General features: G+C 41.0%; 1 protein-coding gene across 4 annotated transcripts; it reads right to left on the reverse strand.

Moving 5' to 3' along the window:
* Window positions 1-29,595: 29,595 nt before the first annotated feature.
* On the reverse strand, window positions 29,596-42,457 carry LOC147889311 (DEAD-box ATP-dependent RNA helicase 20-like). Of its 4 annotated transcripts, none has more exons than XM_087391174.1 (11): window positions 41,952-42,457; window positions 41,672-41,746; window positions 41,249-41,580; window positions 40,936-41,115; window positions 37,128-37,289; window positions 36,895-37,049; window positions 36,684-36,776; window positions 32,040-32,125; window positions 31,546-31,772; window positions 30,274-30,510; window positions 29,596-30,158 (listed from the first exon to the last, which is right to left on the reverse strand). In XM_087391174.1, exons 2-11 carry the CDS (start codon window positions 41,725-41,727, stop codon window positions 30,052-30,054), a joined length of 1,635 nt encoding a protein of 544 aa, XP_087247300.1. In that variant the 5' UTR covers window positions 41,728-41,746; window positions 41,952-42,457; the 3' UTR covers window positions 29,596-30,051. The 4 variants fall into 4 exon arrangements, 3 of the variants coding, with proteins under 3 accessions (XP_087247300.1, XP_087247302.1, XP_087247301.1); XM_087391176.1 differs by having other exon boundaries at window positions 41,672-41,777; XM_087391175.1 differs by having other exon boundaries at window positions 41,672-41,861.
* Window positions 42,458-72,089: the final 29,632 nt, after the last annotated feature.

Here is a 72,089-nt window from a genome sequence, read left to right on the forward strand (position 1 = left end):
AGTACAAGAGCATGTAAATCAAGCCTTTGAAGCTCATATATTCATGTCTAAGTTTGAGATGAGAAAATTTAACGAAGAGCATTTACATCAACGGCTTCATCCTTAACACACCAAACAAGTCTATCTCTAACTCTATACCGAGTTGATCTCCTATATCATCATCATATCATCATCATACTCTAGCATCATACATTCACCTAAGAGTACTTAATTATCTTTTTCAATAAAGTGTGGTGATTCTTGATGATCGTCATCTTCTTGAGGAAGCACTTTCTTACTTGGAAAAGTCCCGCTCGGTGTTTCATGGACTGGCCCTACAAAAGAGAGGAAACATACCATTTTTCAAATAACTCTAGTTAGAGGAAGAAGGAGTTTAGAGAAGTAACTTTTCAAAGGGATTGGATTGAGGAGACAAGCATAAACCTACAAATAAGGAGAAAGCATAAGCCTACAAAAAAGGAGAAAGAGAAGGAAGAGAAATACCAAAAAGAGAAGAGGTGAGTCTTCTTTTCTTCACCAAATCTCGTTTTTTGTCCTTAACCTCTGAAAATCAAGCATGAAAATTAGCACATAGCCTTAGCAATACAAGGAGAAACATGCTTCAACACTCACAAAATGAAATCTCACAAAAAATGAACCTACATTGCTTAAAGAGACTCACCTTCTTGAAAAACTTCCTTTCATACAAGTAGAGAGGGAGAAGGGTGGAAAGGGAGCATAAGTATTGGAAGAGAGGCCTGGGCAGGGGTGAGGACTAGGGAATAGAGAGGAGGAAAGCGAGGTCATTGAATATAATGTGGGAGGAGAGATTTTTGCTTTTCCTGCAATAGAAATATGAAAGACGGCATCGCACGAGGTTTCGGGTCTAAGCCCCCAGCGACATTGGTCAGTCGCTATATAACGATGTTTATATCTAAAAAGCGTCGCTTTATAGTGACGGAACAGGGCAAGGCATTGCTATATAGCGACGAAAGTTCAAGGCAAAGCATCGCTATATAGCGACCGTTCAGGGAACTTATTATCAGAAGAGAGAAAAGGAGCTCATGGGTGGCTATTTTTTGGATCTTAATAGATTTCCTTGTAGCTCATGTTGTGATTTTGGAAGTGTATAGATGGAAGGGACAAGTGGAAGCTCATCAGATGATGTGCCAATGTCGGGGAGCACAGAGTGGCTTACGGAGAGGTTGTATTGTCATTGCACTCATTGCAAGCGAGAAGTATGGCATCAACGTCGTATTGTCATGCGCCACTTGCGGATGTATGGGAAGGAGCCCGAACCAATATCCACCATTGGTGTTGCACGTGGTGATGGATCATCGGTAAGTCAATGCTATTTGAGTTCGTGATTAATATTGGACACCATTATGACACGAAACCTTGAGACCAGATCTTATATTTACATGAAATCTTGAGATAGGACGAGGAGGGTGGCGAGGGTGCGCATATACCTTCACAGTTTGAGCAAGGCTATGGTCTCTTGGATGTGCTAGATGATGACAAGGGTATGCTGGACATGATGGATTCTATTTTCAGGGGCACTACATCACATGTACACGTGATATCAGAGTTTGAGCTCAATATGCGAGAGTTGCAATCAACACAGTTGTACAAGGGTACTAGGATGTCTAAACTACGGGCTTGTCTCTCAATCTTGAATCTACAAGCAAAGTATGGGTGGTCGGATACAGGTGTCTTGGCCTTAATGAGGTTAGCTCCCGCATTAATTTGACTCATTATTTGGATATTGTTTGTTTTGAGAATCATCATGTATGTTTAAAAATCATCATTATTCAAAGCCTATGTATGTTTAAATTGCGACTCTCTTTTATCATTCTCTCTTTTATCCTCCCTTTTCGTCTCTTTTCTCCTCTCTTTTTCTCTCTTACCTCCTCTCTTTTTCTCTCTTTTTTCTCCTCTCTTTTTCTCTATTTTCCTCTCTTTTCTCCTCTCTTTCCTTCTCTTTTTTTCTCTTTTATCCCCACTTTTTCTCTTTTTACTTTCTTTCTTTTTCTCTCTTATCTCCTCTCTTTTTCTGTCTTTTTTCTCCTCTCTTTTCTCCTTTTTCTCTTCTCTTTTTCTCTCTTTTTTCTCCTCTCTTTTCTTCTCTCTTTCCTTCTCTCTTTTTTCCCACGTGAACCTTCAATAGCCTACCATTGAGCAAATAGATATAGACCTCTGTCACTCTAATTCAAAGAATGCAAGAGTCTGTAAATGTTTGCTCAATGTCAGGCTATAGGATTCTAAGCTTGCTTAATGTCTTACAGGTATTCTAAGTTGTAGGATTAGTGACATGACTTCTTTGTTGCTTTAAAAGAGGGGAAAAGAGAGGTGAGAATCATCATGTATGTTTGAGAATCATCATTATTCAAAGCCTATGTATGCTTGAATTGTGATAGGTTGCTCTAGAAGATATTTCTTGCACCAAATACCATGCCCGCATCAAGAGATGAAGCGAAGAAGATGCTAACAATGGTGGGTATGGATTATGATACCATCCATGCTTGCTGTAATGACTGTATTCTTTTTTGTCATCGTGAGCATGGAGATTTGCCTAGTTGTTCGAAGTGTGGGAAACAACAATACAGAGATGACTTGCAGAGTGAGCAGATATCGGTAAAGGTCTTGAGACACTTTTCCATCATTGCAGGAATACAACACATGTTCCAATGCAAATCCATAACAAAGTTGATGACTTGGCATGCATCTCATCGGTCCACTGATGACACATTGAGTAATCCCATAGATTGTGTAGCTTGGAAGCACATAGACAATCAATGGCCAAACTTTGTGAGGGAGCCACGCAACTTACATCTTGGGCTCGCCATGGACGAAGTCAATCCTTTCGGGTTACATGACATCTTGGTCGACATGGCCCATAGTCTTGGTGAATTACAATATCCCACCATGGCTAACAATAAAGAAGGGACACCTCATGCTTGCACTACTTGTGCCAAGGAAGTACAAGGCCAAAAATATGGACGTGTACATGGCACATTTGATAGAGGAGTTACAGATCTTATGGATAGGAGTGTGGGTCTTTGATATTTCTAGAGCTCCTAGACATACCAATGATATTTTGGTTAGGGGTATCTTGATGTGAACCATGCATGACTACCCAAGATATGGAGAGTGCACAGGTACGTGGTTGTGTCTTTACATGTATAATATAGGATTATGCTTTTACAGACTCTCATTTGCATGCATGTCTTTACTGATGCACTGATAGTGCTATGATCGCTTGGATGAGATATTATTAATGCATATGCCAGTGGACGGTGCTCGGACGGTGTTTATGCTTGAGTCATTTGGCACTTATTGGCATTTTGGATTGCCATTGCAGTTGGCATTTTCTTTTGGGCCAGATTTGCTCATATGGATGCATAGTATATGCACATGAGTTAGATGCATCTTTTGATGCTTTGAGCTTTGAGTCTTGGTGATATTTCACTCTATTGTGGCATACACATTTGGGTGCACCTGGTATTTGGTGTGATTCTCTCTTGCAGGCACTAGCATTTGGGATTTTGTTTCATTTGCATCATGGCATCCTCTTCCATGTCTGAAAAGGAGTTTTTCAGCATTAAAAAGTTTGATGGGACAAACTTTTCTTTGTGGAAAGAACAAATAAGGGATGTGCTTATTCAAAAGAAGCAGATTAAACCCTTGGCAGGGATTGAAGCTAAGCCTGCAAATATGTCTGAGGATGATTGGAATGAGTTGGATGCATTAGCAAAGTCTACTATTAGACTTCATCTTGCAGAGTCAGTTTATTTCACAGTAGTAAATGAGCAGACTACGGAAGATTTGTGGAAGAAATTGTGTGCCACTTATGAAAAGGAAACTGCCTCTAATAGACTTTACCTCATGAAGAGGTTGTTTGAGCTGCAGATGAAGGAAGGGGTCTCCATTGCTTCTCACTTGAATGAATTCAATATTATTTTCAGCTAGCTTCAGGCTCAGAAGATGAATTTTAATGTGGAGACTAAGGCAATATTTCTCTTATGTTCATTGCCATCCTCGTGGGATACCTTCCATACAGCTGTCAGTAACTCTGCACCTGGTGGAGTACTGAAATTTGATGATGTTGTGGGTAGCTTTTTGGCCGAGGAGATTAGACGAAAGTCTATGGACGGCAACAAGCAGGATGCAGCCTTAAATGTACAAAGGGGCAGATCACAGTTTAGGGGGAAGCCCCAAGAAAGAGGGAAGTCTCGTAGCAAATCCAGGGCACGGAACATTGAGTGTTACTATTGTGGCAAGAAGGGCCATATGAAAAAGGATTGCTACAAGCTGAAAAGAGAGCAAAAGGATAAGAAAAAGAATGCAAATTGGGGTGCAAATCAAAAGGAAGAGAGTCCAAGGGAGGACAAAGGAAAAGTGAAGATCGAGGAGATCAATGCAGTCACACATGATAGTGACAATGACGTTCTCTTCATGTCTAGTTTATCTGCAGAGTTGCTTACCACTTCAGATGATGCATATTCCCAGGATTGGATTTTGGAATTCTGGTACTTCATTCCATGTTACTCCCCATAGGGAATGGTTCTCCACTTATGACAGTGGAAAGACAGATTGTGTGCATCTTGGAAATGACTATGCATGTGACATAGTGGGAGTAGGTGACATAAAGTTTTCTTTTGCAAATGGGTCTGCATTTATTTTGAAACATGTGAGACATGTGCCTAAGTTGACCAAGAGTCTTATTTCAGTGGGTCAGCTAGATAATGTTGGTTTTCACACCACTTTTGGCTTTCAGAGTTGGAAAATTCAGAAGGGCTCTATGCTTTTGGCCAGGGGAGCCAAGTGTGGGACTTTGTATCCCTTACATGTATCAGGGGTATTTAATCATGTTGCAATAACCGAGAAGCCAAGCACTTCTTTGTGGCATTGCAAGTTGGGGCACATGAGCCAGAATAAAATGAAACTCTTATGCCGTTTGGGTTATGTACCGCATTTGAGTTTCTCTGATTTTGAATTTTGTGAGCATTGTCTCTATGGGAAGTAGACTAAATCAGGCCATAAAAGAAGGGGAAAGAAAGAGTTTGAAATGCTTGATTTGGTGCATTCAGACGTATGTGGTCCCATGCCTACACGGTCATTAGGCAGGGTTGAATACTATGTGACATTCATTGATGATGCAACTAGGAAAGTGTGGGCTTATGCCATAGATCAGAAGAGTGATGTGTTCCAGGTATTTCAGAATTGGCTGGCCTTGGTTGAGAATCAGTCAGGTAGAACGCTTAAATGCCTACGGACTGACAATGGTGGAGAGTATCTCTCTCATGACTTTTAGCATTTCTATGATACACATGGGATTAAGAGGGAGCTCACATCCCCTTGTACTCCAGAGCAAAATCTAGTTGCAGAAAAGATGAACCGTACCATTCAAGAAAGGTTGCAATGCATGCTTTCCAATGCAAGTCTTTCTGGTGGTTTTTGGGCTGAGGCAATGAAGACTACAGTGCATGTGATAAATAGATCACCTAGTAAGAGTTTGGATGGTGGTATTCCTAAAGAGGCATGGAGTGGCAAGAATCCCTCTGACTCTCATTTGCGTATATTTGGGTGTGAGGCATATGCACATGTGCCAAAAGAGCTTCGAAAGAAGCTAGATCCTAAGTCTAGGAAATGCATCTTTCTGGGTTATGGTGAAAGTGGAGAGATGGGCTATTGTCTCTGGGATCCAGAAGCAAAGAAGATCATACGCAGCCATGATGTGGTCTTCAATGAGAAGAAGATGCATAAGGCACCCATGAGGGATGTGGAAATGAGGAGAATCACTTTCCAGGATGTGAATCCACCTGCATATGTTGATAGACAGCAAGCTGTCCATGCACCAAATGTGCAAGAAATGGTACCACCAAGTACTCCCACAGGTATACAATCAAGGGTAGATGATGGATCATCTATTGGTGGAAATGATGAGCCAAATGTGGCTAATATGCAGGGGGGACAGCAAGCTGAAATGCCCTTGAGAAGATCTTCTAGAGTGTCTAGACCACCTGATAAGTTTATTTCAGGGGTAGACTATGTGATGCTTACTAATTGCGGGGAGCCTTCTTGCTACAAAGAGGCTATGATGCGCGAGGATCAACACAAGTGGGAGTATGCTATGTAATCAGAGATGAGTTCAGTTATGAAGAATAAGACTTGGGACTTGGTTTCTTTGCCACATGGAAAGAAAGCATTGCCATGTAAATGGGTCTACAAAATGAAGGTCACAGGGGATGATGTGCCTAGGTACAAGGCCCATTTGGTCGCTAAAGGGCTCAAGCAAGAGAAGGGTGTGGACTTTGATGAGATATTCTCTCCTGTTGTGAAGATGACCACACTTAGATGCATGCTTGGACTAGTGGCATCAGAGGATATGGAGCTTATGCAGATGGATGTCAAGACAGCTTTCTTGCATGGGGATTTGCATGAGGAAATTTACATGGTGCAGCCGGAAGGCTTTGAAGAAAAGGGCAAAGAGCATTTAGTTTGCAAGCTGAAGAAGAGTCTCTATGGTCTTAAGCAAGCACCTAGAGAATGGTATCAGAAGTTTGATTCATCATCAGTCTCCACAAATCCTAGTCTTTCCATTTTCCTTACATCCTGCATCCATTCTGCATGATTTGTCATGTGGTTTGATGCACCTGAGTCAACATACCACACATCATTACTTTCTTTTGCACTTGTCATGGAATTGGTCATGTGCTGCACCATAAACAAATGCTCATTTCTGTCATCACCCTGTATACTGGAGGATGCACAATTGCCTTGCTGCAATTTTCCATTCATGATGTCATTTTGATTTTTGCAGCCATATGCCCCATTTTACCACAATAGTAGAATTCAACATTAATGTCTGCATTTTGGCCTCTCTGCCATCCACCACGACCTCTTTGGCTCCCCTTGCCTCTAAAGTTACCACGTCCTCCTCCATAGGACTGGTTTTCTTGAATTTGCAGCATATTTTGATTTTTGCCACGGCCTCCAGATTGGCCTGCTCTACCTCTGCCTCTATCTCTTCCAGCATTTGAGTAGAAGATAGTTTCTTTTGAAGTTCCTCCTAAAGAAGATGCACCACCATTTCTCTGCTCTTCAGAAATTAGAAGAGCAATCAACTCCTCAAAATCAAGAAATTTTTAGGGATGGCAATGGATGTCCAAAATTGTGCATAATCCTTTCCTAGACCATTCAAGGTCACAGAAACTAAATCATCATCTTCCACTGGTGACCCAATGGAAGCAAGTGCATCTGCAATCTTCTTCACCTTCATGTGGTAGTCATTGATGCTCATATTTTCTCTGCACATTATGCAACTCCTGCTTGAGCTGGATTTTCCTGGCTTGCGTATTTGTGCTGTACATTTTTGTCAAAGTATCCCATGCCTCCTTTGGCGTGCTTGCATCCTGAATATGCACAATCATAGAATCTGAAATACTGATAGACAGCCAATACATAACTTTTCTGGCTCTCTCTTGCCATCCTTTAAATGCCTACAACTCCTTTTGATTGGGAACATTAGGAATAACTAGTTCTTGTTCAGCTCCAGTAATGAACTCCCAATAGCCTTTTCCCTTAAGGAAATTCGTCATTCTAAACTTCCATGCTTGGAAGTTGTTCTTATCAAGCTTTTTAGTAAGTATCTATGAAAGAGCATCAAACGCCATTACAAAACACTGTAAAAATATTATGTCACTGCAAAAAACACAACTTCTGCCTCACAAGGGCGAATTTGCAAAATTGACAAAAGTGGTATTTGGCCACATAGTCACTTCCTAGTGACGATTATGCATCAATAGGCAATAAGAATGATTCTGTCACTCCCAATATCTCTGTGCATATGCATACGATGCAATTTCTGCAGCAACTTTTCACCAACCTGCGAAACAATGGTCGCACATAAAAAACATGGCACTTTTTTGAGTGCCTGCGGAAAACTTCCGCCACCAAAATGGGCCCCGAAACGGCCTCGAATCAAACAAATAATGTCACTAAGGGCTTTGCCTTCGCCCATAGCATATACTACCCTCTTGCCACACTGCAAAGGGCGTCTCAATCTGAGACAGTGCACTCTTGCACTTTTCGGATGTGCTACCTGCAGAGATTTGCTCCCAAACTCAAAAAAGGAAAGCAAAATTGATCCTCTTACCAAGACACTGTGAACTTGGTTTGCTTCCTTGAGCTCCTTACCACGAACCGAGCTCTGATACCATGTGAAGAGAGAGTGGGAGAGAGGTAAGGAGTCTCACTTGCAGCTTTCTCACATACACAATGGGGGAATACACACAAGGTGGAGGCTTTGCTGAATACTATGTTGAAATTTAAAAAAATTGAGGAGAGACAAGTAGTGGTGGAGTTTTGTCATAAAGGGGAGCTGGGAACCTAAGAGAAAGTGGCTCAAGACTCGCCATATGGAAAGGTGTACAGGAGATAACCTATGAAAGAAGGGTCTGTTAAACATGATGCAGCCTAGGATATGGGGGATTACACAGATGTGAAAGAAGGGTATGCTTGACATGGGGTGACTTGAGACATGAGAGAGTATGAGCATCTGTAGAATAGATGGGGGGGTGATCGTGTTGGTGCAATGGTGGGCACAAGCATCTTCTATGTTGCAAATTTGAATTAATGATGACCAAAGAATCATTGATATGAACATACCCTCCATATCATGTGTATTAGAGGTGGGTGGAAATCCCAATGCCTCATATAGGCCTTGTAGCATTCTTGAAGATTGTTAATGTAATGGCTAGCCATCTGTCCAAGAAAAGTCCAGTCCAAGATATTTCCTAGGTGATGGTGGTGATGGTTTAGTCAGATCCACATCCACAAACATGTGTGTCATAGTTTGTGAAAGACATAATTAAATCCTAGCACTTTGGCAAGACCACTAGATCCTAAAACACACACACCATAAAGATGTGTCAAAGGAGATGGCAAACTCGGTGCTTGTATGTTTGGCCTTGCAGATGGTCCCTTGGCTTGCTTTGATGGGAGAGGAGGCATGCCATGGGTATATTGTCGATGGTAATTGAGCCTCCATTTTATAATGTGTGAATGTTGAATGCTAGGGTATTGCCAACATGCATTTATGATACATATGTACATCAATTATCTGGCATGTACTCTATGATTTCATACTACAAACAAGTAAAATGGATGTGAGTGACAAACTTAGAGGTAAGATTGCAAAATAACTACTAGCATATGGATAGTTTGGTGCAATTTGCATGACATTTTTATGTACACAAATGTGTACACATGTCAAGTGCTAGTATTTGTACACTAGTGGGGTACAAGACCCTTCAATCACCAGCCTATGCAAGTAAATAATCCAATAAGCAAATCTAGCAAAAACATTTCATAAGCTCAAGCAAAGTAACAGTAAAATTTACATGCAAATACAAGCATAACTTAGTGGTACCTTTTGATATAGAGAACAAACATGAATCAAGCCCAAGTCTATGCTCAACTAGAATCCATCATTGGGGGATCCACTAAGCACCTCAATCTCAAAATGAGAAGAAGCACATCCCCCTTTTGTTGACGCTTGGCAACTTGCAATATTTGGTGCTTGTTTGTTTAGATTCTAGTTAGCATTGATCTAAAATGACCCTAGTTAAGCTAAAATATGAATGAAACGTGCTAATTTTCAATTATCTTAATATTCATGCAAAAGCTCATATATTCTCTTTTTTCATAATCTAGATTAGACATAGGCTAGCATTCCAAATTGCTTCTATGGTTTTGAAGGGAATTTTCAAAGGTGTGCTGATCTAGAGGGAAACCTAAACTAAGAAACTCTTCTTACGTTCATCAATATGCTAAGGCATCTTTACAGATTGATCAAGGCCAATGCAATGATACGATAGCCTGGAAGGCGTATAGAAGGAAAAGAATTTAGAATTTCCAAGTAAGAAGCAATTATGTAAGCCTAGTGTAAAGGCTAAGAGGATAGCCTTGGCTTTGGAGAAATAATGGGCATGAAAGGTTGAGTGTTCAATTTAAGAACAAAATGCCGATGCAATTGAGTGACTAACTTATAATCAACTAATAGTGCAATAGATTCTCCAAATTAGTGTTAAGGAAGCAAAGATTAGCTCCATCACTTGAGATAGTTCACTTGCTATTCAAAAATAGAAGTATGTAAGTGGGCAATTTTCTGAAGTGGCCATTTGCAAATGCCCTCAATAATGTGGAAGCCAATGATCACCACTAAAATTGAGACAATGCTGGCCTCAATTATAGTCATGAAATTGAGTGATCTAGCTTTTGCCAAGACCCACCCTCCCTCACTAGCCTTGTAGTCTATTGAGCTACTTAGATTTTTCATGCTTCTACACGAATAACACCACCCTTGATTGCCTAAGAATACTTTTGGGTTCCTTCCAACTTGCAATGCCCAATCCTATCATATTAGCCTTTCCATCGATCTATAGCACCATGGAATCGTCTCTTTTTATCCTACAATGAGCTCAAAATTCTACCCCTGGCCTCCAAGCTTTGGATAGTAACACCTAGCCCCAGCCTAAGCGATGCTTTCCCATGCAATGATGGCAAGAAAAAGAGAGTAGGAAACGATAGGATTTGGGGTGGTTATTGAGATGGTTACCTAATCTTCAAATCTATGGGGGCGACTCAATCTAGGTCTTAAAATGCAATATCTATTCCTTCTTCACTCATACACGTCGCTACCTTCATTGTCGAAGTGGCCTAATTGCTTGCATGTATGACTTGCACAACTTTTACTCCACGGTGCAGATGCTTGGAAGAATAGTCACATGCACGGACCTCCCCTCATCGAATCAATCCATCCATAATTTACCATTTGGGCAAAAATTGCAAAAGACAAGGAGCTTGAATTGAAGAAGGCCAACTGACTGCAAAGAAAAGGAGCCTGAAGGGAGCAACCAGCCCCCTTTAAGAAAGGAGGAAGAAGGGACGAGCCTGCAACCAGGGAGCTCAAAGCAAGGAAAGAGGAAGCGACATGAAGGGAGGGGCTGGGCTCCTGAAGGGAGGAACTAGCCCTCTTCAGGAAAGGAGCAAGGAGGGTCGAGCCTACAATCGAGAAGCTAAAAAAGGTGACCTGCTTAAAGCAATGTGGAACCAGCCCCTGAAAGGAAAACCAACCTCGGAAGGGAGGAACCAACCCCCTTTAGGAAAGGAGCAAGGAGGGCCGAGCCTGCAATTAGGGAGCTAAAAAAGGTGACCTGATGTGGAACCATCCCCTTGAAGGAAAGGAGTCTTTGAGATGTAATCTATTGAATTATTAATGCTCTCCAAAGTTTACTTGGGCAATGTATCTATTTTAGGATAACCCTTTGCAGAGCAATAGCACTATCTCATTGGTCAAACATGCATTGACACATGGCCTTAGCCCTTATCCCCAATACCTAACTTTTGACCACTATCTAACCCACCGCCTTAATTAAAAGATCTCAGAATCAGCGATTCAATCGGTTTGATAGTCGTTGACCCGTGGCCTTGAGCTCATACCCATGATCATTGCCTTACTGTCAATCCCATGCCAGTTGCCATACTCGTATTCTGCCGATCGGTGCCTAAGGCTCATCCCTATAGCCATTGTCATATTGTATCCCTTTAATCCAAACAACCCATCGATCGACACCTAAGGCTCATCCCCACGATCGTTGTCTTACTGTCAACCCCGCACCCATTGCCATGCTTGTATCCCACCAACCTTATCATCCCAGCCTTAGCTCCAACCCCATGACTATGGGGATACCACCTGCATCCTATCCCACTGACATGTGTCACTTCCCATCCCTACGATCATCTCCTTAGCTTCATCCCTATGACCGTCGCCTTAGTCCTATCCCCACGCCCATCGGGATATCTTTGCGGTAGTCCTAAAATTTTAGAATTAAAGCTTCAGCCATAGTGTGCCCTTTTAGAGGTCTTATACATGCACTTGAGATCTGGAAGAATTTTGTCCAAGGAACCCATGCCTGAGGATAGTGCTTCACCCCAATTGAGGATTGGTCCAAACCAGAAGCTCGGTTCCTAGCTCTCACTCAGTAATAGGACCTCGACAGGAGGATCTATCTAGCTTTGACGAGACAGAGAGCTTGAATGAGGACCGTGGGTCCGAGGGCTTCCGAAGCCCCCTTCACTAGTTTGGCTCCCCCGTCCAGGTTAAGAGGTACAATCACCAACATGTTTGGACGTTTAGGCAGGACGGATTCAATGGACATGGAGAACCCCTTCGCCAGTATGTCTATGGGAAGGGAAGGTCAGCAAAACAACTGGCTCTTGAACCACAGACAGGGACTGAAACCACCTTTTCTAGTATAGCACTGGTTGGTTGCCTCTCGGAGGTTGGTTGCACACTAGGATATTAACTGCCACTAGTGTGGTGGTTTGCTTCTATTATTACTATAATATTAACTTAACTACCACCAACATGGTCACCAGTGCGGTGGTTGGTTGCACACTAGGATATTAACTGCCACCAGTGCAATGGTTTGCTTTTATTATTATTATTACAAGATGAATACATACAATTCATTAGTTTAGAAATTGTGGATTAGTTATGGGATTTCATATTTCTCAATGTAAGTATAGTTGTTTATATATATATATATATATATATATATATATAAATACACACACACATATAATAATATCTGTATATGTATATGTATGCAATATTAAAATATTTCCAAAGCGATTGAAGTGATGTTTTCTCAGCTATGTGACTAGATAGTGTCCTTTGACAGGCCAAGGACCATAATGTGAGTCGAAGGATTTCGATTAAACTGAGTTGAAGATTTAAAATAAAGTGGTTTGATAATGCTAATGAGAGAGGAAGAGATGTCGCTATGATGATGGTAGCACTTAGTAGGGTAGGAGAACGCTCTGAGTCTATATAGTGTCAAGATAGGCCAAGGACTGTAATGTCAGACCGTAATGTCGGACCGTAATTTCGCACATTATCTTTGCATATCTTTGCTAGAGTTCCAACACACTGACATAGAAGACTACCCACGTCAGTTGAATGATGAGAGGTGGACATGTCAGGTCATATGAAAGACTACCCACCTCAACTGAATGATGAGAGGTGGACATGTCAAGTTGCATGAAAGAAGAATGAGAAGGCCAAGCTCAATGGAATCTCTCCCTATTTAAGTGCAGCGCAGACTCAACTAAGAGCCCATTATGAGAGCTAGCCTGATAAGAAATATTCAGAAGAAATATGTATTCCATATCATGGATTCATACCATGGATATCTGGTGGTTGCTAAAGTAGAAAAATGATATCCCAATGGATTCAATGATACTGTAGTTTTGTGCAAAGTCTTAAACAAAGTTTAAGGCTTTTGCAAAGTATTACATACTGTAAAACAAAGATAAGCAAGTATGCTGAACCTCTTTCAGATTCTATGGTTTTAAATACCTACCTTACAAATACATTCTCTAATTCTTCATTCTTTGACTATTAAGTACTATACACATGGAAGAAAAGCATACATGCTAAAAGCACATGTGTAAAATTTATTATTTTCTTATTTTTTAAATTAATTCAATTCTTTGATTCACTACCTTTTTAAAATTTAAAGGTTATTAGTATATAATATACATAATTTTAAATGTTATTAATGTATAATATTAATAATTTATATATTTGTTTATATTTATACAATAATTACATTATATTTATATTAGTTTTTAAGTTAATAATGTATATTTTTATTAAAACTAAAATTTAATATCTAGTTAATAGCAGAAAGAATATTGTAGAGATTTTTCATATTAAGAACTACCTTACAAATACATTTACTAATTCTTCATTGTTTGAAGAATAAGTACTATATAAAGTACATATGCTAGAAGACCTCCCTTTCAAAAATATTTTCATTATTATATTTTTTTAATTAATGTAGTTATATATATATTTATATAATAATTATATTAATTTATAAATTAACAATATATATTTTTAGCAAAATTATATTTTAACATTAGTCAATAAAATTTTATTATATTATGGAGTAAAAATATTATAAATGGATTTCTTGTATTAATAAAGTATCATGAGAAGAGTTTTTGGAGAGATTTATGGTTAAATTTTGTTTTGAAGTTGTTGCATACGCAATAGGTAGGGAGGTTTGATGGTTTTGAGGTTGAGAGAGAAATTTGTAATAGATTGTTTTCTAATTTATTTTCTTTGAAAATTTGTTGCGTGCCCAATAGGCTGGGAGAGTTTGAGTTTGAGAGAAATTTGTGACAATAGATTGTGAGAGTTTGAGGTAAAGAGGAAAATTTGTGGGAAAAAAGATTTAATGCAAAAGATGGTTTTTTGAAGTTGTTGCATACCCAACAGGTTTTTGAGAAAAGAATCGGATTTGAAAAAAAAATCAAATTTACAAAAACTTGATTCTTAGAAGTTCTTGCATATGCAATAGGTTAGAAATGAACTCACCTCTTGCAACATTTTGAAAATTTTAAGAGTCCTGCAACAGGTTGATGAGAGGAGAGAAGCGTGGAGTGTGAAAGAATGAACTTTGAATGAAAGAGAGAATGAAGAACGTTCTACTTATAGTGAACCTAAAAGAACTAAAAAAACCTTAAAAACTAAAAAAAGTTGACTTAACCTAAAAGCTACCCATTTCCTATAAAACTCTACTTCTCCTCATTCTCTCTCACAACTTTCCTCGAGCTCCACCACCACCTCCCCACCCAGGTACTCCCTCCCTCCCTCCTTCCCCTCTCCTCCCTCCCCTCCTTTCCCCTCTCCTCCCACTTCCCATCCCCTCTCCTCCCGCTTCCTCTCTCTGAGAGTGCTCTCAACGAAAGTAAGAACGGAAGAGGGAGAGAGAGAGAGATAGAGACAGAGAGCCACACAAGTTTTGGTGGGTGCAAAACACCTTAATCTTCTTTTTTATTCATTTATATATGTGTTTGAGTATTGTACATAACCGGGGTAAAGGCACAGTGACCTTTAACCCCCACAACCTCCCACTTAAAGGACAATGTGCTTTTAAGAGAGAACAACCAGGGAGCATACTATCCAATGCCCATCAATACACGACAATACTCAAACTACTGACTAGGTAGACTCTTCGTCAGCATATCTGCAGGGTTATCATCTGTATGAACCTTGACAAGCTCTATGCGCTTGTCCTCAAGTACCTCCCTGATGAAATGGTACTTGACCTCAATGTGTTTGGTCTTTGCATGAAAGACCAGATTCCGTGCTAGCTGAATAGCACTCATAGAATCACTATGCAATGTCGGTACACTTGTATGAATCCCCAAATCTCCCACTAGCCGATCAAGCCATATAGCCTCCTTGCAACCCTCTGTGGCTGCAACATACTCAGCCTTTGTGGTAGACAAAGCAACGCACTTCTGTGTGCGAGACATCCACGACATTGCACCACCTGCAAAGGTGAACACATAACCAGAAGTGGATCTCCTACTATCCACATGCCCTGCATAGTCTGAATCTGTGTACCCAAGTACACGCATGTCTCCTCTACCAAAGTAGATGCACATGTCCTTGGTACCCTTCATGGACCTCATGATGCACTTAACTACCTCCCAATGCCTCTTTCCTGGATTAGCCATATACCGGCTAACAAATCCCACTACAAATGTAATGTCTGGTCTAGTAGCTATCATAGCATACATTAGACTCCCAACCGCTGATGCATAAGGAACCTTGGCCATCATGGCCCTCTCCTCATCTGATTTGGTACTATCTGTATGACTCAATTTCACATATGGAGGCAATGGTGTACTCATTGCCTTCCCCCCCGCCATATTGAAACGTTGCAATACTTTTGTAACATACTCCTTCTATGAAAGCCAAAGGAGTTTCCTACTCTGATCACGCGTGACGCGCATACCAAGAATATGACCGGCAAGTCCCAAATCCTTCATATCAAAGGCCTCACACAACTTGGCCTTTAATGCATCTAGCTCATAAGTATTCTTGCTAGCCAATAGCATATCATCCGCATATAGTGCCAGGATTATCATGCTATTATCCTTAGCAGTTTTAGTGTAGAGGCAGTGATCAATTTCACTCCTTCTAAAACCCTAGGACCGAATGAAAGCATTAAACTTCTGATACCATTCTCTAGGTGCTTGCTTAAGACCAAGCTTCATATCTTCTACTGCCACTAGTCCAAGCATGCATCTAAGTGTGGTCATCTTCACAACCGGAGAAAATATCTCATCAAAGTCCACACCCTTCTCTTGCTTGCACCCTTTAGTGACCGAACGGGCCTTGTACCTAGGCACATCATCACCTGTGCATAAGTGAACTCATCTTTGATTGCATAGCATACTCCCACTTGCATTGATCCTCGCGCATCATAGCCTCTCTATAGCAAGAAGGCTTCCCACAATCAGTAAGCATCACATAGTCTACCCCCGGAACAAACCTATCAGGCGGTCTAGACACTCTAGATGATCTTCTCAAGGGCATTTCAGCTTGCTGTCCCACCTGCATATCAGCCACATTTAGCTCATCATTTCCACTAATAGATGATCCATCATCTACCCTTGATTGTATACCTATGGGAGTACTTGGTGGTACCATTTCTTGCACATTTGGTGCATGGACAGCTTGCTGTCTATCAACATATGCAAGTGGATTCACATCCTGGAAAGTGATTCTCCTCATTTCCACATCCCTCATGGGTGCCTTATGCATCTTCTTCTCATTAAAGGCTACATCATGGCTGCATATGATCTTCTTTGCTTATGGATCCTAGAGATGATAGCCCATCTCTCCACTTTCACCATAACCCAGAAAGATGCATTTCCTAGACTTAGGATCGAGCATCTTTCGAAACTCTTTTGGCACATGTGCATATGCCTCACACCCAAATATACGCAAATGAGAGTAAGAGGGCTTCTTGCCACTCCATGCCTCTTCAGGAATACCACCATCCAAACTCTTACTAGGTGATCTATTGATCACATGCACTGCAGTCTTCATTGCCTCAGCCCAAAAACCACCAGAAAGACTTGCATTGGAAAGCATGCATTGCAACCTTTCTTGAATGGTACGATTCATCTTTTCTGCAATTGGATTTTGCTTTAGAGTACAAGGGGATGTGAGCTCCCTCTTAATCCCACATGTATCACAAAAATGTTGAAAGTCATGAGAGAGATACTCTCCACCATTGTCAATCCATAGGCATTTAAGCGTTCTACCTGATTGATTCTTAACCAAGGCTAGCCATTTTTGAAATACCTGGAACACATCACTCTTCCGAGCTATAGCATAAGCCCACACTTTCCTAGTTGCATCATCAATGAATGTCACATAGTATTCAGCCCGCCTAATGACCGTATAGGCATGGGACCACATACGTCTGAATGCACCAAATCAAGCTTTTCAAACTCTTTCTTTCCCCTTCTTTTATGGTCTAATTTAGTCTGCTTCCCATAGAGACAGCGCTCACAAAATTCAAAATCAGAGAAACTCAAATGCGGTACATAACCCAAACGGCATAAGAGTTTCATCCCATTTTGGCTCATATGGCCCAATCGGCAATGCCACAAAGAAGTACTTGGCTGCTTGGTTATTGCAACAACATGATCAAACACCCCTGATACATGTAAGGAATACAAAGTCCCACACTTGGCACCCCTGGCCAAAAGCATAGAGCCCTTCTGAATTTTCCAACTCTGAAAGCCAAAAGTGGTGTGAAAACCAGCATCATCTAGCTGACCCACTGAAATAAGACACTTGGTCAACTTAGGCACATGTCTCACATTTTTTAAAATAAATGCAGACCCATTTGCAAAAGAAAACTTTATGTCACCTACTCCCACTATGTCACATGCATAGTCATTTCCAAGATGCACACAACCTGTCTTTCCACTGTCATAAGTGGAGAACCATTCCCTATGGGGAGTAACATGGAATGAAGCACCAAAATCCAAAATCCAATCTTGGGAATATGCATCATCTGAAGTGGTAAGCAACTCTGCAAATAAACTAGACATGAAGAGAATGTCATTGTCACTATCATGTGTGACTGCATTGATCTCCTTGATCTTCACTTTTCCTTTGTCCTCCCTTGGACTCTCTTCCTTTTGATTTGCACCCCAATTTGCATTCTTTTTCTTATCCTTTTGCTCTCTTTTCAGCTTCTAGCAATCCTTTTTCATATGGCCCTTCTTGCCACAGTGGTAACACTCAATGTTTTGTGCCTTGGATTTGCTATGAGACTTCCCTCTTTCTTGGGACTTCCCCCTGAAGTGTTATCTGCCCCTTTGCACATTTAAGGCTGCATCCTACTTGTTGCCATCCATAGACTTCTGTCTAATCTCCTCGGCCAACAAGCTATCCACAACATCATCAAATTTCAGTACTCCACTAAGTGCAGAGTTACTGACAGCTGTATGGAAGGTATCCCATGAGGATGGCAATGAACATAAGAGAAATATTGCCTTAGTCTCCGCATCAAAATTCATCTTCTGAGCCTGAACTTGGCTGAAAATAATATTGAATTCATTCAAGTGAGAAGCAATGGAGACCCCTTCCTTCATCTGCAGCTCAAACAACTTCTTCATGAGGTAAACTTTATTAGAGGTAGTTTCCTTCTCATAAGTGGCACACAGTTTCTTCCACAAATCTTCCATAGTCTGCTCATTTACTACTGTGAAATAAACTGACTTTGCAAGATGAAGTCTAATAGTAGACTTTGCTAATGCATCCAACTCATTCTCCTTAGACATATCCGCAGGCTTAGCTTCAATACCTGCCAAGGGTTTAATATGCTTCTTTTGAATAAGCACATCGCTTATCTGTTATTTCCACAAAGAAAAGTTTGTCCCATCAAACTTTTTAATGCTGAAAAACTCCTTTTCAGACATGGAAGAGGATGTCATGATGCAACTGAAGCAAAATCCCAAATGCTAGTGCCTGCAAGAGAGAATCACACTAAATACTAGGTGCACCCAAATGTGTATGCCACAATAGAGTGAAATATCACCAAAACTCAAAGCTCAAAACATCAAAAGATACAGCTGACTCATGTGCATATACTATGCATCCATATGAGCAAACTTGGCCCAAAAGAAAATGCCAACTGCAATGGCAATCCAAAATGCCAATAAGTGCCAAATGGCTCAAGCATAAACACCATCCATGGGCATATGCATTACCAATATCTCATCCAAGAGAGCATAACACTATTAGTGCATCGCCTGCAATGTGTCAAAGCTGTCCCTCAGCATAAAATAGCATCCATGTGCAAAGCGTCCATAAAAAGTAGCATTCCACAAGGCAATTTGGGCCTATTAGCGCATCCAATAAGGATCACAATGCATCCAAATGGCCTATAAATCATCCACTGCAACCCAATGCACACCATGAATGAGCGCACATGGCTCAAACTGCAACCACAGTGATCTGCATAAGGTATGCTCAAGAAATCATGGTCCCATGGCAATGACTGCTATTGAAAATAGAACCTGAGATGCCTCAAAACATGGGCGCCATTGCATAATCGAACTCAGCAAGAAAATCTGCAAATATCTCTCTTCTGCTGGAACTCCAAAATCCCAACCGATGAGTGAGAAATGGGAGTCAACACTTATCCACTGCATGTGGCATAAATCTAAGGTTTCAAAACCTTAGAATGAAAAATGCATAACAGAGAGACGAAATCCAATACACAGAGATCTATAACTCTAAAAATACTCCACCGAATCACACAAGAACTGACAGGTAGGGGTTTTTAGACGTCCGAAACGCAATGGGACAAACGGTTTTGAAAATCGTGGTCTCAATCACTGCGTCCAACACACGGACTGAAAAACGTTTTTGGAAACAAAATTGTTTGTAAACTCCATCGGAGTGCGAATGATGAGCAACATAGAAGTTTTAGGACCTCCTGAGTCCACCAGAACTGACAGATCTGCAAATGGTTGCTCCAAACTTGAGTTCCAACACTCGGGCAGAAAAACGTAGAAACTGACACAGTGAGTCAAAAATCCAATGAAATGATTCCAAATTCAAGAATGAAGGTGTTTCCAAGCTCTTAAAGTGAAATGGATACTAAAAGCAAGCAATAGTTGCCTCTACAAGTCAATACAGAGTCTCTGTCATCGAACAGAACTGGAAAAATCTTAAAAAAAGACTTTTTCTTTGAAAACACTTAACAGGCTCTCAAAACCACTCTGCAAAACCAAAGTGACTTTCCAAAGGTTCCTTCAAGATCTTTGCACACTCGGATGCAAGTAAAATCACTTACAAAGCTTCCCACAGAGCTTCTCCTTCCTCCTACAGAGCTACTGAGCTTCTAGGCAAATACGCACGCTTAGCTAGATAAACCTGGGCTCTGATATCAGTTGAGAGTGCTCTCAACGAAAGTAAGAACGGAAGAGGGAGAGAGAGAGATAGAGAGCCACACAAGTTTTGGTGGGTGCAGAACACCCTTATCTTCTTTTTCATTCATTTATATATGTGTTTGGGTATTATACATAACCGGGGTAAAGGCACAATGACCTTTAACCCCCACACTCTCCCCTCCCCTCTCCTCCCGTCCTCCCTCCCCTCCCTTTCCCTCTCCTCCCCCCTCCGTTCCCCTCTCCTCCTGCTTTCCCCCTCCCCTCCCCTCCCTTCCTCCCGCTTTCCCCTCCCTTCCCCTCTCCTCCCGCTTCCCCCTCCCCTCTCCTCCCGCTTCCCCCCTTCGGCGACGCCTCCTCTCCATCCCTCCCCTTCCCCTTCGGGATGACTTTTTTTTTTTTTGGAGCGGGGAGACGGAGGAGAGGTAGAGGGGGAGGCGGAGGAGAGGAGGGAGGTGGGAGGCCGAGGAGAGGAGGGAGGCCGAGGAGAGGAGGGGGAGATTAACCCCCCTGAAGCTATTGCACGTGTAACAGGCCGGCCCGTGGGCTAGCCTTTTGCGCGCGCAACATCTTCAGGGGGGGTTAATCCCCTCCCCTAAGCCCCCAAAGGGGGAGCCTGCTACGCGCGCAACAGGCCCCCCCTTTGGGGGCTTAGGGGAGGGGATTAACCCCCCCTTAAGGAGAGTGGGGGCCCTTTCGGGCTCCCAAAAAAATAAATAAATTAAAATTAAAAAGAAATTTAATTTAATAAAATAATTAAAATTAAAATAATTAAAATAAATTTAATAAATAAATAAATAAAAATTTAAAAAAATAATACAATTTTAGAAAAATTAAATTAAATTTTAAATATATAGATTAATAAATAAAATTAAATAAAATTTTTAAAAAATTAAACAAAATTTAAAAAAATAAAAATAAATTCTTTTATCTATATTTATAAAATATTTTGAATTAAATTATTTCTAGGAATATAAAAATATATTTTAACTTTTGAAATTTCAATTAATTTTTAATTTTTAATAATTAAATATTTAATTAGTAAATTTTTTAATATTTTGAGTTTAAAAATCATTGTAATTCTCATTTTTTGTTTTTGATTGCTTTGTAGAAAACTATGGCTTCGAGTTTTGATTCCAAGGTGTCTTTCAAATATCTTGAACATGCTTGGTATTTTATGGAGTGGAAATCAAAGTATAATTTGGTGATCACTGCCGAGAATGTGTCAAGCGTGAAATATTCTCCAAAGACAGTAAGAAATGGTGGCATGGTCTCAACCATAAATACAAGTCTCGCAGACTTTTCTATAAGTGTGGTAGACTTACATCCTCCAGAGGATGAGGGGTACATTTGGGGATTTTCACAATTCAGCGTGGCCACAATGCTTATTGATCCAGCTTCGTTATTCACAAATCAAAGAAAGCTACATAAGACATTTGCACGCAAATTGTATGAAGATACGATGAAAACAAGAACTCCAGTTGCCACTAATACCACTCTTCGTCCTATGGCGTTTAAGAGACTTCAAGAAGATGATCCTGCATTACCTGATGTCACATTTCAAAAGCGCGTGGACTTTCTTGATGCTTTTGAGAACTTTAGAAGGAGTGACTTTGTTCATGAAGAGGCTTTGTACCAAAGCCGATATGGGGCTGACATCGAGAAGAGATACATGCTGGCAAAGAATAGATTCTTAGAAAGATGCAGGTTTGAGCCCATTGATGGGCAACACTTTTGTGAAGCTTGCAGGATCGCCCTTGATGAGGGAAGAAAAGGAAACTTGCTACAGATTGAGTGGATGGAAAAGTTTTAACGGGTCATTTGTCATGTATGCATATTTAATGATGATTTGAAGTACATTCTAGAATCAGAAAGACTGAATTTTGCTCCATTTAGATTGAAAAAAAGCTCTTCTCTTTCTGAGATCCTGATAAAGGCAAGGGAGTTATGGGTGGGCTGTGGAAAGCCACAAACAGTGAAGGGTAGGAGACCTACATCTAAGTACATGGCAAAGAGGACTCGGTTCTATAGATGCTTGAAAGGTGTTGTAAGCAATACGCAAGGCGTACCAAGTAATAAGGTTGAGGCAAAGGATGTGAACACTGCCGTTGCAAGATACATGGATGCTACTTGCATTGTCTTCTGCGAGGACTTAGTGTTTCAGACAGAGCATGGTGGATGTTTGCCATGCATATGAAACAGGAAAGATATCCTTTGAGGCACCAGAGCACACTGCAACTCAGAGGAAAGAAATAATGAAACCGATGTCTATTGTTTGGTGGAGAGCATTAAGGTTTATTCCAGATGCAATAACACAAGAAGTATGCAAGAAGATCCTAAGTGGTGACTGCTTCTTTGGAAAGAAGAGCAAGCATAGCAACTTGGATGAAGTGGTCACCTGAATGATTCAAAGTGAGGCTGCTCTCTCGGCACTATTGTTTTTATTGAAATTTGATGAGATGAGTTAGCTGGCAAGTCAATTGATGTGGATAAGAAGAAAGCACTTAGCCTAGGTCAACTCCTTGATAAGACACGGGCTAGAAAGTGGTTGGCTTCAATGGATGCAGATGCCACACCAACAAAGGATCTAAGAGCTAAAATGCCAAAGGTTGTTGAGACAGAATATATGGACATCAAGAAAAAGGCCTTGCAGTCCACTACCCAAGGTAGAGCAATTGGTGGTTTAGATGATGGTTCTTCATTTAGCTTCTCCTATGATATCTTGCTATCAGAGAATGATACAAATTTTGCACACATCAATGGCATTGATACAGAGCATTTCATAACAATGAGTGGTCATGCTTGGGAGAAGCCATGTGTATTTTTCATAGATGAATTGCAAGACCTTGCAGTGTCACGGATAGTTGAACTTGTGCGGTTTATCATAGAAGGTCCTATGGCAGATAAGAAAAGATCAACGTTGGTCATGTTCGTGACAGAATCACAAAGGGATGCCTTGTATGCAAGTTTGATATCTGCATTTAGGTATTTACTTTCAAAAGTGTACCATGGTATAGTCCTACGCAGTCATATGACTGTCTTGGAAGGCACTGCCATTCAAGTCTTGCAACCTTTCTTGATGTGCTTCTTATCCAGGGGTGGTGGCAATCTAATCAAAATTCCTCTAAGGACTCTCGAGCTTCATTACTTTGAGGACAATAAGGTTAAGCTTGATGCAACAATGGTGGATTACGGAAAGCCGATGGATCCTGATGTGATACTAGAGATGACAATGAATTTACTAAATGATGGGTGGGAAGTAGCATTGTATCGAATGGGTTTTCCTGTTGAGAAATTGCTACGCCAAGTTAGAAATGTACATGTCATTGATACTCCCCATCAGATTAAGTTCTTTGACACATATTACAGTTGCACTACCTTCTTTGAAGAGGAAAATGTCGAAGAAGAGGGTAGTGAGTCTGAGGGTGATGATTCTAGCTCAGGTGATGATGAGGATGAAAGCTTTGCATCCGATGACTTACGCCGAGAAGAAATCCGCACAAAGAATAAGGGTGATCAATTGTCAACTAGAGTCAAGGAGGTTCCACTCATCATACGGGAAGGCCTACGGAAGCAAGAAGTAGTAGTACAGCACGTTGTAGGAAAAGGTAAGGCTAAAGAAGTGGAAGCACTTCCCTTGAAATTAAAAGTGAGGAAGGCACCCTTGATCTTGGGTGAAGGACATGCAAGTGGATCAAGCAAGGAAGCCTTACCTAAAGAAGGTATGGACGAGGCAAAGCATGACCAGGAGGAGTTACCAGAAGGCATACATGGTTCTTCAACCATGACCTTACAGACTCTAGAGCAGCTTACTAGTCAGGAACCTAGTAGCCAAGACCCTACTCACCAAGAACTTGGTTATGAGACTCTAGAGCAGCCTACTAGTCAGGTGCTTGGAACTGAAGAGCAAACTACTATAGGTAGGACAATACTAGCTAGGACCCTCTGAGACTCCAGTCTTAGAGCAGCCTATTAGTCAGGACCCTGGTAGTTAAGGGCACATTGAGGACATTGGTACTGTCTTAGAGCAGCCTATTAGTTAGGACCCTGGTAGTCAAGGGCCTGGCATTGAGGACATTGGTACTAAGGAACATGATGGTTGGCAGCTTTGTAATCACAAGTTTTGAACTTTTATGTAAAGCGAGTATCTAATAAAAAGTTAATTACTTTTTTGATTTCTTTACTCTCATTATTGTGTATAAAGATTGTTTATGAGGTCCATTTTATACTTAATGGTGTATTTTAAACTTTATGTCAATGTATTTTTATAGTTAAGGGTGTTTTTTAATACCAAGTGAGGTGTATATGTACACCACTTACACATAAAAGGATTTATGTACACCACCTTTCTAAAAGAAATGGTCATAAAGGTGTGTGCACACCACTTATATATAAAGGTGCTTATTTACACCACCTTTCTAAGAGAATTGGTCATCTATTGATGTTCTTAGGTGATAGTAGCTCAATTCATAAGAAGTTATGAAGATGTTTATGTAGACCACCTTTGTAAGAGATTTGGTTATGCATTGATGTTCTTAGTACGTAAACGTAAGTCAATATGTACACCACCTTTCAAAGAGAATTAGTGATGTATTGATGTTCTTAGGTAATAGTAGCTCAATGTAAACATTGAAAAGTTTTTGAATGAAGGCCAATACATGTACACCACCTTTCAAAGAGAATTGGTGATGTATTGATGTTCTTAGGTAATAGTAGCTCAATGTACTCGCAAATACTTTAATAGCAAGATTTTCATGATCATATTAAGTAGAAGAGTATACTATCTATCCTTAGTAAGATATGCATCATAGGAAGTATGTACTTAATCACCAAATCTTTTGTTTTGAGTTGTCAAATCTAGTTCAAAAAACAACATTACTAGTATATTCAAAAAATTTGGACTGTTTTTTAGTCCATTTCTCAAATTGGACTTTATACAAGTCCAAAAATTTTGAATAGTGTGTTCCTCATATGTTAGCTCCCGTATTTGAGAGAAAGGAATTCTAACAGAAATGAGTCATGCTTTAATTTTGTTGAGTAAGGACGTGCAACCTGTTGGTTGATTGAGAGCCATAGTGATGTTAAAGATTGGAACTCTCTATTGCTTTATTTCTTTTGCACATACTCTGCACAAGTAGTGTTTGTTAAATGTGGCTTCGATGGGGATGATATGATTACTTTGCAAGAATTCCTCCTCCTTTTTTGTTAATGTTTTCAACTATGCAAGAAACGTCAGTGTTCCACAGCACACACATTCACGTTCAGGAGTGTCTAAGACTTTTGCACTATAATGCACGTTCTTCGCAAGTACTTTTGAGTCCATCTTCGTGTGCGATGTTCCTTTTGTCATTGAAGGCTCATCATTTTTTTGGAGTGGCTTGACATTTAAACAACGTTTCCTTTTTTTGATGGGCTCACTTCCCATTTGTGGGTGTCCAAAGTCTTCATTGCCGGCACGACCTCTCATTCTATAGATTTTCTTAATGGTTGTTGGGTGTGTATATTTCGCACTACAAACCATTGAAATAAACATGTTTTCTATATTTTGTACTGAGCCAATACATAGTTCTTTTTTGTTGATGCAAAAAGGAGCATAATTATCATGGGACACTGTGTCTCATCAAGTAGAATTGTTATGCATTCCTTCAGCAAGCACGTGCCCACCTCGAATAGTGTTTCAATATTTAGACCATTGAATACAAGGACTTTGAAGTGAAGCTGCAACTGTTGAGATAAATGAAGAAGGGAATTGTGAATTGTGAATTGTGTATTGGCCACTATGCAGCGGTGGTCTATTAGACTGCCTATCTCTAAGTGCATAGATAGAAATGGCATCATCATCCGAATTTGTTTTAATGCACGACCTCTTGCTTGCTGAAAATGCACAGAAAAGAATTCAATTAAGGCATTCACCTACGAAACGCATTTAAAAAGAAACAACAAAAAACAGAGACAACAAATGTAAAAAGATATCGCTCCACACAAGAACCAATCCAGAACTGTTTCAACGGCTTCTCTTCTTTAATAGAAATACACAACACAATGTGTCTACCAAATTCAAGAAACATTCGGGAGAATAACATTCCCAAAATGTGTACAATAGTAGCCGACAATTGCAAATGTCAGCGGGACGTTGTATGAAAAACAAAAATTCAGCATTCCTAACACAACAGCAAGCACGCCAACCCGCAACCGCTTAGAGAATCGTCAACAAGTGACAGCATCCAATATACTTGCTACAGTATCCACACAAGCGATAATTTTTAAAGAAATAGCATGCAGACAGATGCAGATCACGATTGGACCTTGCACAGTTCGAAGATGATGAAAGATTCGACAAATAGAAAACCTTGCACAATGCGAAGATGATGAAAGATTTGACAAACAGAAAACCTTGGAAAGCAAGTTACGAAGCCGAGCAAAGCAACGCCTACCTTCTTCATAAGCAAACTGTGACGCTAATTGATACGCCCTCTTCAAAGACTTTCTTTTTGTCTTTTTTATCGACCAATCTTTTCGATGAACAGGTTTGGCCTATCAAGAACGAGCAACCGCATTCGCAGTCTGGCCTGAATGTACGTACGTAGAACCACCTAGAATAACGAACAACAGTGAGACCAATAGGCATCACGAATTGTCATATTCACAACAAAGACATGATACTAGGAAGACGTCACAATTCTTTGATGCATGCCTAAGATAGTCGCTTTGGGACGCAAATCAACTCCTTCGCTCACAACTCTTTTACCAAGCCATACATCCATACGACGACGTGCTTCCTACCAGTCATGTGTTTCCTGTTTTCGTCAACATCTGCTATACGACACTTCCATCAAACAGCTTCTTCAATTCTACAAAATATGGAGGGCGGATGAACATGGAAACACAACGGAGGAACGAAGAAAAGCTATACAATTACAAAACACACTCGTTCTTTGCTAACTATGCACGAAGCCCCCAAGGTGTTTCATGGTGGTATGGGATGGAGTGGCTTCCTATTGGTATCTCTAGCTCAAGAGGAGTTGGCTAAACCTTTAGCTCAAGGTGTGTGCACGCGTGCGCATGAGGGCAGGGGTTTCACTATGCTTTGATCCCACGAGTAGGCCACAACATGGCATCACATACACAGCACTTTCAAGAGTACGTGCCAAGGAAAATCTTTACCTCATAAAAGCCTTAACCAACACTCAATTCCATGTAGATTCAATTGTTGCTCTGGAAATGCAAAGACTTGCTACATTTGCAGCTTGGCAATTCAATGTACCGCGTCTTGAAAATTGGAGTAAAACACATTTTATCTTCCAGACATTGAACACACATTCGTTGCAATTACATGCACCGATTAAAATGCATCATATAATCTCCAAGCATCTGACTTGCTTTATCTGACAAACGTTTGCTACAATTACAACATTCCAAGAAATGGGTACGTCGCTCCTATACAAACATAAGCTTTCCTTGTCATCACATAAAATGTTCACAGTCCGTGGTCTTGAAATGATTATGACAAATTTCCAAGCAAATCCAAGGCAATCAATGTTTATTATTTCAATATACAAGACCGACACGTGCCACCTTCACACTTTCTTAGAGCACTTATCACAAGTATTGCTCACAAAACCATCTAGTTACCCGACTTTTGCTTTAGAAGATTTCAACATCGACATGCTTGGATGTTCACAAAAGCAAATGCAACTAGCAAACCTCATGGAACATCGTTTGCAGCTAGAGAACAAAGACCCAACAACAATCTATGGATCTCAGATTGATCATATTTGCACAAACACACCACTTACCAATATTTACGTTGCAACAACTCAAGCATATTGGACTGATCATAATCCTATTTATATGCATATCAATTCCCACCGCACCTGCCATCATTTGTAGCACCTTAGAATTCCATGCATCTATACCTAAACCAAAAATGATCGCACCTTCTACAATTAAGTATTTCAACGCCAACGTGCTTTAATGTTAGCACAAAAACAATCAAAATTCAAGCGAATGCACTGATTCCCAACCGTTGGGTTCCAACATTTCAAAACCAACATGCTTAAACATTTCCAAAACACACAACACTAACAAAATTCAAGCAGACGTACCAATCCCCAACAATTGCATTGCAACAACTCCAACATATCGCCATGCAAATCCATCCTTAACTTCCGAAACCCAAAAAACCACTTCACATTTTCTTAATGTTTCTGACACCCAAAGTACAAGTGACAAAGCTAGTGAGCTTGACCAAGCAACAATATTTGAATTTTCCAAGATCTCAATTTGTGTCTTTGCAACACCACCACTGGCAAGTGCTTTGTGTGGTTCAGAAGCTAGTCTTATGCTTGATTATTGTGCTTAATTATTGTACTTTGTCATTGCTCACTCAAACATTAACAACTTTTGTCATTAGTAACTAGGATAAAGTGTTGAAACTAGCACACTCGATAAGAATTAATGCCATGGCCAAGCTTTGTATTTCCCAATAACGTACCTAGCAAATGACAAATTTTCCTTTTGAACGAAAGCCAATACTTAAGCACACTTAGTTTTCCTGTTGGCACATCATCACCACCACACTTGGCATAAGTCATCGTATGAAATAACATTCCTCAATAACACACAATGCATTGTATGACACCAATCCTGATTGACATACAGCATGGCGTGCCTCATCACTTCACACATCTCAAGATGCCTTGCTTACCACTTGTCACTGCCTCTAGAGAGGTTTGACATCTGTCATCTCTACTTGAATAGCTTGTCACACTTCACCATTCCCTCCCTCCTAGGGGTTCCACATGCTCAAAGTGCTAGCCTGACTCCCCTTTTGCAGCCCTTAAACTATTTCTTCTCCTCAAGGCTGCAAGATAATTGAATGCCCTCCTGTCCTCTTGCTCAACCTCTGCACAGCTTTTTCAACGTTAAATTCACAGAGTCAGCCCTACTTCTGCTGGACCTGATCAGCCCTATGTACACCTCATAGCACAATTTGAGCCAGCACCCTTTCAGCACGGTATGGAAGCAGCATTACAAAAGGATAGCCTATTTTCACTTGGTTTTAAGCATTGCAGCTAGTATTAATACGCAACCTCTTCAACTAAGAAATCAGGCTCTGCAAAAGTGTGAAAGGATGCTTATATACCATTTCTCGGATATGAGAACCCATAACTTTAATTATCATAAAATTGACTCCCAACTTCAATACTGAATAAACTATAAGCATCAACAATCACATTAAGCTTCACTTGCTACACCATCAGTCAAGGATGTTTAAACCTCTTTTCTGAGAGTTTGTGTTTATTATTCAAGTCTAAATTTTAACTACTTCACAACAGATAAAAGGGAAAGGGAAGTGTATGAGATGGGGAGGCTCTCTGCCAATGTCTTGTGAGCAGCTTTCAAAACCTCTCAGATGTGCACTGCACCTTATATAAAGTAAAAAGTCAGGATATCTTGGTAGCTATTTATAATCAGTATTACATGTGTCATTAAGTAACTCATCCTTGGCTCCACTTCATCAGCTAAAGGGATAAAAATAGATATGGTTGAATAGAAGGGATTGCTTTACCAATAATGGCCTAAAAAGGAGGCAGTTCAGTGACGACAGCACGAGTTTTAAGCATAGGAGAATAATATTGTACAAAAATCGGTCATATACTGGGTGAATATAACCAGGTCACAGGCAGAACATCAGCCTAATTGATCTGAGGTGACAAAAATTGTTCACCAGCCCCACCGAGGACCACCAAGAGGTACCGAATTGGAGCCTGATTGTAGTGAACCTCCATATCCTCGACCACCAAAACCTCTTCCACGATTGTTATGAAAACCTTAACAAAAAAAACGTGTTTCAGTATTTGATCTAAAATCAACACAAAAGCTTTCTAAAAATGTTTCTAAGACCAATGAGAAGGGGCCCTAGACTGATGAAACAAAATATATTACCTCCACCACCCATGCGATTTGATCCACCAACCATGGCCTGCAAGCTAGGATTGACAGGCTGCCCTGCTTCATTTAGAATGCCAATTAACTCCCTGGCATGCTTTGCATTCGCAGCCGTAAAGAATGAGTATGCTGTACCCTTGGCACCAGCACGACCAGTTCTCCCAATTCTATGTACGTAGTCTTCACAAGATCCAGGAAAATCGTAGTTGATGACACATTTTATATCTTTCACATCTGCAATCATCCAGACAACTTTTACTGAGCATGCCTCTAGTTCACTTATGCACAACTGACATCTACTTGGTTAGTATACAAAACAGAAACTGTTGCTGGGAGCCATATCATAATGACATAAGGAAAAAAGGTCAAGGAGACAGGCAAGTCTCGTTCAAGAAAAAAAGACCAGGATAAATGTAAAAAGTACAAACACAAACAAAAGTATTTGCTGGTCAGGGAGGCCCCTGGAGAAGGTAGCATAGGGACGCCCCAGGAAACCTAATATTACAAGAACACACCATTTCTTTACACTTCAAGAAGTGTATAAGAAATGCCCCCTTTGTTTAAAAATTTAGAAAACAAGCGTTGCTACAGCCCATAAATACTTGACCTAGAAACTGTAGTCACTCAGAAACATGATGTATATAACAATATGTCTGGTCCCATAACTCTCTAACATCAAGATTACAGGGTAACCAACTAAAATCACTCAGAATTCTGGAAAGCAACATTCATTCACGTATAGTTCAAGCAAAAAGGTCTCGAATTCTGATCATTGCTGATGACGACAGCAAAATTTGCACACCTTGCAGGCAAAGGAACCACACATGTAGAAGTCAGCCGGGCTGCACCACAAAGCCAGCTCCAAAGGTGCAGACCGCAGCAATGGCGGCGGCACTAGTAAATCCGAGTAGTACCAGCAACCCAAATACGATCACTGGACCGCCGCCACGCCACAATCCTGCCTTCAGATCACTGGCTCGCAGCCCGCCGACTTCCCATTCTCTTGGCAAGAACAAGTCTATACTCCCATAACGATCAGTCACAGTTATACCAAAATTGCTGCAAAAGTGACATTATGTTAAGATGTCCATAAAACCATGAGAACACAGCTGCCAGAGCTTACCATCGAACTCTTAACATCACACAATTGACAACTGTTTCTTTGACTTGGATTAAAGACCCAGAAATACATACCTAGACAAAGCAAAAGCAACAAATGCACAACCGACCTAAACCAAGGCCCAGATATGCACAAAACACAACACCTACCCAGGCCACGTGCTGCAACATCTGTGGCAGTCATTATAGGACTCTTGCCAGCCTTGAATTCAGACAGAACCCAATCACGTTCTGCTTGACTTTTATCACCATGAATAGACAAGGCAGGCCAGCCATCCATGCGCAATTGCCTAGTAACCTGGTCGCAGCCTTTTTTTGTTTCCATAAAAATCAGCAGTTTACTTCCATCCATTACTTCTTCCAGCAATTGTACCAACCTGAGTAAAAACTCAAAAAACCACCACAAATGAGTCACCGTTGAATCATACAGAAACTGAACCTGTGCTACAGGCAGGAAATATCAGGTGCCTTGCATCATCACTAAGCTCCGGAGTAAATTCCAGACAATAGTTGACAAGACAGGCCACCTTCTCATGGCACCATACTTTAATGTTTCGCTATAGGAGCCATTCAAATGTGCACGGGAGTAAAACTTAACCCTGAGGATTTCCAAATAGTTTGAAAGAACCTCGAAGATCACTCACTTCGGATATTTTTCATGTTCGGACACTACTTCCACTATTTGACGAATTGAATGGTTGGCCTTCAAATCTTGTGATCCAATAATTACCTGCAAAATTTTTAAAAAATAGAAACCATAAAGACAATGATTCACAAAGTGAACTTTGGAAAAATACAAGGTAATTCCAAACAAGGAAATGATATTGGCACTAATAAGATAGCCAAAGTAAGGACTCTCTTTTTGTCTAGTTAAAACTCATGTGACCATGTACCGCATGAATGCCACTGGGCAAAAGCAAAATTTTTCAAAATAGAAACCATAAAGACAATGATTCACAAAGTGAACTTTGGAAAAATACAAGGTAATTCCAAACAAGGAAATGATATTGGCACTAATAAGATAGCCAAAGTAAGGACTCTCTTTTTGTCTGGTTAAAACTCATGTGACCATGTACCGCATGAATGCCACTGGGCAAAAAGCCTCAAATACCTCCCATTGAGAGTTTTTTAGGTGCATGCACCATTGTATCTACCTTACTCCCTTGTGTTTTGCTCAAGTCCACATTCTACAGCTTCTTGCACATTAACAAAATCTCAAATACCTCCCATTGAAAGTTTCTCATTCATGCATTGACCATTGTATCTACCTTAGTACAGTTGACCATTTATCTGATCATAATTAAAGAGTTTTCATATGTGTTAATTATGGTCAAAGAGTTCTTTTAATGGTCAAAGAATTGACTACGGTCAAAGATACTTGACTTTGGTCAAGTAAGCCTGACTTTGGTCGGGGAGACTTGGTTTATTACCAAGAGGGTTAATTGCGGTTAACCAGAGAACCATAAAGCTGACTACAGTCAGAGAGTGTTGACTTCGATCGACGAGACTTGGCATGCGCCAAGAGGGTTAACTACGGTTAACCAAGATGTGCCAGCTTCGATTGAGGAGTTGTGTCAACTTCGGTTGGAGAGACTTGACTATAATTAAGGTGCCTCGATCCTTGGTCAAAGCCCCTTAATAATGATAAAGAGCGTTGACTTTGGTCAACCAGAGAATAAATATATATTATTATAATTGTTATGTGTGCTCATGTGTTCAGTGGGGACGCCCACCGTGACTAGAATTAGTCCACAGTGTGTTATTTGCATGCAAAGCGCTAACAATTAATGGGTGCCATGGTGGTGCACTTTAATTAATTGTTACAGGTACTAGGAAGAGTTATTTTCCTAAGCGCTACGGGAGCCTAACAAGCATCTAGGAGGTGGTTCGCGTGACCAAGTGCTTCGAGACTCCGGAGTTGCCCTTAGTGGCATGTAATAGGACTTAGTCTAGATTTTAGACAAGTGGCATGTTGCCAATTTGAAATGACATTGAAGCTCTTGTAATATGGATTCACGTTGGATTTTTGTAGCAAGCAGCTCTATGCTGAACTTTTGTAACAGCTTTCTCTCTTCATGAATAAAAACCTTCGGCGGGATCCAACCCGACGTTTTATCCTGGACCCTAGTGCATCTATAGAGAGAGGGAGTGAGAAAGCATAAGAGAGAATATTTGCAGTAATTATCTAAGCGAGGTTTCATTGGTATCAGAGCTAAGGCAAGGATTGCCTCTTATGGCGACCTCGATCAAAGAATTCGTGAGCAAATAGGCTGGCTCGAATGCCCAACGTAGGTGCGAGAGACGTGAAGTTTTTGACGTCCCTCAAATTGCTACAAGGGACTCTCTGGCTGTAAATGATTGACGAACACCTGTGATAAATCACAAATGCCAAAGGCAGCCAGCCTGACAAGGGTGCACGGGTGAAGCTATGGAGAGGTCTTCATGCTTGAAGCAACGCAAGGGCTCCGAGAGTCGAACGCTAACGAGCGCTTCCACGGCAGACAGCTTGACGTGCAGGCAACCCAAGGCGTGGTCGTGGAGATCTTTGCAACGCAAGCGTTGTAGCGTGGGTTGCAAAAAGAGGCGTGAAGGTTAATTGTGAAGCACCGCTCTTGTGCAGGCTCAGAGCGACAATCACCGCGGAGCGAGCGGGACACTCTGCATAGGCGTTGCTGAAGGAGAAGGGCGCCAGCACGACGTGCGACGTCAGTGAGCCAGCCAAGGTTTAAACCTTAGGCTTTTACCTAGATGAATCCAGGAACATTCCCAAACTCATTCTCTAAAAACACAACATAGTGCAGTTTCAATCTCATGATAGTCACTCACAAGGTTGAAAACCATAAACTCCATCATGCATAGCAAGGACTAGCTACTATGACATCCCCACTGACGTCATCAATGCCCATTAGTGGGTGTAGACCATAGTATAAAAATATGCTCTCACACATACAAATCCACACACCCACACATACTTGATTGAAGTTGAGCATCCATTTATACAAAGTCTTCGTACTGAGTTTCTGTCGGTACTCCGAAGGTGAAGGGCAGACTTAGCCATGACGAAGGCTAGCACTAAAGGAGAAGGCTAATCAAAAGGTAGTCCAAAATCTCTTCATTCAAGCTACAACTGCTTTGTGAAGTCTAAACGTTTTCATTTTAGTCTCTCCCCAACGAGCATCTAAATCTAAATCTAGTTGATAGGGCAACGCACCATTTAAGATAGAAAGAATTATCACAACACCAGTAGGCCGCAACTTGGACCTTAGACATTGGCTGATGTGGCAGCCAGCATGGCAACCAAGGTGACGTGGCAAGCAAGGCACCAGCTGACGTGGCACACACGTGGCAGAGACAATCAACAAACACATGGCACACAGGTGAAGTGCCGTCCACACGTGCGAGCTGATGTGGCAGCCAGGTGGCATGCAGGTGCATATGATGACGTGGCACTGACACGTGGCAGACCGCTCAGCAGATGACGTGGCAAAACACATGGCAGGCTGATGTGGCAAACCAGTGGTTAGTGTAACTATGGTTAGTTAACCATGGTCAGAGGTCTAGCTAACTTGACCCAACCAGACTAGTTTGGTTACTGTGACCAGTCCAGTTAGTCCAATTGCAGACTAACCAGACCGGAACCGATCAGTCTGGTTAGAGTAACCAGCCAGTTACTTCATCTAGTTATTGTCCCCCCCAAAAAAAAGACAGTTGCAAAGACAGTTCTAGCCATCAATTTTCACCTATCTGTCAGACTTATTTACTGTCAGAAAAGCAGCAGAAAAGCAGAGAAATCAGAGATTTGCAGAAAAGAGAAAATGTATGCCTTTGTGCATTGGAAAGATGAATCAGATGCATTCTGAGTGCTTTTTGCAGCAGCCAGAAAAGGGGCAATACAGTTGTTGATGCTTTGGCAACTTTGTGGGTTTATGCTTTGAATTGACAGCCCATTACTGGCACAAGTTGTGAATGCAAGACACCTCTTGTTGAGGTACTTTCATTCTGAAAAGCAAAGGCTGAGTGCATCGGTTGCTTACACAGTGTGTGTGAGAGAGTTGTAGAGATGGCTTCACAGCAGCATGCCCAATCATCCCATGAGGGAATGGCAGAGTCTAACCAGGTACAGTAGACTGACGCTTTACATATAAACAAAAAGAATGCCTACAAAGAGTCGATTACTCAATTGGGAGAGGCAACAAGCGATCCCTTGTTTCGCAAGATGGTACAACCTCTTTTTGAGGGAAAGCCAGAGAAGCCTCCCTCTGGAGCAGATCAGGAAGAAGTGGTGGTGAGCAAAAAGAGGAAAAGTGTAAGTCCTCTTCCCAAGAAGAAGAAGGCGAAGCATCATCACAGTTCATCTAGTTTGTCTTCATCTTCTAGCTCTACATCTTCATCCTCGACATCACCTCCTCCTTCGGGGTCTTCAGAGTCAAAGAAGAAAAAGAAGAAGAAGAAGTCCAGCAAGAAGACAAAGACTAAAGAATTCAAGGACGGTGGGAAGTCGGCAAAATTTGCCACTTACAATGGCCAATATGGCCAAGCTGAAAAGGCTATGCAGTTTATAAGGCAGTTGGATGCTGCCTTTAGCCTGGAAAAGTTCAGTGAGTCCTCAAAGCTTCGTATGGTTGGTTTACACTTGACTGGTACAGCCAATGCATGGTGGATAGCTAAAACAGCCAACTATGTAGCCCCCAGGAAATGGAAGGACTTCAAGAAAGCTTTCTATAAACAATTTATTCCCAAACAATTTCGGGACCATGTCCTTCTGGGTTGGGAGAGCATTCATATGGAAGCACAAGATACAGTTGAGTCTTACGACCAGAAATTTTGGGATGCATACTTGCAGGTTTCGCCTTTCAAGAATATTTCTAACAAGACTCAATTCAGGAAGTACAGGGCAGGACTCACTCCAAAGATACAGGCTCAAGTGAACACCAAAGATATTAAAGAAATCTCAGATCTCATGCATTCAGCCAATGTGGCTAGTTTCATGTACATGCAGGATCCTACTAGTGTGCCTTCACTACAAGCAGTGTTACCGGGGGATAAAAAGTCAACGACCCCCAAGTTTGAAACAAGAGAGTTTCCCAAGGCTCAAAAGAGGGGATTTCAGCCTCAGAAGCCGAGGGGAAACCAGGTGCAAAAGCCCTGTAAGGGAAGAGCACAGTTTACCCCTGAACAGATTGAAACTTTCAAGAAAGAGGGTAAATGCTTCAGGTGCAGCAAAGAGGGGCATGTGCTGCCTAGTGCCCAGAAAAGCCTTCAACTTCGAAGAAAACGATGAGAGTCACCTTATACGGATTATGCAGAAATTGCCTAGCCAAGCCTTCCACTTCCTTGGGCCAAGTTGCGCTCCAGTATAGAGTCTGTCGGTCGGGGCGAATCTGCAAGCAACGAAGCACATGAACCAAAAAGATCAAACGATAATACCAGAGAATGAAGCAATCAGCCCACAGCTCCTATCACTTCTCCCTTTTATAAAACAGTCCAGGACTTTCATACCTGAGAAACAATTTTCCTGATTTGAGGTTCGAAGCCCATATCTAACATGCGATCTGCCTCGTCAAGGACAAGATATGTAACTCTGCGTAAATTCGTATGTCTAGCTTCTAGCATATCAATCAAACGGCCTGGTGTGGCGATCACTATTTCCACACCTGCAGTTGTCAAAGAAATTTTCAATTCCTTCCCCAGTAAGATATGCCATAAAGTAGATTTAAATAAATACAACCAACCTTTCTGGAGATCACGAATTTGTGGTCCCTTGGGTGCACCTCCATAGATACATGTGATTTTTATTTTTGACGATGCTCCAAACTTTGAGGCTTCTTGCTGTATTTGGACAGCAAGCTCCCTGGTAGGTGCTAAAACAAGGACAATTGGACCATCTCCAGGGGCTGCAAATTACCAAGGCATATAGATAATCAGTGATCACAATCCAATCCAACCGGGCGAACTCCCACAAAACACAGCAATATCAAGGCAATCGCGATGACTACTCACCAGATGAACAAAAAAGTATAGAAAGCCCCTTTTTTCTCATGTATTGAACTGACTGTCTATAAAAGATTACTGCCTTAGAAATCTAAAAGCTTCTCTAACAAGGAACGTATTATGTAAAAAGCATTGGTAGCCATCAGATGCCAAATCACTCCTAGAAGATTCTATACAGCTCTTGTTAAACCTGCCCACGTGAAAGTTATTCCTATTTAATAAGCAGTGTCAATAATACAGCAATAAGACCGGCCTTCAAGTGACAACAGTACAAATTTAAAAATTTCTCAACATCTCCAGGTTTTTACTTTTTGTTTATATACTTCTCCTCCTTTGTATAATCTGTAAGACTAAAATATATTCAGCCACACAAATTGATAGAATGTAAAGCTTCAGACCTCTCAGGATATACCTAGATGAATCCAAGAACATTCCCAAACTCATCCTCTAAAAACACAACATAGTGCAGTTTCAATCTCATGATAGTCACTCACAAGGTTGGAAACCATAAACTCCATCATGCATAGCAGGGACTAGCTACTATGACATCCCCACTGACGTCATCAGCACCCAACAGTGGGTGTAGACCATAGTATAAAAATATGCTCTCACACATACAAATCCACACACCCACACATACTTGAGCATCCATTTATACAAAGTCTTCGTACTGAGTTTCTATTGGCACTCCGGAGGTGAAGGGCAGACCTCTCAAGATCTATGAAAACAAGAATTTCAAAGTACAATGACCAAATCGGCTCCTTTCAACCTCAAGTCAATTAGAAATGGATAACCACAAGTCGCATTACATTCTTTCCCTCCAATTTCGATTTTCCTAAATGTTACTTAAGGGTCACCCAAGAGAGGCCTCACAATATGGATCACACTCGAGACATAACGATTCAATACATATTTTTATTCTTGATTAGCATCACAATCTCTTTATGCTCCTATAGTAGTTTCATAGCAAACTTTCTCTCTCCCTTGGCAATAACCCCCTCCTATCCTTCACCTCATACCATCCTACACTAAAAGGTTCTCCACACTATTGCATGCAGAAGAGATCGAGGGCCGATGTGAAGCTGCTTTCAAGACCTACAACCCACCTGATCCCCAAGCGGCATACCCTTGCATGTAGAGACATATCTGCCAATGCTTCTGCCACCAAGGCTCGATAGATGGCAAATCAATCGTGTCACCGAGCTCGTGGCAGGCTCTCCACAATAACCAATGGTATACAACTTTTCAACAACTAATAGTACGAAACTTTCCTCCAAACCAATGGTATACAACTTTCCACCAACCAGACACGCCCCTGCATGAAGACATACCGCTTCAACCAAGGGACACATCCCATTCACCCCAAGGCGTGCCCTTTCGTGAAGGGTCGCACCATTCTGGGAAATGCACCCTATTGTGGAAGAGCATATCTCTTCACAGAAGGGTCATGCACATCATTTGTCAAAAGACAAACCTCACACATCAAAAGGACACACCTTTGCAACAAGACATCCTTGCAAATGGACGCATCCTATCACTAATACTAGACTTAGCATGGCTATTATTGTTCCTAACACTGGCCATAAGACTACCACAACATTCATAGGTAGCATGCTAGCACTCTTAGCATTAGCACCTAATAAGGTAGTACTATTATATATGTAGCATGCAATGTAGGGTTATTTAACACTACTATGTAGCATGCCTAATGTAGCTCTTAGAATTACCTATAGCATGCCTACTACTGTAACTCTTAGAAATACCTGTAACACTACTACTGTAGCATGCCTTACTCCCAAAACTGCTCGATTCAAAAGAGAGAATTAATGACGGATAAACCGTAAAGCTGTCACTCTGGCCACATTAATCAATGAGAGACCATAAGGATTTATGCTTATTCTATAAACAGGTTGGCCCAATAAAAGAAAACTATAGGATGATAAAATGACCATAGAAAAATACTGTCATGTAAAGAGCTGGTTCTTAAGCATTGCATGCTCCATAATAAGAAACAATGAAACTGGATATCATAACACAAATCCTCTGAAATGAAATAACTGAAAACATAACTATGTCATAATGGAATGAAAGCATATTCATAACTGTCACCTGGGCTACCTTAGAACATGCTACCCTAAAGTGAGGTATGTCCTTAGATCTCAAGGTATTTGTTTCTCTTTTTATAAAAACTCTTCAAGCTATGCTTGAATCATATAAATTGATTACTTTGGAATTAACTGAGAGACCACGATTTGCACTTAATAGGACCATAGATCATATAAGGTCCAACTCTATATTTCTCAATATCCACAAAAGATATCCATTCTCCTTTGCAATGGCCAAAGTGTAAGAATTAATCCCAAAGCTCCATATATCTTTGACATAAGAACTTGAACTTGAATATCTTTGCTAATATCTTTGCTATGTCCAATGTTTGGGTTTTGTCCCATCAAGGAATTCTTCCAAAATCCATGGAAGTATAACTTTTATAAATAATCAAACCAAGTGTGTATTGCTCTTGCAGGCACCCTGATGCATTGCCATTCAATCCACTCATTTTAATTTATTCATAAGCTTGAAAATAATAAAATCATATACCAACTTAACATTTCATTCAAATAAAACTTTTAATCCAACCAAACTTTCATGGGTACTCTCCACTATCATAATGCAGTCCTATACTACCTAACCAACATTTAATTGTGGAGCACTTCATAACTATGTTATCATAGAGCACATTATATGTTCTAAAAAAACATTAGAATCTAGAATATCTCTACCTTTGACCATAAGTTATCTTCATATACCTTGGACACTTGCAGTAACTCCTTTTTTCTTTCATGGACGATGTGTGTGCGTGCGTACATATAAACTCAATTATGCACCTGTATATTCTTATATAGATAAACATATTTTTGTATGTGTATACATAGGGGTAGGTGTGTGGGTGCAAGCATGCATATGTGACAAAGTGACACACACACACACACACACACACGACTCAAAAGCCATGCACACGAAATTGCAACTATTATTGTAGAGCTTTTCACAATCTCCGGTTGGAACCTTGGGGCTGTGTTTGAAGAATACGCACTTTAGATATATAAAAATTTCAGACTTTAGAGCTTGGTCAAGACTAGTCTTCACGACGTCTTACAAAATGAGTTGTAGAAGTAATGCAACGGTGAACTGTAAGCAACATATCATAACACAAATCAAAGTATTCAACTAGAATGTAGAATATTGCAGCCAGACAACATTTGTGAATACAAGGACAGTGTGCTAGAGAGATAAATTGTCCAGTCATTTAGGACATGCAGTGTCTACAGCCAGCACATAGTCAGGTAGAAACAGACCAAATGTGGGTAGAACAAAAGCACGTAAAGGCAAAGTTCGCTGTAGAAATTGAAGTATCCCCTTAACACAAACTCCCTTACCAAGCGAAAACTATTTGATGCTTGATAATCCTTAGCAACGAGATGTATTCAAAACGGTCAGATCTAGATTAAGGTGGAGATTAACTTTTTTTGTTCAAGTAAAATGACTCACAGAGAAACGGCTGTGCGTTAACATGCACGATGGCAGGCAGCAGATAAGCAAGCGTTTTTCCAGATCCAGTTTCTGCAAGGCCTACGAGATCCCTTCCTTTCAAAGCCATAGGCCAGCCCTGCGCTTGGATAGGTGTTGGTTCTGTGAAGCCAGCCTTCAAGATCTCCTGAAGTACATAATCTGCGAGCATCCCCTTAGATTAGGCCAGTACAAAGAAATGAAAATCTCCTCCCAAAGACACACAATGACTTGACCCTGAAAACCATGCCTCGTTTGAAGAAATAAGTTAAGAGCGAGCAGGTAGAAATCAAACCCGGAAAGGAAGCCTCCTCAAAGTACCGAACAGGCTTTGGAATATCTCTCCCCTCAACTGTGATTTCTCGCTTTCTTCTATACGCTGCAACTTCCTCATCTAGCATAGCAGTCACAGCCGGATGCTCGACGTAAAAGTTCTTTTCAAACGGTGTAAGGCCGTCAAAATCCTCCTTAGGGAGGACAACACTGTCCAGCTCCCTTTTAGAACCAGAGAAGTCTCCCATTCCCCGTCCACCCCTTCCTCCCCATCCTCCTCCGCCCCTTCCCCCACCAAATCCGCCTCCACTTCGTCCAAAGGCCGGTCCATTGGTGAAACCGCCTGCAAAGTCACTGATTCAAAAGTCCAAAAGTTCACAGATTACTAAAGAGGCCTCTGGCTCCCAAACTTGAGAAGTTTGGACAATAAGACAAGCCGACTCACGTTTTTCTTTCTCGAAAGGAGTTTGGATCGCCGTATCTGCCATCGAAACGGTTCATCTTTTCCAAATATGATTCTCTGAATCACACGTGATTCCACTTATTTCAGCCTACCAGAGAACAATGCAGAGAAACATACAACTTTGTAGCCTTGCTTTGAAGCTACAGCAGAGAATTCGATACTGGGTTCGCGGCTGGGAAGATCAATGAGACTTAGACATAACGAAAGGAGGCACGAAACTCAGGCTCAAGAGCAACATGCACGACTGAGAATAACGGCGTACCTTAAGTCTCTGTGGAAGGTATCGAAAGATTTGTTTCTCCGACGGCACTTCAAACCGTACGCCCAGCAGACGCCAGGGGTGCAGGATGGACACCCCTGGATGGTTGGTTACAGGGAGGAGACGAAACGGCGCGAACAAGCCAAAAGAAACAAAAAAAAACCTGGAGCGAATTCGAAATGCCGGGGGTCGGAGAAGCTGCGAGTCCGGCGGTGGAGGATTCGGAAAGCCTGCGAGGAGTGGGAAACGGCAAGAGGATGGGAAGAGCTTGGAGGAAGGCGAGACCTAGGGTTGAGAAATTGGTTTGGAGAAAGAGTGTGGGGAAGAAGGCGAAGGAGATGGCTATGGAAGCTCGAGCGAAGCTCAAAGAGAGAGGGAGGTGGCTGATAAACAGGCAACGCTTGAGCTATGGCGGTGGTGGCTATGGAGCTCTGATGATGTTGAAGAGAAAAATGGCACCTTCTTGTGAAGAAGATGAAGAAGATGATGAAAATGAAGAAAATGGAAAAGAAGTACCTTGGCTCCCTTTACACCTAGGCTTTTCTCTCTTTACAAAGGATAATATTTTTGGCCTTCCCCATAGTGGTAGCCTTCGCAACGCTTGTGTTTGTGTCAAGCTCAAATGAATGTTTATTTTAATTTTATGGGCAATTGGAAAGGGTTTGACATGTGGGTGTAAACGATTGGTCTTCGATTGTGCACCGTTTTCATGCCTCTGGCATTCGTAATTGCATGCAGACGTTTGTGGATGCTCTGGCGCTTGTTTCTGGATGCGCTTTCTTTCGCGTTTGGCTTTATGCGCAAATGACATTTACTGTACCCTCTGACATTTAGTACATGCATGCACACTGGTTTCGCGTGGAGATTTTGGCAGCTATGCAGCTTCTTCTCTGCCTTTGGCCTTACCTACCGGCTCACGTTTTCTTCATCGTTTGCCTTTACTACCTCTAGACATGAACAAGTTTTCCTTGCCGTTTTGATGCATCTGGCATTTATTAGTACATGCATGCACACTGGTTTCGCACAGACCTTGTTGGCTAATATGCAGAGCTTTTCTCTACCTTTGGTCTTACCGGCTCTGGGCGTGGAGGAGTTTTCCTGCGTCGTTTTCAATCAATGTTCGATTATCCTGCTCTTAATTCAACCTTTAATCTTTTTTATGACGCTGCTGCGTTGCTACCAAGGTAGAGCAGATGGAGCTTCCTCATGCAAACCAACTGGGGCGACCTCATGCAAAACGAGAAGCGATTAACAATCGCAATTAAGGAAGCCGACCTTTTTTTCAACATGCTATGGACTGCTCAACTTAAGGATAGCTGCTGCGAATATTTGGTAAATCTTTTCTGATGATTGGCGTCCATCTTTGTATGGAGAGAACATTCTTTCATTGCCTGTGAGAAGGGCCTCTGCTTGGCACTCGATTTTCTTATTCGAACAGTTTTTGGAGAGCTTACCTATGGATGCTTCGAGCTTACCTATGGATGCTTCAAACAATTTTATGGATACCAACTCTGGTGCTTTCCAGAAGGGTGAAAACGTCTTCTGTCTTCTCTCTATATCGTCCTTCTTTACTTCTGCTCGCACGTTGTTTGTTGAGAACTGTTATTGTGTTTCATGCAAGACTTGCTAAAGCATGTCCGCAGTTGTTGAAGTCTCCTGTCACTCCTAGTTCTGAGAAATTACACTCTCTGGAGAAGACAAAAGAATCTTGCAAGGACGCACCCGAATTTGTGGATGGTATTCTTAAAGAATTCTATGTTCGCCATTTTGAATTTGTTGCTAAGGAAAATAGGTATTGTGCACCCTTAACTATTCATAAGCTAAATTGACACATGGTAGGTAAAGCACAGTTCTTTTCATCGACATTTTTTTCTTTGCTCACGTATGCTTTTACAATCATCATCTGTGCGTTCGTCTCTTAGTCCAATTTCCCATTTGTTCGATCGGGCCATCTAAATTACTTTGCTTGTTGACCATGTGAAGGTTCTGTTGGTGTAAGATCCATGTCTTAGTTCGAATGGCTGATATACCCTGCCCACGGCCCATTCTCTTCTCTGTAATCTGCGTTGCCATTGTCTTCATTATTTCGTCTATCGTCTGTTGTCCTTTGCGTTGGACCTACGACAGACTGAAATCATTGTCCATCTCGTTCATACTTCAACCTGCTTTGGCTTTCTCTGTTCTCTATGCATTTTATTGTTGGACAGATAGAAGGTGGCGTGAGCTCTTTCATATTGGTGGTTTAGAGGATTACGATTCCCTAGCAAAAACATATTAAACTATATTTGATTTGATTGAAAACGTGGTCGTCCCAGCCACACGCTATACTTTCACAAAACAGTTTGATTGATTTTGGTTTCTTTTGGGCAATGAACCTACAAGGATTGACGCAGAAACTATAGACGAAGGAACTGACATCGGAGAATTATGTCATTCTTCTATTATTGCCAAGGGCAGCTATGCCATTCAATTGAATAAGGTTTAATATGTTTTCATGTACTGTTTCACTGCATTTTCATTTTGTTTGTTTGCTTTTTTTGGTATAGGTGGCGCAGCAGCTTCTGCATGTTTGTTTATGGTGGACAAGAGCCCATCACTGCCCACGCCAAAGTCACCTCCTTGTATTTACACTTCTCCAAGGAGGCCACCAAAGGAGAATTTATTGAAGAACTCAGCAATAAAGAAGAGCCCTCGGCGTTCCTTGAAAGGTTCTTTCCAAGAGGTTGTGGAAGAGGCATATGCCCAAGGTATGCTAGCATTTTTTGAGAGCATTTGCTTATCTTAAACTTCATAATTTTGATTGTTCTTTTGCTTTGTTTTTTGCCAGTGAGGAAACTCATACGGAAGAACCCGGAATATGTTAGTATTAGGTCGACAATCACTTCATCCGTCAAACGTTGCTCTAAAACCAAACATGATAGACCTTTTGTAAAGGAATTAGAAGGCAAAAATGTTATCATCATTGATTCAGATTGAATTTAAGTCCATGTTAAAACTCTATTGTTCCACCATAACTAGCATATGAAATATGGACTTCATTTGTGTATTAGAGTATTAAATGGAATATATTTTTGCATTAAGCGTTGATTTTAACAATGCTTCTTTGTTTGAATATGATAGCATATAAAATGTGGACTTTGCTATTTTCCTTTTAAATACATTGATATACAAAATAAGTTGCCACTATTTTCTAGTAAAGACATCCATGTACTTTTGTTGGACTTGATACTTTGTGGGAAATTCTTACCAATGCACTTGCATTTTAGAGTTATTTAAATTTTCATTTTAGAGTTCATACATAGAGTTTTATAATTCAACAGTTTGTTATGAAGTCTTACTTTCTTCAATCTTTGCATTTACAGCAAGCAAGCAACTTTTGAGCAAAGATGAAAATGATGAAGTGAATTCTTATAAAGGATAACATGTTAGTAAACTCATGCCCTCACCACACAACAATGCTATTGCTAAAGCAATCATACCATCAATAGAGAATTTCGTAGGTAGGGGCAATTCATTGGTCTCATTAAACATCACTCAATTATCTGATTATGTGCCTCATAGATTTGTTTTTTAGGGGAAGTTACTTTGCAAGTATGGTACTTACAAAGTAATAAATCCAAAGTACTCAGTCTTTTTGAAGGGAGATCTCACAGATAGGTTTTGTTCGCACACTATAACCTTGTTGATACTAGCTACTTAAATTCACCAATTTGTAAATTTCTTGCAAGTTGGTGAATTTTATAGAGTAGAGGTTGCAAGTGTTGTTCCAAAAGGAGCAATAGAGGGAGGAGCTTCAAAGTTTTCCTTGCTCCTTGATGCCACTACATGCATCATTAGAGGAGATCCTTTTGATGGCAACCTTCGGTTGCTTTTAAATCACTACTTATGCACATATGTCCCTTGGGCAGTTGAGATGATCAATTTCAGTAAGTGGAATGTCTCCAATGTCATGGGCACAGTTGGCATTGTCATTATTAAAGTTGCATGCGACAAGGGTATGGGTGACCAAATCATTATTGCAGATGGTCCACGAGATGAAGATAGAGTTGCCGTAAGTTAGCTCGCCATAAAACTATCACATTCCAACTTGTTTCTTTGTTTAAAAAAGCAACTCCCACTTATCTTCACCTTGTATTGCAGCTAACTTTTGTGACGGAAAGAAGACCCACTCTCACACAACTTATCCAAGAGTTCAATGAAGAAGGTGTTGTTATGTATATCTTGAAGAACATATCCTTCTTGAAAGCAAAGAACACAATTTGCGTTTTCGACTTCACCATTCTAGCTGAAGTTCCTGATTGTCAAACAAAAGATGATTTGAAATTGGCCTTCGTCAACCAAGTTTCTCGATTGGGATATGGAACTAAGGTATATCCTTGATATTTGTTATTAATAGGCAACTTTCATAAGCAAAGGTTGTGCTAATTGTTTGGTTGATTGCAGGTCTTTGGTGTGTTGTTGCACTTTACAAATGTGAATGCAGATTTGATTGAGCATGTCTGTGAGTCATGCAGAGGCAATTGTTTAACCGCGACCCCATTCGACCATCTTGCTACACTTGCAAAAGCCCTCAAACCATTGAGAAAGTCCCTTCTCTTACCGGTGATATTGTCCATCGTGGTGGTGTGCAAGTGCCTGTGCACATTTGAGGACCCTATGTGGACATTGTTCTTCGTTTGCCTTCCACATTCCTTGAACTGTATGAGGAAGATTTGATGCTTGCAAGGGGAAAGCTGAAGACTACAAAGCCAAGTGGTAGCTTCACTATTAATAGTTCCAGTTTTTGTCATTTGAGGCAGATGTTTGATGTACTTCTTCCATATGAATGAAACATGCTTTCTTCAATGAACTTCTTCCTTTCTCTTTACTAAACTAGTGCAAATTCATAGAAATACCACATTTGCAAGATCATCGTTAGAATTGCAAATTTGAAAATGGACATCACCTACTCTCTCGAGCAAAAACAACTAGGTATCAACTCAACCTTTGCTTCATCCAATCCAATCAACTCAAATGTATTCATTTGTCTTGTACATTTTTTCCCTTCTCTTACATATCAACACATCCTTGATGGGATACCTCTGGTTGGCCATGTAGCTTTTTTAGAGAAGTCACAAGTATCTTCTATTACTACAAGTTCCACCAATTCAAGACTAGAAGTTCACAAGGACTACGTTGCACGTATCTGCGAGAACCTTGCCACATCTTTCATGCTTCTTTACTGCGACGAAGCTGAAGGAATTAAAACTATTGAGATTCGGTATCAAAATGGGCCGCCAATGCATGCACTCTTTCTAAACAACCATGCCTCTCCTCCTACCATTACACCATTGCTTCCACTCACAAAGAAAAGGAGGTACACTGCATGGACAAAAGAACATGAGGCTGACCTACTCCGAACATTACATAGCTTCCTAGAGCTCACCACTGAAGCCGCAGCATGCCACTATCATAACATCCATCCTCATGGGAGGTACACGTTGCATGCGATTGACAATATTTATAGGATACGGGCATCGAAATTCCATGCCATGCTACTAAATGCTATCCACCAGAGCATACCAAAGCGATTGAAACATAACCTACCATGGAAGGACAAGTGGAGGGAATAGCTACTCTGAATACTCGGCCCCTTAAGCACCCGAGAAAAAGAAAGAGGCCCACTTTAGGTCTGCAATCTTTGTATAAGAAGAGAGTGAAGGACACTCCAGGCTTCCCATGTGCATGCTGCCACACTGTAACATTCCATCAGAAGCTCAAAAAATTAACCCCACGAACTGAAGCTCGATTCAATGATGTGGGTGTTGGGGTAAAGGCCAATGGCCTAGTATATACCCCTTTGTACCATACATACATAATAAGAGCTTACCTTGATTTGGGTGAGTTAGCACCCTCAATTTTCGGTGTTCTCCTTTTCTTTGTTGCTCTCTGATAAGACCTCCTCTCCATCAACTGGTATCAGAGCTTGCTTGAGCGAAGCTAACAAGGAGACTGCAGCATTGCGGTGTTGCTGTGCCAAGAGCCCGAACTTGTTGCATGGAGTCTCCTACTACCCGTGGGCTACCCCCGGGAGTTGTATTTTGACATATACTAGCTCGTTCTTACTATTTCAGCCATATATATCAAGTTGCCTCAACTGTTCCAGCAGTTTATTACGTTGTTTGAGCAGGGGAGAAGGAATATTATTCATCTACGGTAAAAAACGACCTGCTGCTTTGCAATTCCAGCCACTGGAAGTTGCTTTTTTGGGGCCCGAAAGCAAAAACGTCTTTTGCTTGTAGCGGACTCCAGTTGATCAAAGACGGCTGGTACATTCAGATTTCAGCTGGGTTTATGCCTTCAAGTTGATGCATATCAAGCCAAAGGTTGGCTGAAAGTAATTGCTTACAATTGATGCATTTTGAGCCTTTGTTTAGCTGAGAAAGTGAGCATAAGTGAGCAGTGTTTTTTCTGAAGCTGTCTTGTAGCCTAGGAAAGGATTATTTTTTGTGAGTGCAATACTCTTCCCACTAAGGGAATTTTTCGGACAACAATTTTCAGAATTGTTGGGCTATTTCATTGGAGTTTATGCCTCAAATGCTTCAGGAAAAGTTGGTGATTGGTAGTTTGCAGTCTTGTGACAGCAATAAAAAGTGAGCAGGTGGCTATTTTCAGAAGTGAATATCAGAGAATCCATGAGGAATTGTCAACTAAGTTGAACTAAGAAGTTTTAGTTTTTTGGACAATCTACAATCTTGTTTTTGAAAGCGTTTCAATTCGAGATTTAGAGAAAAAGTTATGATGCCCAGTATGCCCATGATTTACAGTTTTGACAGTTTATGACAGCAGCTAGAAAAAGTGAGCAGGGGCTTGCTTTCAGCAGTGAATATCAAAAAATCCATAATGAACTTTGACTTGCAATAAACTGGAAGTTTGTAGATCTATTAGTTGTCTACAACTTTGGTCTTTACAGCAAAGGCAACCGAGATACGGTTGGGAAGATATTGACAGTTCAAAATAGGCCAAAACTGTTGCAGACTGTTATTACAGCAGTAAAAGTTTGCAAGTGGTGGACTCCAACAGTAGATATAAGGAAATTTGTAAGGATTTTGGACTTGCTGTAAACTGAGAAGTTGTAGAGTTTTCTACAAGCTACATTTCTTTTGTTTACACTTTTTGCATCAGAGCTACCGTGCAAAAGCTATTGGCTAGTATTGGGATGCCCCGAGGTCACTTACAACAGAACATGTATTTGTGACAGTGACAGTGTGGATGTTGTCATTGCAGTTGATATTTTTTGGGCTTGAGTTTGGTACATTGGTGCAGTGTATCCTGGTTGTTCTGTCATCCTTGTGATGGCTTCGGCATCAAAGAATGCATTGTTTAACATTGAGAAGTTGGATGGCACAGACTTCTATTGGAAGGAGCAAATCGACAATGTTCTGGTGCAGAAGAAGCAAGTAAAGCCTATAAAACGCAAAGGCATAAAGCCAGAGGATTGGGAAGATAATGAAGAGTGGAAGGAATTGGATGAGCTTGCACGAGCCACGATCATGCTCACACTTTCAAAATCGGTGTATTTCAATGTGTAAGATACTGCAGGTGGTGCCTATGGTGTGTGGACAAAGTTGCATGATCTTTATGAGAAGCAGAGTGCTGCTTGTCAAGTGTATTAGTTGAAGAAACTCATAGATCTTTGCATGGAAGAAGGGACTTCAATGTCTAGCCATTTAAATGAGTTTAACACAATTTTCAGTCAACTTTCAGCTCAAAAAATTCCTTTGATGACTTAATTAGGGCAATGTTCTTATTGGTCACCCTTTCTGAAAGTTGGGACACTTTTAGGACTGCTATAAGCAATTCAGCCCATGCAGGAGACCTGACAAGCAATGATGTTGAGAGTAGCCTTCTCACTGAGGAGGTAAATAGAAAGAACAATGCTGGAACTAAAAGTTCAAGTGCTCTCAATGTGAGAGGGAGGTAATATTCCAGGGGAGAATACAACAACAGAAATACAAGCAAGTCTAGAAGCAAATCTAGAGGAAAATCCCATGCCAAAAAGGATTTGGAATGCTTCTATTGTGGGAAGAAAGGCCATTTCAAAAAGGATTGCTACAAATGGAAGAACGATAAAGGCAAAGGCAAAGCTAATGTGCATATCTTTTATTATTTTGTATAGCAAAAAGACATTTTTAAATTGGATTGGCTACATAGGATAGTAATGGCCATTGAGTGAGCAAAGAGTGTGCAACTCCCTTAATGGGGTTGCTCAATTACAAAAAAATCCATTTCCCCCTCCAAATCAACCATTTATGGTTTTTAAAGGACTTTTTGCTTCAAATGGCCCAATTTTCTTTAGATTTTCTATACTCTATAGTAAATACAATCAATTTAAGAAAGGACTATGCAAGTCAGTTAACTTGATGGGATTAAGATTGTAATGAGGCTATTAATTGAATTGCACAAGGAAATGTATCCAATGCTTAATCCATCTCAATACAACCTTAATCCCATCAAATAAAAAGGGTCATGCACACTTGTTTCTAGTGCCTACTCAAACTAGATGCTAATTTAGTGAAAATTGGCTTTTTGGGGAAAACGTGCTTAAAAATATCATAATAGTTAAACTAGAGGGGAAATGGGCTCCACTATTTTAAAGACCTTAGGAAAATCCCCTTCTCTGCCTTCTCCACCTTGCCTCCTGGTCGCGACCTCCCCCCACTGCTTGTTATGCAGCCTTTGGGTTGTGCCTAGGTCATGCTACCCATGCCTAGGTTGCACTACACCTTGCATGGCGAGCTGCACCTTGCATTGTCAAGGGAATCTTGGCCTTTCCTTGCCACCCTGCCCCCCTAGCCAGCCCATGCTAGTAGGGGTTCTGTTAGATGATGGGGAGCCCATAGATGGAGGCCACCCTTGGGTTACGAAACAACCCCCAGACTACTTGTTGCCCCACAGGGGTTCTTTGCTCCTCTGCTCCCAGTGCTCCAAGCTGGTCATTAGCTTTTGAGACCCCTTTGGCCTTCTCTCTTCCCTCGCTTCCTTCCTCCTTTACCTTTCATACCCTCCCACATGGTAGTTGTGGTACTTGCTTTTTCCTATAGCAGAAGTTGTTGGCGAAGACCATCGTCTGGCCATATGGGCTCTCATGGTAGCCGAATCCCACTACCATCAAGGTCCTTCTCTCTTGGAAGATAAGCAACAAGTTAAACAAGTAGCTCAATCACTATAGGATAAAGCAGTGGTAGGTAGGATCGTGGGCCTTACTCCCATAAGGCAAAAGTGCGTGAGTGGATCCAAGCGAGCTTAGCACTAGAAGGTGACCATATTCAATACATCACCATCTATGGTAGGGGAGTCTTTCTCCTTCAACTACTACTACTACAGTCATTGGAGACTACCCTGACCCTTGTGGAGCAAAGCCCGATCTTCCTTGGCCTGCACTTGGTATATCTTTTCCCTTGGTACGATAGATTTATCATAGAGGACATGGACATGATACACAGTGTATCCCACTTTTCGATGATGCTCCACTTCTTGGGCTCCCGAGAGAGTACAAAACCATTCTCCTATCCATTGATTGAGCATTTGGCACAGTGCTGGAGCCCCCACCAGACACAACAGCTTTAGTTATAGTAGCAGATGACACAACAGCTAGTGGTGGAGTGCCCAGAGTCTCTCCCTGTGGAGATCTACCTCGAGACACTAGACGGGGGGGAGTTATGCCAAAGGGTAGAGATCTTAGGCCTCTCGAGCTAGTGGCTTCAATGCTCATTGATGGGGCACGTGGCACGAGACTTCCCTAGAGGTCAGAGACGAGCTTCCACCACACCAGGAGATGCACCAGGAGCCACAAACTCCAAAAGTAGTGAGACCTTAGCAGGCCTATAAGCAGCAATAGCAGCATCAGCATCACAAGTCCTAGACCGCTTGGGTGGAGCGTTACAAATGACAACTCATGACTCGTCATTTTTCATGACTCATTATTGAGGGAGTTCTAGAGATTGGGACTGTTGAACTATCTTGAGCTCCCTGATGCACATCCTCTATCTCCAAAGATGACCGTGTTGATTCTATAGCCCCTCAAAGAGGGCTCCATCGCTCTTGTACCCATTTGTTCTAGGGACTTCAATTCACCTCCACTGGAGAGTAGTGGATCCTATCTTTGATCGATTGTATCATGAGTGAGCAGATGTATCACATGATGGAGCAGTGGATGGGCCCATAGGGGATTGACCTATGGCTCAACCATGGGGAGTCTACCATTTATCATCTTGGCTTTTTTATATCGCCGACTGTTAGTAGTCATGATTCATCTAGCTCTAGAGGTGGAGATCATGCATCCAACCTATTGGATGCTTTAGCAGTGTGCTGGTAGGTTTGGGGTAGACAATTTCCTTCATGATGCAATGAGCACGGGAGGTGGGCATCGAACCAATCATGCCCCTAGTGCACATATGCACATATACGAACTACTCCCCTTCCAAATCCCCCCCCCCTTCCCCGAAATCACAAAATTCTGAGACTCTGGTGTAGTATCCCATACATAGATAAGCCTTATTCACTATCTCATTTGTCCCATGAGCTAGACCATGGTCAGATGAAATGTGCACGATCTCCATGATTGAGCAAGGAGCCAGTGTAGTCCTTGTTACTCTGGCAGGTGTTGTAGAGGGTACTGGTGGGACAAGGAATGAATTTCCTTTTGGTTCAAGAGCATATGTTTTTGGCCCCACAGATATTAGCTGTTAGCATCACTTACTTTTGGGGAGAGGCACATAGGTGTGGTCTCCTGTAGTAGGCCATAGTGGAGGCATCTACATTTTGGCATTCCAGGCGATAGCTCCCAAGGGGTATGATCAAGGGGAACTTATTATAGGTCGAGTAGTTTGGATAGGCCTCGCATCCTCAACATCTATGCACCTACCACAGCATTGCCCAACCTTTTGGAGATGCTTGAAGAAGTGCCTCCAGGATGCATACTCTTGGATTGTTGGGGGAAACTTCAACAATCTAGAGTTCATTGAGGACAAGCAAGGAGGTCCTTCTTACTCAGAGATGTCGACAATAGAGAGAAGCACTTGGGAGTAGTTCATCTTCGTGGTTGGTGGTAGAGACCCATGGAGGGAGGAGGAGTTCACTATGACCCTAGGCAGCCTCCTCTTTTCCTTTGGATAGAGGAGATATGATGGGCTACTGGAGCACCTGGACTGATTCTATGTTGGGAACTATACGCTACATAGAGGGGGCTCTATAAGGCGGTTGGTGGTAGAGACCCATGGAGGGAGGAGGAGTTCACTATAGCCCTAGGTAGCCTCCTCTTTTCCTTTGGACAAAGGAGATATGATGGGCTACTGGAGCGCCTAGACTGATTCTATGTTGGGAACTGTACGCTACATAGAGGGGGCTCTACAAGGATCCTGGCAGGCACCACTTTATTAGACCACTCCCCTATGGTGCTGCACTTAGATCAGCCCTGTAGAGGTCTCCTGGAATCCTAGATGAGCTCCTTCAAGAGGTACAACATGTAGTTGCAGAGATCTTGCAGTAGCCAAAAGGAGGGCCTAGTGATAGTTGGCCTACCTAGGTGGTTGATGCGATTCAGAGGAGCAACACATTGCTACATTCACAAGCCCTTAGACAGAGACATGATCTTCAAGAATGAGAGAGAGCCTTGTGAGATAGGAATTAGCTTCCATCGAGAGACTCAGAGAGCAATATCTAGGGCCCCAGTGGTTGAGCAATCGCTATGAGAGTGCGAGGCTGGAGCTCTAGACCATGCAGGTCCAAAGAGTAGAGTTCTCATACCACTCCTCTTCGCCAAGTGGGTTTAAATAGGGGGAAAGTATGACCAGATAGTTCTTTTAGACTGTGGGGCCTTGATCAAAAAGGACCTAGCTCTAGCAATTGCGGGATGAGCATGGACGGATGCACTTGGACCCATGGGAGATCCTTGAGTCCTCTTTTTGTGAAATTTTGTGTGATGGACATGTGTTTTTAAAGGAGATCTAGTAGACAAATATTTCTTTCCCTCCTTTTTTAACAAAATGAAATACACCAGGAGATGCACCAGGAGCCACAAACTCCAAAAGTAGTGAGACCTTAGCAGGCCTATAAGCAGCAATAGCAGCATCAGCATCACAAGTCCTAGACCGCTTGGGTGGAGCCATCTAAAGTGGACCAAAGTTGGGAAGAAAAACAAAAAGTGAAGAAAATAAGGTGAATGGAACCGCATAAGAAAGCCAAAGGAGAAGGAGAGGTTGTTTGTGAGGCCACTTCCCAGGCGAAGGGTGTGCCAAGGAGTGCCAGGCACCCTCAGATGCCACAAGATGAGGCTTTGACCTTATGAAGGACCTAAAGGGGACTGAAGCCTAGGGTAAGCATCCACACATACATTAGCAGGATGCGGATACTCTGAGGTTCCGGTGTCAACTGTTTGTAAAATTTATCAATGTTTAAGACTAGTGAAAAATAATAATAGCCTGTTACAAACGATAACTCATGACTCGTCATTTTTCATGACTCGTTATTGAGGGAGTTCTAGAGATTGGGACTGTTGAACTATCTTGAGCTCCCTGATGCACATCCTCTATCTCCAAAGATGACCGTGTTGATTCTATAGCCCCTCAAAGAGGGCTCCAGGGCTCTTGTACCCATTTGTTCTAGGGACTTCAATTCACCTCCACCGGAGAGTAGTGGACCCTGTCTTTCGATTGTATCATGAGTGAGCAGATGTATCACATGATGGAGCAGTGGATGGGCCCATAGGGGATTGACCTATGGCTCAACCATGGGGAGTCTACCATTTATCATCTTGGCTTTTTTATATCGCCGACTATTAGTAGTCATGATTCATCTAGCTCTAGAGGTGGAGATCATGCATCCAACCTATTGGATGCTTTAGCAATGTGCTGGTAGGTTTGGGGTAGACATTTCCTTCATGATGCAATGAGCATGGGAGGTGGGCATTGAACCAATCATGCCCCTAGTGCACATATGCACATATACGAACTACTCCCCTTCCAAAGCCCCCCCCCCCCCTCCCCGAAATCACAAAATTCTGAGACTGTGGTGGAGTATCCCATACATAGATAAGCCTTATTCACTATCTCATTTGTCCCATGAGCTAGACCATGGTCAGTAGACCATGGTCAGCTGAAATGTGCACGATCTCCATGATTGAGCAAGGAGCCAGTGTAGTACTTATTACTCTGGCAGGTGTTGTAGAGGGTAGTGGTGGGACAAGCAATGAATTTCCTTTTGGTTCAAGAGCATATGTTTTTGGCCCCACAGATATTAGCTGTTAGCATCACTTACTTTCGGGGAGAGGCACATAGGTGTGGTCTCCTGTAGTAGGCCGTAGTGGAGGCATCTACATTTTGGCATCCCAGGCGATAGCTCCCAAGGGGTATGATCAAGGGGAACTTATTATAGGTCGAGTAGTTTGGATAGGCCTCAGCATGGGTGAGTCCAAGATTGGCATCCTCAACATCTATGCACCTACCACAGCATTGCCAACCTTTTGGAGATGCTTGAAGAAGTGCCTCCAGGATGCATACTCTTGGATTGTTGGGGGAAACTTCAACAATCTAGAGTTCATTGAGGACAAGCAAGGAGGTGCTTCTTACTCAGAGATGTCGACAACAGAGAGGAGCACTTGGGAGCAATTCATCTTCGTGGTTGGTGGTAGAGACCCATGGAGGGAGGAGGAGTTCACTATGACCCTAGGCAGTCTCCTCTTTTCCTTTGGATAGAGGAGATATGATGGGCTACTGGAGCACCTGGACTGATTCTATGTTGGGAACTATACACTACATAGAGGGGGCTCTATAAGGCGGTTGGTGGTAGAGACCCATGGAGGGAGGAGGAGTTCACTATAGCCCTAGGTAGCCTCCTCTTTTCCTTTGGACAAAGGAGATATGATGGGCTACTGGAGCACCTAGACTGATTCTATGTTGGGAACTGTACGCTACATAGAGGGGGCTCTACAAGGATCCTGGCAGGCACCACTTTATTAGACCACTCCTCTATGGTGATGCACTTAGATCAGCCCTGTAGAGGTCTCCCGGCATCCTAGATGAGCTCCTTCAAGAGGTACAACATGTAGTTGCAGAGATCTTGCAGTAGCCAAAAGGAGGGCCTAGTGATAGTTGGCCTACCTAGGTGGTTGATGCGATTCAGAGGAGCAACACATTGCTACATTCACGAGCCCTTAGACAGAGACATGATCTTCAAGAATGAGAGAGAGCCTTGTGAGATAGGAATTAGCTTCCATCGAGAGACTCAGAGAGCAATATCTAGGGCCCTAGTGGTTGAGCAATCGCTATGAGAGTGCGAGGCTGGAGCTCTAGACCATGCAGGTCCAAAGAGTAGAGTTCTCATACCACTCCTCTTCGCCAAGTGGGTTTAAATAGGGGGAAAGTATGACCAGACAGTTCTTTTAGATTGTGGGGCCTTGATAAAAAAGGACCTAGCTCTAGCAATTTCGGGATGAGCATGGACGGATGCACTTGGACCCATGGGAGATCCTTGAGTCCTCTTTTTGTGAAATTTTGTGTGATGGACATGTGTTTTTAAAGGAGATCTAGTAGACAAATATTTCTTTCCGTCTTTTTTTAACAAAATGAAATACACCCATTTCATAAAAACATAAAATCTATACGAACTATAAATTTATGTCTTATTAATATCACTTTATTATTTTCAATGGGTAGCAAAGGAGATCAGCTTTTTCATTGATTATGTGATCCCTTGGAAAAGGGGGAAATTTTGAGTTTAACTTGTTCTTTAAAGAAAATTTTTGAAAATTAATGTAAACAAACTACTCTATATTGTTTCTTTAGTCTTGATCTATAGAATTTGGATTTTGTTTTAAGTTGCATATCTTATTTCGACGTACTAGAGATGTACATTATTCTCTTGCCTCAATTATGAGAGAAATTCAAGTTTAAGCAAACTTAGAAAACACTTAATCAATCAAAACTTGTAGATGAAGTAAGAACCTTAATACATGATTATGACCAAACAAATTGTGTTTATCCACAACAAGGTAATAGGCATGGGACATTGCAATATTTTTATTAAAATGGGGATTCACAAATATATACTCAGGTGGTGTATGAAAGACATCACATATGATTTGTCACAAAAGGTCATCGGATGAGTTCAGATGTCTAAAAGTATACAAATGCAAGCAAGCTAATGAGGCCCGTCATGTAAGATGGACGTGAATAGTCAATTGCATGAATATCTTTCATTTTCCAAATGAGAGGGCATACACGATTTCATAAAGTTTAAGACCTTATAATGATTGTACGCCTTTTCCCAACACATATAATATATAGAGTTATCATAAAATTAAATTGCCTTATACACTAGGGATTTGAAAGATTGATATATACATAAATACAAATGTATATTGATTAGGTATGAAAAATACAAATGTATATTGATGATTAGGTATGAAAAATTATACTCAAATTTGATCTTCTCAAGGCTTCTTATTTCATGAATAATAATGTATAATGGATTTGTAAGTTTGGTACATACAAGCATTTTATCATATGTCACTCCAAAATTTTCAAAATAGCTATATAACTTGGGACTCTTCTTTTGCCTAACCTCATCCACATGATGGTGGCCCACACATTCCTTTGCCCACACATTCCTTTTAAGTTGGGCATATTAGGATAAGGCAAAGTGTGCCCCTTTAACAAGGAGGACACTTGGGATCTTTAGAGAAATCTCCAATATGGCCATAAGCTTGGAGAGACTCTCATGTAACAATCGGATGAGGCCAAATTGCATATTAGTAAGGCAAAGGTATGGTGTATCCAAAACTCGTTCATTTAGCTTAGGAGCATATAGTAATGAAGTCATAAGCCTTTACAAGATGGGAGGGATGGACCCATTGAGATGTTTGCATGGAGCTCACATAGTCGAATTGTGTTTCTTTTGAGTGACAAAACTTTCTCCATGGGTCATTGAATCATCAAAACGAGCCTGCTCTACCATTGTGGATTCTGTGTTATTACTTGATAACACCTGTAACAAATGTGTCAATTTCCCAAGAGTAAAACCATTTTTGTAGATTCCCAAGAATAAAGTCAAATTCCAAAGAATAAAGCCATTTTTTCATAATCTACTATCCTACTAAATTTTTACTATTTGTCTATAAGCTCCCTACTTATCAGTTACTATAGTGCTAAAGTTTTGTGTTATTGGTAAAGCTACAACTAGGACAAAGCACTCACTTGCACTCGAAGCTGAAGGAACTTGATATATTCCACTGTGTTCCCTAGCATTGTCATGAGATCAACCTACAACAAAGATTCAAAAAAATAAAATTGGGCATGAGTTGATGAATTCTACATAGCACTACAGCCCCATTAACAAACTTTATAGTAGGCACATGGAGTGATCAAACCTAGCTAGCTTTATCGGAATAATGCCATTTGATAACAAATTAAGCTAGTAGCAAATCAATACGTTCCCCTCAATTTTTTTAAATCAATCTTATCACAAATGGGACAAGGAGAAGTCAAAATAGAAGCTAAGCCTCTGTTTAGATAACCACATTGTTTCTCTGTAGATAGTAAATTAAAACTTCCCCCTTGATGTTTGTAATCAATCCTATCATAAACAAGACAAAGAGAAGTCAAATAAGAAACTAAGTTTATTTGTAGATAACCACCTTCTTTGTGTTTGGTATAATCTCCTTTAAGGCTTTTACACGCTTGTTGATGTGCTCTCTTTGAATCTGAGTAGTAGACAACAAGATTGTTAATTTCTTGGATCTTTCATAAAGGTCATGAAATGATGAAAAGATTAAAAATATTTTAAGCTATTAAAATTGATATCAAAGATTGAAATATCATCAAGACCTTCTTCAATTGTACAAGGACCCCTCAACATTCATTTGATTCTCCCTTTCCCAAGGTACAAAATTTATATAATGTGCTTAAGGAGGTGACCATGAGAATCATGTATGAAAACATTGGCTAGAGTTGTGAACCAACTAGCATAACTTGAAAAACAACTTTTAGTAAAAAATCATGTAACAAATCCACAAAGCTTGGATACATTAAGAACAATTATGGAGCAAATTAAGACACATTAAATACAATTATAGAGTCAAGTATTATAACACTTGGCTACACCAATCAAGTGTGTTGGCATATAATTAAGAGGATGGTGAATACCAACCAAATACCAAGGGATAAGAAGGGTAATCATAAGATTTGGGAATTTCATATAGTTTGGGAATTCGCAAAATGGTTAAAATTTAACAAGATGGTCGAACTTTAACCCCTTACTTGAAATTGGAATCTACCCTAACATTATGTTAGGGAGTTCTCCCAAGTACCACTTTCAAATAAGGGGTGAATAATTAGCCACATGGCCAAATCTTAACCCCTTATTTGAAAGTGGGACTTGGGAGTTTCCCAAATTCTCTAATAATGGAAAAGCTCATGGAAAAGGTTAATTAAGAAATGACTATCCAAATAGAGATAAAAGCCAACAAAATTGAGAGTGATAACAAGATCAAGAACTATGAAGAAATGATAGAGGGAAAACAAAATGCTTCTTTTGTGACAAGCAAGGACATGTGCTACCCAAGCACAAGTTATGGAATGAGCACATGAAGCACCTACATAGTATCTTGAATGTGAGAACTAGTTCCAATGTGGGATGTGCATTTGTGGTGATTGAGATATTTGAGTCCCCACTAATGTAGACTGATGTTTGACCCCCACACAAGGACTGATCAAGGATGAACAATAAAGGAAACCTTGACATGACATCAAGAATCTTTGGTAAGGCTAAAACAAAGGAACTATAGCCATCATAAAAGAGGTTTGAAGTAAGACCCTAAAAAACTAGCTCCTATCAAGCCAAACCAAATTTACAAGTAAGTATTAGACTTCAATTCAAGTTTGTCTTTAAAAAGTTGAGGTAACCTAAAGTAGAATAACCCAACTTGAATCACTCAAAATCCAAGAAAGGTGCACCATTAATGCATATTTTTTCCCAACAACGTAGGTGGGTAGAAGCAATCCAAAATATGATCTCAATAGGATACAATGCTTCAAGCTCTTTAGTAGAAGCTCAAAGAGATTTAGATAATGATCTATATGAAGTAGCTATTAGAAGCATCACCTTAATATAACTAGTGTATTAAGGAACAATTCTACCTTAAGAGATTTAGATAATGATCTGTATGGAGCAGCTATTAGTGTTAGATCTCAATGCTCCACTCTCGTGTAACTACACGGGAACCAGCTAACTCTACTTGTAAGCCCCCCATATGAGGAGAAGGCATTTAAGTAGCTCGGTTATCCAGTAGGTCCTGGTTTGGACACCAGATGGGGGCCATGTGTGGCCTGATGGCTAGACGGAGTAGGCACACTGCCAACTAGGATACATGCAAGTGCGGGAAGGCATCCCATGACTGACCGCACTGGGGGTAGATAGAGCATTTCCCGGGGCAGTCCACTCTCGGTTTGCGGGGCCCGTTTGGAGTCCCAGATGATCTCGGATGGCTGTGGGCCGAATGGACACCATAGGTGAGTTGCTCTATTTTACACCATGGTTCTATCGTGTGGTCGGTGGCCTATTTTAAGACTAGGTCGGTCACCCAATTGGGTCCAACCGACTATGACTAGTGGCTATATAAGAGCAAGCCTGTGAAGCCCATTTCATCATTGGCTACAGCAACCCTGATTCCTTAGCATCCAGCCTCCGTCTTCTACTGTTTCCAGCTTGCCATCGAAGCTTCTTTCACAGGAGCGCACTGCTAGGAGGTAGTGCCATCTATTGTATCAGTTTTACAGTAATCAAAATTTTGATTCTCCATACTATCTGTTTTCTCTCTTGCGTACGAGATCCTGTTATCTGTTGAGCATAGATGTTGTATTGTTTTCTTACATGGTATCAGAGCTTGGACTCTAGCAAGAAGATTTGGTAGTGTGTTTCTGTTTGCGAGCAGATTGTGAGAGATGGCCCAGCCTGCAAGATTGCGAATCCCACCGTTTGGCGAAAGCGGAAAGTTGGATGGCTCTAACTATCCACTCTGGAAGTTCAAGATGAAGACAATCCTAAGCGCATACGAGCTTTGGGATACTGCTACTGGGGTGGACGTGAGGCCGGTTGTGAGACCGGATCCAACCAATGTAGGACAACAGATAGTACCAACTGCGGATGAGATTCTCGCATGGACAAGAAGAAATGCATATGCACTGTATTCTATTGTCTGCAGTGTAAGTGATTCTATCATGGCGTTAATTCAACATGTCACCACAGCGGAGGAGGCATGGACGATCTTGAAAAATCAGTACGAGACCACGAATCAGATGCGGATTCAGAATCTGGAGACTCAACTCACGAACGAGAAATTGTCTGAGTTTGAAGTGGCAGAGAAGTTCATCACCAAGGTGAAGAATCTGCCCGATCAGATGACTGCGATTGGCATCACCATCCCCAGTGAGAATCTAGCACGAAGGTGCATACAGATTCTCCCACCAAAGTACGATGGTCTTGTTATGGTGCTAAATACGTAGAATAAAAATCCGCCGCTCAACTTTGAGGATTTCAGTGCGATGCTTCTGGAGGAGGAGATGCATCAAAAGATGAGGACTGGAGAAGATTCGACTTTTTGGACTGGATCAAAGAAAGGTAAGGTAAGGACTCTAGTAACCCATCTTCTTCTGATGATAAAAAGAGAAAGAAGAAGATCAAGTGCTTCTATTGCAACAAGGCAGGGCAGAAGCAGAATGAGTGCCAAAAGAAGATTGCAGATGAGAAGAACAGGAGAAGAACAGAGTAAAGAAAGAGTCCAGCAACAGTGCATAGGCAGTACCAGTAGAGTTGTTTATAGCAATTGAGGAGATTTGCATAGAGGCAGTTCATGTACCTGTGGATGAACCTTGGATTATTGACAGTGGTGCATTGTGCCACATGACTAGTCGGAAGGATTGGTATACCTCTCTACAGCCAGTAGGGAATGACATCCTAGTAGCAGTCGACAATGATGCAAAATGTCTAGCAAAAGGAAAAGGTATGATTGCTCTCAAGTCAGATGGAGTTGTAAAACAGTTGTCCAATGTTCTTTATGTGCCAGATATCAAGAGGAACTTGTTGTCCATTTCTGCAATCACGGATCGGGACCTCAAAGTTCAATTCGATAAGAATGGTGCATAGATTCTGGATCTTCAAGGGAAGGTCATTGGTAAAGGTACACGGCGCAACAACATCTACGACTCTTGGAAGGATTGCAAGTCTAGATGCCAATGAACATCTTCAAGAGGAGACCTTGGTGGGGATAGCAGAGCTTCGTCATCGGCAAGCAGCATTGGCACTATCTCTGGGGGGCCTGTAGACTACAAAAGTCACAGGATCAAGAGGCAGAAACCCCTGCCACATTCATCACAACAAAATGGAGTAGCAGAGCACAAGATGCATGTCATCTGCGAAATGGGCAGGAGTATGATGAAAGGGAAAGATTTGCCAAAGACTTTTTGGGGCTGAAGCATGTAACACGGTAGTTTACATTCTAAATCGTAGCTACACGAAGGCTGTGAATGGGATGAATCCACTACGGGCCTTTTCTAGTAAGAAACCTTCAGCTGCACATTTCAGAGTTTTTGGATGTGACTGTTTTGTGCATGTCCCTAATGCTAACAAGACCAAATGGGAAACAAAGAGCCGGAAGTGTATTTTCTTGGGCTACAATGAAGAGGCGAAGGGTTACCGTCTCTATAACCCTGTTACTAAGAAGGTAATAGTAAGTCGCGATGTGGTCTTCTCAGAATAGCCGCATCAATTGGAGGAGGATGCTTCCTTCCTAGACAACCAGGACCAGGATATCCATCCAGTACCAGCACCAACAGCAAACCGAACTCCCCCAACGGTGATTGGGAGGATTCAAGATAAAGAAGAGCCTGCAGAACCACAACGGCAATGGCCATTCCCGAAGTGGGTAAAGTAGCTTTTGGATGGCAGAGAACCTCCAGCCATTGAGGAGGAGCCATCCGAACACCGCCGGTCCAAGAGATTAGAGGAGCAAAGAAGGGCGTAGGAACACTTGGTCAATTATGCTTTGATGACAGAGGTGATCCGTGCTAAAGAACCCAAGTGTCTTGAAGAGGCACAGGATGATGATAGGTGGATGGAGGCTATGCAGTCGGAGTATGGCTCCATAATGAAGAACAACACTTGGGACCTTGTGGATCGACCACCAAAATGCAAGGTAATCGGCACTAAGTGGTGTACAAGACCAAGTATAAGTCCGACGGCACATTGGATAAGCACAAGGCTCGGCTCATGGCAAAAGTATTCGCATAGGTACATGGTTTTGATTATCAGGATACTTTTTCTCCCACAGCTCGACTAACCACAATTCGTAGTGTTTTGGCTTTAGCAGCCCAAGGAAGTTGGCCCATGTTTTAGATGGATGTAAAATCCGCCTTTCTAAATGGAGATCTCAAGGAGGAGGTATACGTAGAACAACCACCAGGTTTTGAGATCCCTGGTTCAGAAGGTAAAGTCTGTAAACTGAAGAAGGTACTTTACGGGACCGACCCCCAATCGGCCGTTTTGGGCTGACCCGCAGTTGACCGTTTTGGGTCGACCGTTTTACGGGACAGACCCCCAGTCGGTGACCTATTTCAGGACTAACCCCCCAGTTGACCGTTTTGGGCGGACTGGGTCGGTCACCCAATTGGGTCCAACTGACTACGACCAGTGGATGTTCATGGCAAGTTAGAAGAACATCATTTTTTATGACCTATCCTAAATCTAAGCCAAGCATCTCAAACCATCATCATAATTTTAAGTATGGACGATTGATCAGAGGTGGAATCATTATTAAGGGTATGCTACAAGATGTATACCTAAGTCTTTGTGTCATTTACTTCATAATGAACACTGAATTTGATAGTAATAGCAAGGGTAGGCCTAAGTATTTGTGTCATATACTTCATACTAAACACTGAACTTCATAGTGATATAGTAAGGGGAGAAAGTGGATACCCTAATTTGGGAACAAAATTAATGACCATTTGAACTAAGGAATAGAAGCCAAGTCTTAAAAAACTCTAGTAAATTTCTAAAACCATAGGCCTTGAGATGTGGAGGCCAAGGACATCAATGTTGAGAGGATTAATGAAGATATGGAGGCTAAGGAAAAATTCCCTAGATTGAAATTAGTAGAATATTGACAGATCCAAAAGGGTGGGTGCATGATTAGGTAGTCCAAATGGCGGTGTCTTGGACATAGCACTATTAGTGACTACTATTAGAAGATTGACATATCCAAAAGGTTGGGTGCATGATTAGTAGTCCAAATGGTGGTGTCTTGAACAGAGCACTATTAGTGACTACTATTATAATAGAGATTTAGGGACAAATGATTGTGATGTCTAGGAATATAATACCCATTTAGACCAACATGCATATTTTCTTTGTAGTCATACTTTAAGAGCTATTACAACTATACTATACTAGTAAAAATGTGGTCCATCCTTAACACGCACCCACAAAAAGGAAACTCACCTTCTTAGACCACACAATTACATAATGCTCAAGCATATCCAGTCAAAGATGCCCAGACTAACGTTCTGAATAGATACTTCCTCATACTAGCTCCTTGGTACTATTTATTATCATCTATTGTTTTGTACTATGTTGTTATGGCCTATCATCTATTCTCTTTTTTATTTTTACAAGGCTCCTTGGCATTATTTTGTTATGGTTTTTTTAATTGTACATATATGGCCTATGCCCTTTTGACATTAAGTGTACCTAATGGGACTTGCCCTTTTCAATAATAAAACCTTAGCAATTCTAAAACCTTAATTGATGTCTCATATGTATGGTCTCTCAATTTTTTCAGAAACTATTATATCAATAGTTGGCCCATCATTTTCGAAATCTTCTATGTATTTGTTATCTTTTGTTTCTTAAAAAGCATGCTATACACTTTTTTTGCACATGATTTTTTAATGTTGTGAATTACATAACTATTTTGAGGTCAAAACATGATTGAGTTGTAGGCAATTTTAGAATGGGAAATCTTGAGAATATTTGTTTACAAATAAGAGATAATTGTTTGCTCAATTTTCTCTACCCGATCTTTGACTTTGTTGTTCAAGAAGTCTACACACAACCATGTGTCCTCTGCTAGGGACCAATGTAGTGGTGGTTATTACACACTGCATCGCTCCACATCCCTTGTTACTTTGTTATTTTATATTTCTTGAAAAGCATGCTATGCAAATTTTTATATGTGAATTATTTATGTTGCGAATTACATAACGATATTGGGGTCAAAACATGACTAGGTTGTGGGGAATTGTAGAATGGAAAATCTTGAGAATACTTATTTGCAAATAAGAGAAAAAAATTTCTCACTTGTCTCTACCTGGTCTTTGAACAAGATGTGCAAAATAAAACCCCCTCAAAGTGAGGTGGAAAACAACCAAGGCTGAGGCTAAAAGTGCCACCTCAACCTTGTAGGAGTCTCAGAGAAGAAAGGAGAATCCTTCCATTCCCTGAAGAAAGAAGCCCTCCTAGCTGAGGTTGCATGGGAGTCTCCCTGTATACTCATCCATACGACCATCAAAGTATGTATGGTGTCTATCCAGATACTAGCCAAAGTGTGTGAGGGATGAACCTGAGTACCCTCCATAGCCTCTGTGCATCTGGCTCTCCAGATATGCCAGGATGCTATGTTCGCTAAAATCTCCCAAGAAGTATCCACAGAGGCATGTACATCTGTAAAAGGAAGATGTGGTACCACATCCAACGAATAGGACTCAATTTGATGACGTCGAGCCAAAATGGCCCGAGAGGAGTCAAGTCTCTCATAGAATACCTGAGGCCCTGTAAGAGAAAGCCAAGCCACTGAGCCCTATGTCATAAAGAATGGGGAGTGGGCAAAGTGACTGAAAATCCTAGCTACCCCCATCCAAATCATCCTCGCCTGTCTGCAATCCCATAAACAATGCTGAGTAGTCTCCAAAGCAGAGAGGCAATGAGGGCAAGTAGGGTCGGCTCCGAACCTCTGGATCTCCAAAGGTTCCTTATGTAGACTCTTGAGTCCTTCTCTCTCTAGTTTATTCTCTCTCTATGAGTAGTCTTGGAGCTTTCGCTCCCTCTTGTATTTATGAAACCTCTTCTTCTCGTTGGCATACCACACTTTACTTGGCACCGACTACAGACCGTGCCTCGAGAGTGTTCTCCATTTGTTTCCTCGCTTGCATCCTGCTTCCATAGCACTTTCTAGCACATGCACTTTGCTTTGGAGTTAACTGTTTTTTTCAGTTGAAAATTCTCAGCTTGAAGCTCTCGGAACATGTCCATGAGCCTATCAATTCTCTTACTGTTTTTTGTGACATATGCTTTCACTTTTGCAATATATTAAGTAAACTTCCTTGAGTTCCTATTGCATTTTATCTCTTACCACTCTCCCTAAGAGAGGAAATAATCACACAAGTAGTGAGTGGCCATAGGGCTCTCCTAGATTTTCTCTTGATTTTAGGTGAGAAATCCTCAAAATTGCCAACATTTTTCCCAACTGCTATCAAAAGTGGAGCTAGTAGTCAATTCACGTACACATTCCTTAAAGAAAATATATACTAGATAGGTGATCATACTAGAGTTATGGAGTTTCTAGTCACCTACCTCACGAATGAGTGATGAGTGAACAAGACAAGGTTTACATATTATTGCTTGATGTGCTACGTCTTTGGAGCATGGTCAAGTCCCCATGGAATATGAATGCGAAGTACTTGCAAGATCCTCTTGGGGATGTTACCAAAATTGACAATAAGGACTACTCATAAATTTAGGCACTAGTCGGGACCATTGCAAAAAACAATAAATCAAAAGAAGGTTAAGAGTCCCTACCAATCCTTGCCAAGTTATGTGGTGAAGTTTTCATTAAAGAACCCTTGTGCAAGAAAGTAAGAGAAGGTGAAGAGTTCTTGACAATCCTTGCCAAGTTATCTCATAAACTTTTCATCAAAGATCCAAACTCATTAAGAGCAAGAGATCTCTTAGAAGGTTGATTGGAGAGGGATTGGAGAAGAATCCAAAGGAGCTCAAGAATTTGGAGATAAAAAATGGTATCATTGAGGATAGGACAGGAACCCCTACAAAGGAAAGTCACCCAAGAGAGAGGTAACAACTTGAACATTAGGAAAAAAGGGAGCTCATTTTGGGGCCTTTTAGAAGAGAGAGAAAATAGTCTCTCAACCAATCAGGATTGGGCCAACGTAATGTTGAAAATTCAACAAAAGAAGATGAAAATAAGAAAAAGAAATAGTACTATATGTTCGTAGAAGCATGTCACATTAATGAGGTGATCTGATTTGAATCTTTAAAAAATTTATTTTCTGTGCAGAATTTGGTGATTCTGACACCGCAAACGCGTCCGGAATGGCCCAAAACCCCTAGAACGGCACTGGAAACGCTGGAATCGGACATCCAAAGGCCCGAAAATGGCCAAAAAAGGCCGAAAAACGCGATTCGTAGTTGCGCCCGGAAATGGCCAAAAAAAGCCGAAAAACGCGATTCGCAGCAACTGCGAATCACATTTTTCGGCCTTTTTTGGCCATTTCCGGGCCTTCGGATGTCCGATTCCAGCGTTTCCAGTGCCGTTCTTGGGGTTTTGGGCCGTTTCAAACGCGTCTGCGGTGTCAGAATCACCAAATTCTGCACAGAAAAGTGTTGCTCTTATATGAACATTGAATGTAAAGCATGTGAAAGAATATATTTATTCCTTTTCACACTGACATTTCTCATGCAAGTATCCATATTTTCTTGCTTTTGTAGAGAGAGAAAAGAGAAAATAGTGAATTTCTTACAGGGCCCCAAAATGAGCTCCCTTTTTTCCTAATGTGAAGGCTCAAGAAACTTTGCTTAAAAGCATACCAAGGTAAGAGAAGATCTCTCCATTACAAGAACAAAACCAAGGGCAAATACCTTGCAAGATCATTTAAGGAACTCAATTGTAGAAGATCTACCCATGACAACAATAAAAGCAAGGACAAATACCTTGCAAGATCATCTAAGGACCAAGAAGAATGTCTAAAGGTAAAGAAGACCACCCACAAGTGAGGAAATAGCAAGAACACCCCATAAGAGAGGGCTAAGAAACTAGTTCTTGGCACATAGTTGAGAAAATACCAAAATAGTAAGGTTAAGCTCTAATGAGGGTAGCGGCAAATTTGCACCCAAGCCTACCTTCATGACGGTTAACTTGTGAGAACATTGCCCTCAAGCCTACCTCCATGATGGCGGTTAACTTATGATAACATTGCCCCTAATTAGGGTGAGATTTCAAGATTTCAAGGGATTGGAGAATGAAGAACTCTTCATCAATGTGTCATCCACCTTCAAAGCTTATGCTGGCTGTATTGGAAAAATGGGTATAGCATAGAGCATCCACTTGCATTTTGCACAAGAAATCCCAACAATGGTTTAACAAATATGCAAAGAGCTATCACAAGAACTAGGACCAAATGAAGGAAGACTTCTTGAGAAGATACAAGAAGGGATTAATGAGGAAGATGCCAAGAATTGACTAAGACGCATTGACTTCAAATAAAAGAAGAATGAATCTTTCTAAGAAATTGTTCTCCAAATGAAGGCACTAATAAACCAATTCTTTAGCATTCAAATGACACCACCATGCACACTTAGCTATTGCATGGGTCAAAGATAGGTTTTCAATCCATGGAAATTTTGAATCCGATAAATAATTTCAAGGATTTTCTTCATCAGGCTACTTGAAAAGAGTGGTTGTATCTTGAAATCCATTAACACAAAAATAAAATGATAGTGATGAGGAAGTTGAAATACATGCATGACTATGTCCCTAGAACACCTTGGCCACCCAATTACGTAAGGCTCTATACTTGGCATAAGATGAAAAACAACCTTTTGTAAGAGATCATGTAACAAATGCACAAAGCTTGGACACATTAAGACCAATTACAAAGCTAGTTAAGACAAGTTAAGAAACATTATAGAGCCAAGTATTGCAACACTTGGCTACATAAACAAAGAGTGTTGGTACATAAATAAGAGGATGGTGGCTACCAGCTAAATACTAAGGGGTAATAAGGGTAATGGGAAAAGATTTATCAAGAAATGACTATCCAAATAGAGATAAAGGCCAACAACTATGAGAGTGATAAAAAGATTAGGAACTATTAAAGACTGATTCAGGGAAAAGAAAGTGCTTCGTTTGTGACAAGGAAAGACATGTGCTACCTAAGTTATGAATCAAGCACATGAATCTCCTACACAGTATCTTGAATGTTAAGAAGTCGAGCCAATGTGGGTTGTGGATTTTTTATGACTGAGACATTTGAGTCGCCACCCACGCAAATCACTATTGTGACCCACACAAGGTTGATCAAGAATGAACAACAAACAAAACCTCGACATGACACGAGGGACTTAAAGAAAGGAGCTATAGCCATCATACAGGAGGTTTGTCATAAGGCCATAGAAAAACTACCTTCTCTCAAGTCAAATCAAATTTATCAGTAGGTGTTAGAGTTTAGTTCAAGTTTGTCTCAAAAAGAATAGTTGAGGTAACCTAAAGTAAGACAACCCAACTTGAAATATCTCAAAAGCCAAGAAAGGTGCACCATTGATGCAATATATTCCCCAACAATGTAGGTGGCAATCCAAATCAAGCTCTCAATAGGATACAATGCTATTACGAGAAAGTATTTCTCAAAGCTCTTGTTTGAAATGATGTAAAGTATTTATAGGATCGCACCAGACATGGTGGGGGTTCTATTTAATGCTTGGGTTTAGTCAGGGACACCTAACTAAATGTGTGCCATTAATAAGTATCATGGTGCTACACTCTCTAGCATTCTAAAATGCCTTGCGTCAATTCCCATTCGAATCCTCTTACAAAATTATCCCAATCTCTGGGAAAGTTTCAAAGGATGGATTGAACTAGCAAATTCCCTTCCACCTATGGAAGACATAGAAGATATCCTTGTGCAGATGGGTGAGAGAGATGCCATTTAGAAATACTCACATTAATGGATTGTCATTTGTAAAGACCATTACTTAGCATGATTGGCTAATCATATGATGTATATCATTGTGCTTAGTATTTGACTAATGGTGGATTGGTTTATTGAGTACAGGAAATGACAAGGACGGATGGGAGTAAACACGCTCGAGGGAATAAAGGCTAACTGCCATGGCTTTGTGCTAGTGCTATGTGATGCATTCAATGGCCAAGGGTTATTACATTTTGGATAAGGGAGAGTGCTTAAAAGCCTTCCACTTTTGACATGTAAGTTTGGATGAGTATGTGAGAAAAGGAGTGACATAGAGAAAAGTAAGGTAAAAGGATGCTCAAGAGAAAAGTATGGAAAAGGGATGATCAAGAGATGAATACATGACTTTGTATCTATGGGTCATGTGCTTATTGAAATATTATAAATACTCTTGGTTGGGATCGCGAGCCACACACCTCGAGGGGGGAGATTGTACCCAGTGATTGCCTCGTGTCTTTCATGAGTTTCCATGCATATTCGATTTTTGGTGCTATTGTATGTGTTTGAATTGTATTTACGTTTCAAAAGCTCTCAAGCTCTTTAGGAGAAGCTCAGAGAAGCTCAAAGAAATTTAGTGACTATGAGGGGTGTGCACGGGTAGGTTAGCTACAATGGTTGGTCATTCAGTCCTCCAAGCGGTTTGAGTTTCAACAGTCTCTAACCGCTACCATGGACATCTCTAGGAGGTGTAGGAGATGACGAAGTACCATCATGTCATTAAGGATTAGGCATACCACTATGAAGGGCTTCATTATTTTTTTATGACCTAGCCTACAAATCTAAGTTGAGAATCTCAAACCCTCATAATTTTAAATATGGATGAATGATTGGAGGTCAATAATTCTTGAGGATATGCAGCAAGATGTATGCCTAAGTATTGGTCTTGTATTGGTGTCATATAGCTCATAGTGAACTTGGTAGTAATAGAAATGGAAGAAAGTGGATAGCCCCAGTGGAGAACAAAAGCAATGACCATGTGAATAGAGGAAAAATTCAAAGTCTTAACAAACCCATAGCAAATTTCCAAAAACATATGCCTTGAGATGTGCAAGCCAAGGACATTGATATTGAGGAAGGATTAATGGAGGTATGGAAAGTTCCCCATTGATATTGGGAGAAGATTGATAAATGGCCAACTTCACAAAGATACAAGAGGGTGGTGCATGATCAAGTGGTCCAAACGGTGGTGTTCCAAATAGAGCACCAGAGATTTAGGGTAGCTACAACATAAGTTGATGCAAATGATTGTAAGATCATACCCAATTTGTCCAACATGCATAGTTTCTTTGTGGTCATCCTTTAAGAGTTATTATAGCACTATACTAGTAATAAAGCGGTCCATGTGCCCACCCAAAAACTCCCCTTCTTAGATCACACAATTACTTGCTCAAGCATATCCAGTCGGAGGTGCCAAGAAGGTGGCCAAACTGACTTATTTAAATAGATGCTTCCTCATACTAGCTGCTCCTTGGTACTAATTGTTATCATCTATTGTTTTTGTATCTAGATACCTCCTCACATTGGATCCCTAATAATATGTTGTTATGGCCTATCATCTATGCTATTTTTTATTTTGTACAAGGCTCCTTGACATTATTTTGTTATGGGTTATCAGCTGTACATATATGGCCGATGCCCCTTGACATTATTTTGTTATGGGTTATGATTTATCAGTTGTACATATATGGCTGATGCCCCTTGACATGTATTCTAAGACCTTCACTGATGACTCATATGTATGGTCTCGCAATATTGTCATGATACAATAGTTGGTTGATAATTTTCAAAATCCTATATTTATTTTGTTATCTTCTATTTCTTAAAAGCGCATGTTGTGCAATCTTTTGCATTTGAATTATTTATGGTGTGAATTACATAACTATTTTGGGGACAAAGCATTATCAAGTTGTAGGCAATTGTAGAATGACAAGTCTCAAGAATATTTTTTTTCAAAGAAGAGAAAAGCTTTTGCTCACTTTTCTTTACTTGGTCTTTGTCGACCAGGTCGTGCAAATAGCCTACACACAGCCATGTGTCCTCTTCAAGGGACAAGTGTGTAGGGACCAATGCA

Source organism: Dipteris shenzhenensis, chromosome 20 (assembly GCF_047967505.1).
Source record: "Dipteris shenzhenensis isolate YYH24624 ecotype China chromosome 20, Dip_SZ_1.0, whole genome shotgun sequence".
Taxonomy (NCBI): Eukaryota; Viridiplantae; Streptophyta; class Polypodiopsida; order Gleicheniales; family Dipteridaceae; genus Dipteris; species Dipteris shenzhenensis.

Bases quoted from the DNA above. Each gene is read 5' to 3' on its own strand.
- LOC147889311 (XM_087391174.1), bottom strand. From the start codon at position 41,727: ATGAACCGTTTCGATGGCAGATACGGCGATCCAAACTCCTTTCGAGAA. The intron at 41,581-41,671 runs GTGAGTCGGCTT...CTTTTGAATCAG, and splicing joins TCCTTTCGAGAAAGAAAAAC to TGACTTTGCAGGCGGTTTCA. The intron at 37,050-37,127 runs GTTGGTTGTATT...TGACAACTGCAG, and splicing joins AATTCGTGATCTCCAGAAAG to GTGTGGAAATAGTGATCGCC.